This window comes from Sarcophilus harrisii, chromosome X, assembly GCF_902635505.1.
Source record: "Sarcophilus harrisii chromosome X, mSarHar1.11, whole genome shotgun sequence".
In the NCBI taxonomy this organism is placed as follows: domain Eukaryota; kingdom Metazoa; phylum Chordata; class Mammalia; order Dasyuromorphia; family Dasyuridae; genus Sarcophilus; species Sarcophilus harrisii.
The window spans coordinates 32,302,684-32,374,772 of NC_045432.1; the positions used below are offsets into that span (position 1 = coordinate 32,302,684).

The following is a 72,089-nucleotide window of genomic DNA, read 5'->3' on the forward strand; positions in this document are numbered from 1 at the left end:
GAACTAATACAATATACAATGGGGAAAATAGGTATTATCAACTAAAAATAAATATGTACAAAACTCGTATGCCTTCCGCCACTGCTTTTATTTGACACATTTTGGAAAATTTAAGCAATCACAAAAAAGATAGAAAAAAATTGGAGGGATTAACACTGGAAATAGAGAGGTCAAAATATTACAACTTGGGGATGCTATGATAATATAACTGTAAAATAAAACATCTTAAACCAAAAATTAAAGGATAAATAAGACTAATTTAGCAATGGTCCTGGATACAAGGTTAAATCCACAAAAAAAATTACTTTCTTATTTACTAGCAATAAAAATCAGGAAAATATATAAAAAGAAACCTCATTTACAGAAAAAAAAACAAAAAATCAAATATCTGAGAACTAATCTACTAGCAATACCTATTGGATTATAGTTATTAAATTACAATAACTGAAATAAAAAAAGATCTAAATAATGGGAGAGAAAGGGGAATAAGCATTTATTAAGCTCCTACTGTGTACCAGGTAAAACTATGTGTTTTACGAACATTAACTTAATTAATCATTATATGTTCATGGGCTATTCAGATCAGTAATTGTAAAAATGATAATACTCTACAAATTAATTTAAATAGTTAATGTAATAGTAAAAATAAAAAAGAGCTTTATGTGATGGAAAGTCACATCAGAGTAAAGGAATGGAATGAAATCAGCCATCCAAAATAATGCATACACATGATTAATGTTTGATGAACCTTGAGAAAAATATTTAAAAGCAGGGAAAGGTTTTATTATATGACAATTGTACTTGGGGGGGGAAAATTGTTGGCAATTTGGAAAAGAAATTACACCTACATCTCACACTGTCCATGTCAGTGAAATCCAGTCAAATGGTGGGAAAACTGGAGAGAATAAGCATTTTTATAGCATCACCTATGTCCCAGGCATGGTGCTAAGCACTTTTATAAATACTGCCTCATGTGCTCTCCACAACAACCTTTAAATGGAGGCGCTATTATTATAACTATTTTATAGCTGAAGAAACACTGAGGCAAGAAAAAGCTTAGGTGATATGTTCTGTCATCCAACTAGCCAGTGTCTGAATCCTTACCTGAACTCAAGTCTTTTTGACTTTATTTCTCTTCTCCTGAGCTCCCTCCTTTACATTAAAAATATTTCTAAATAGATCTGTGTGCCTGTGTGTACACCAATGAAATCTTCTTACATCTGATTCAGATGATAGTGAGGTTCATGTGCTGCCCACTCCTCTCCACATCTTTTCATCACTCTTATTAGTGATTTTCCTGTTTCTTTCTTTATTCCTGTCGGTTTAATGTGTGTTTCTCCAATTTATATTTACTTCTAAAGCCATTTTAAAAAATTCATAAATCTGTCATTTTGTTTTTTTACTGTTTACTTCTAATTTATGGAATAAAAACATCATTTCCACAGTCTACTCTAATTTTTAAAATTATTGCACATGAAACTGTAAACTTATTAACTTGATATTCCTTTTAAATATATAATTAAGTTAATATGTAAATTTCTTCTCCCCCCCCCTCTTGCTTTTTTTCTTCCCTCCCCTGGCCCTGGATATAATTATCATTAACCAAAAATATGTGTATGTATGAAAGTATCTGTAAAAATCATTCTACACCTACTTCTATTTATCAATTTATTCTCTGGAACCAGCATCTTTCTTCATAGATAATGTAGTTAATTTGGGTATTTCTAATACTCAAAATGACTTAATTGTTTAAAGTTGTTCTTAAAACACTATAGCTGCTATAGCATGTAACATTTTCTTGGTTCTGCTCATTTCAATCGTGATGATTCCATTCAAGGCTATCTGTGTTTTCTAAGATCACCGAGCACATCATTTCTTATGGCAATCTTATACCACAATGTGTTCAGCCATTCTCCAACTTATGGGCATCCCCACAATTTCTAGTTCTTTGCTCTAGACTCTGGGCTCTAATATGCTGTCTCTAAATAGATCTATTTTCTTTAAACTATAAAATATAGAATACCAAGTAATGTCTAACCTTAGACACTTAGCAGCTATGTCTCTCTGGGAAAGTCCCTTAAACTTTGCCTCAGTTTCCTGATCAATAAAACAGGAATCATAACAGCACATATCTCCCAGGTTTGTTATGAGAATCAAGTGATATAATCAGATGAGATAAAAATTCTGTGCCTGGCACAGTATAATTATTATATAGATATCATTATCATCATTATTAGTGTCATTATTAATCTTGATTGTAGAAGGGAGATCAATCTCCCAAAAAGATTAGATACAAGATAGATTTGCTTAATTACATGAAAAACTGAAAAAAGTCATTGCAAGAAAAATAATATCATTCAAAGAAAAACAAGAGATTATGGAAAATATTTATGGCAAACCTGAATGTAAAAACTTGACATCACAACTACATAAAGAACTGTTAAACAGCAGTGGTGAGAGCATCCAGTACAGGAGGTAAAAGTTATGAAAAGACAGTTTTCAAAATACAAGAAAAAAATCATTCATAATCATTTTTAAAAATTCTAAACATTACTAAAAATTAAAAAGGAAGGGCAAACAGACTAAGATAACCAAAAGGAATTGTCTCAGATTAGCAAATGAGAACAATAATTAAAAGAGATGAAACAACCCTGGAGAAGTTGTGATAAATTAGGTGCCATCATTATATTTATAGATTTATGGCTAAAATGGGCCTAGGAGGCTATATAATCTAATCTACTTATTTAAAGGTGAGGAACCTGAAGCCCAAAGTCAGCCAGGTAGTAAGCATAGGAGGCAAATTTTGAACCCAGGACCTCTGGGTTCACAGCTAATATCCATTCACTCTGCTACGTGCCTTCCCTAATGGCTGCCAGCAACACATATTTTTCTACTCTTTTGGGGGGACAAGGAAACCGCATGCAGTCCAAGTTTTAAAAATGTCCCTAACTTTGATCTAGTGATCTCAGCACACACAGAGCATCTCCAAAGACTAATCAAAACCAACAAAGAAGAACTATGAATTCCCAGGCATTCAAAACAATATTATGAGTCCAAAACCCAAACTGAAATCTGAAAACAACCCAAATATCCAAAATTAAGAGAATGGTCAAACGCACCGTGGTATATTGATGTAACAGAATCTGTAGCAAAATTCAGGCTAAAATTTTGAGGAACATAAGAAAATCAGGAAAGATTTTTGATTATAGCACAAAGCAAAACAAAAGTCAAACTTAGAAGAATTCATACTAATTAGATATCTAGATGAATTTGCAGAAATTTAAAGGTGACTTGAAAAGTCATATTTCTATGAGTTGAAATAAAAACAGATAGCTTTTTATTTTTGTGTGTTTGTTTTTGAGAGGCAATTGGGGTTAACTTGTCAGTTGGGGTTAAGTAACATATGGTCACACTGCTAGTAGTAAGTGTTAAGTGACTGAGATCAAATTTGAACACAGGTCCTCCTGACTCTAGAGCTAGTGTTCCATCCAATGCATCATCTAGCTGCCCTGTGAAACCAGCTACCAAAAAATCAAAACCAAAAAATGTCCATTTGATAAACCTATAGAAAAATTTCAAAATCTTATAGTATATGTGGGAAATTTAAATAGCTGTATCAATGTTCAATATTAAATGTATAAGGACATCAATTTGTTTTTAAAGAAAAGGGTTGGCTTTTCCATTGCATTTGAACACATGACAAAATATGGGCCAGAGAAATCTCTGTGGTGACTGATCATCTCAAATAACACAAATCCACAATCCCATTAATAAGATGCTGAAATATTTGTTCCTAACTAAAGGAATTAATCTCAAAACAAGCAAAAGTTACTCGAGTTAAGGTTATCGATTCTAACGAAAATCACCCTGAAAGACTAATCTATATTGCATTTTGTCAGTCTCTTATTCCTTTGTATGGTCTTGGTGGATTTTGAGGAAATAATTTCTAAACTATGAAAAGAAACGTATGAGCTTCAATCTATGTCCTGGAGGCTGATACTTGAACAGTAACTTGCCCCGTATAAGAGGCGTTTAATAAATACTGGCTGACTGATGAGATAGATTTCCAGAACAACGAGCTAGGTTTTTATACTAGTATGGAGAGGTGATCTTGTTGTTTTGTTCTGTTTCGTTTTCTCCTCTCACTGAACCGCCAAGGGAGGTGAGTCAATGTAAAAATGAAACTGTAAAAGAAAATAACTAGAGATCGAGAGCTGACAGGTTTTAGGGTTTTGTAGTGTGCTCACTCTGTTAATACCAAAAACAATTTCTTTTTTGCACCCTTTTTCTTTTTGTTTGCCACTTAGTTGTATTTTATTTTTTCTAGTTAAAAGTAAAGCTAGTTTTCAACATTCATTTTTATAAGATTTGGAATTCCAATTTCTTTGTCTCCTTTCCTTCTGACCACTCCCAAGACAGAAAATAATCTGATACATGCTATACAAGTACACTCACAATGAAGATATTTTACATTAGTAATGTTGCGAAAGAAGCAGAACAAAGGTGAAAAATGATGTGAAAGGAAAAACAATGAAAATTGTTTGCTTTGAGTCGCATTCAGACTCCTTAGTTCTTTCTCTGGGTGTGCAGGGCATTTTCCATCATGAGCCTCTTTGAACTGTCTTAGATCACTGCATTGCTCATAAAGTGGGTGCAACAAATATTTCTTCTTAAAATTTTTTTTTATTAATTGGTTTATTTTTTCTGGTCATATGTGTATATTAACTTTGTTAATATATATTTCTTTATGAATCATGTTGAAAGAGAAAAATCAGAACAAAAGAAAAAATCAGGAGAAAGAAAAAAGAAGGGAATATAGCTCGTGTTCAACAAGAATTTTTCAAAGCACTTATTATGTACAAGCTACCCATGCCAGGTTGGGAATGCTAAATTAAGAAAAAAATCCATGCCCCCAAAGAGATTATGTGGGGGGGAGGGGGGAAACAATAACTACACAGTGAAGGAAATCAAGAAACGTTTTTGTTTATTATGGAGTGTATATTTTAGGATGTTCCAGGCAACCAAAGAGCCTAAGTTCTGGGTGTGGACCAAGGAGCTACAGGGCGAGCATGTGACTGGTACAGTACAGAAAGACCCCAGGAGCACAGGGTCTAGACTATGACTAGTATGTAGTATGCAGGAAAAAAAAAAGTAATGAAAATCAGTATAAAGAAACTGTATTACAAAACATAGGCAAAAGAATTTCTGTCATATGAAAAAATACCATCAGCAATATGCACATCAAACTACTGAGGCCTTGTCAAGATCAAAAGTTGTAGTGGGCTTGGTGTTTCCTCTGAGCCCTTGGTTTGGATTAGATCTAGAAGTTAAAGGAGATTTAAGAAGCATTTAATTCAATTCAAAGAGATAAGGAAACCGGGGCCAGGAAGGGGAGGGTTTGGTTTAAAGGAAGGGACTAATAGAACAGAACAAGGTAAGGGCAAAGAATTTGACTGATATGGTAAAAAAAGGCCACTGGTACTGAGGGCCAAGCATTTGAACACTGGTAAATAACCACCCCTGGACCTCAAGGCTTACCATGTAACTGGGATGGTAACCAAAGACCTTGCCAAGACCCAAGCTGAGCATGTTTTGACTATTATGGTGCAAAACAAACCAAGCAACAATAGGCCAAAAACATGAATATTATGAAACAGAAAGACCCCTGCAGCTTCCGCCTGTCACAGATTGGTAAAAGGGAACCCAAGGGGGCCCAGAAGAGAAAAGGAAAGAAAGCCCCGAGCTGGGGCCCATGACATTTGAAAAATACCGGGCCTAGGGACATCATTGGCAGAAGACCCCCGAGGGGAAAACCTGCATGGACTAGTTTGCAAAGGAAACCACAGCAAGGGCTAGAAGATGAAATTATGGAAAGAAAGACCCCTGCGCCCCGCCATGGACTAGGTAAGAGGAACCATGAACCAACCAGGAAGAATAGGGAAAAGAAAACCCCGCAGCTCCCCAACTAGTTTTAAAAAGGAACCATCGGAAGGGGCCCGAAGGCCAGATGGTACAGAAAACCCCCCATGGGGCCCCGCCAATGTTTGGAAGAGGAACCATGAACCAACCTAGGATACAATAGGAAAAGAAAGACCCCAGTTCCCGACGTGACCATTTGGTACAGAGGTAAATCCAGCACCAGAACATACCAAACAGAAAGACGCCGGCGGGCCCTGGCATGGGAATAGCCCGGGATCCAAGGCAGGGGCCAGAATAATAAAAGAAAGACCCCCAAGAGGAGTCTACCTTGTGAGAGTTTTGGGGAGGGAACCACAACAAGGCCCAGAACATGATATTATGGGGACCCCACAGATGGGGGCCTTGACTAGTTTGGAAAAGGAACCATGGAAGGGGCCCAGAAATAAAGATGGCAGAAAACCCCTGCAGCTGGGGCCGCCATGGACCATTTGCAAAAAGGGGAACCATCGGAAGGGGCCAGAACATCCACGATGGAAGAAAAGACCCCGCAGGGAACCCCTTGTGACTATTTGGAAAAGGGAACCGCAGCAAGGGGCCAGAAGAATATTATGGTAAAGAAAACCCTGCAGCTGGGGGGCCCGCATGACTAGTTTAAGAGGGAACCATGAACCAAAGGATAAAATTGTAAAAGAAAGACCCCTGGCTGGGGCCTGGCACGGACACTTTGGAAAGAGGGAACCATTCCAAGGGGCCCGAACAACCCACGATGTTACAGAAAGACCCCTGCAGGTGGGGCCCTGGGTGACGTTTGGTAAGGAACCATGCAGCAAGGGGCCTAGAACATGACAATTATGGAACACAAAGTCCCCTGCAGCTGGGGGCCTGCTTTGTGACTAGTTTGGTACAGAGGGAACCGTTCAGCAAAGGGGCCTAGAACATGGCTACAATGGTACAGAAAGACCCCTGCAAGTAGGAGTCTGGCTTGTGAGTAGTTTGCTAGGGAGGGAACCATGTAATAAGGGGCCTAGAACATGTATATTATGGTACAGAAAGACCCTACAGATGGGGGCCTGCCATGTGACTAGTTTGGTAAAAAGGGAACCATTCAGGAAGGGGCCTAGAACATGGCCACAATGGTACAGAAAGACCCCTGCAGCTGGGAGCCTGCCATGTGACTAGTTTGGTACAGAGGAACTATGCAGCAAGGGGCCTAGAACATGACAATTATGGAACACAAAGTCCCCTGCAGCTGGGGGCCTGGTTTGTGACTAGTTTGGTACAGAGGGAACCGTTCAGCAAAGGGGCCTAGAACATGGCTACAATGGTACAGAAAGACCCCTGCAAGTAGGAGTCTGGCTTGTGAGTAGTTTGCTAGGGAGGGAACCATGTAACAAGGGGCCTAGAACATGTATATTATGGTACAGAAAGACCCCTACAGATGGGGGCCTGCCATGTGACTAGTTTGGTAAAAGGGGAACCATTCAGGAAGGGGCCTAGAACATGGCCACGATGGTACAGAAAGACCCCTGCAGGTGGGGGCCCTGGCATGTGACTAGTTTGGTACAGAGGGAACCATTCAGCAAGGGGCCTAGAACTTGAACACTATGGTACAGAAAGACCACTGCAAGTAGTAGTCTGCCATGTGACTAGTTTGATATAGAGGGAACCATGCTTCAAGGGGCCTAGGACATGTATATAATGGTACAGAAAGACCCCTGCAGCTAGGGCCTGCTATGTGACTAGTTTGGTACAGAGGGAACTATTCAGCAAGGGGCCTACAACATGAATATTATGGTACAGAAAGACCCCTGCATTGGGGGCCTGCCATGTGACTAGTTTGGTATAGAGGGAATCATGCATCAAGGGGCCTAGGACATGTATATTATGGTACAGAAAGACTCCTACAGCTGGGGCCTGGCATGTGACTATTTGGTAAAAGGGTAACCATGTAGCAAGGGGCCTAGGACATAAATATTATGGAACAGAAAGACCCCTGCACGTAGAAGCCTGCCATGTGACTACTTTGGTATAGAGGGAACCATGCACCAATGGGCCTAGAAGATGAACACTATGGTACAGAAAGACCCCTGCAGCTGGGGGCCTGGCACGTGACTATTTTGGTAAAGAGGGAACCATTCAGCATGGGGCCTAGAACATGACCACGACGTTACAGAAAGACCCCTGCAGGTGGGGCCCTGGCATGTGACTAGTTTGGTATAGAGGAACCATGCAGCAAGGGGCCTAGAACATGACAATTATGGAACACAAAGTCCCCTGCAGCTGGGGGGCCTGGTCTGTGACTAGTTTGGTACAGAGGGATACATGCAGCAAGGGGCCTAGAACATGAATACTATGGTACAGAAAGACCACTGCAAGTAGTAGTCTGCCTTGTATAGTTTCAGGAGGGAATTGCACAAGGCCTGGGACATGAATTATGGACAGAAAACCCCTGCAGATGGGGCCCGCCAGTGACTATTTGAAAAAGGGGAACCATTCGGAAGGTAGAAATGGCCAAGATGGTACAGAAAACCCCTTAGCGGGCCGCCATGGACTAGGGTTGGACAGAGGGAACATTCAGCAAGGGGCCCAAAGATGAACACTTGGTAAGAAAGACCCCTGCAGGAGGAGACCCAGGACTAGTTTTTAAGAGGGAACCAGATCAAGGGGGGAAGAAGTTATGGAACAGAAAGACCCCGCAGCAGCCTTTTGCATTTAAAGAGGGAACCATGCAGCAAGGTGCCAGAAGATGAACACTATGGGCAGAAAGACCCCCACTGGGTGGCATTACTTGGTAGAGGGAACCACACCAATGGCCAAAGATGAACACTATAGTATAGAAAGACCCCTGCAGGGAGGAGCCTGCCATGTCACAGTTTAAAGGGAAGATTAGGAAGGGGCCCAGAAATGGTCACATAGTTAAATAAGAAGGCCCCAACTGCAGGGAACCGAGAGGGGCCTGAACAGGCCCAATAGGCCAGAAAGACCCTGCAAGTGGAGTCTGCCTTGGAGTAGTTTGTTTGGTAGGGAAACCATGCAAAAACCAAAAATGATAAGGGGAAAGACCCCAACAGGGGCCTGTTTGTGACTAGTTTAAAAGGGGAAACCATTCAGGAAGGTGTTTGAAATGGCCACGATGGCCAGAAAGACCCCCTGCATCTTTGGGGGGCCATGTGACTAGGTTTGGTACAGAGGAACATTAGAAAGGGGCCCAAACATGACCAAGGACAGAAAGCCCCTGCAGTTGGGGGCCCCGGGACTAGTTTGGAAAAGGGGAACCATCGGAAGGGCCCAGAACATGGCCAGATGGCGGAAAGACCCCGTAGCGGGGCCGCCAGGGCTGGTCAAGGGGAAAACTATCCGCAAGGGCCCAAAGAGAACACCATGGCAGAAAGACCCCGCAGGAGGACGCCATGTGACAGTTTTGTATAGAGGAACCATGCATAAGGGCCAGGAAGACAGTTAGGAACAGAAAGACCCCAGCAGGGGCCGTTTGTGACTAGTGTGGTAAGAGGAACCACAGCGGTGCCTAGAAGATGAACACTTGGTAAGAAAGACCCCCCAGCGGGGCCTGCACGTGACTAGTTTGGAGAGGGAACTTTCCAAAGGGGCCCCAGAAAGGCCACGATGATCGAAAGACCCCCCAGCTGGGGGCCTGCCATGTGACAGTTTGGAAGAGGGCCATGTGGGCCTAAAGATGAACACTATAGATAGAAAGACCCCTGCAGGAGGACCTGCGTCACCCAGTTTAAAAAGGGAAGCATCGGAAGGGGCCTGAAATGGTCACATAGTAAGAAAAGAAGGACCCCAACGCAGGGGAACGTTCAGGAGGGCCCAGAACATGGCCACAAGGCGAAAGACCCCCAAGAGGGATTGCCTGAGGGGTTTTTGGAACCAGAAAAAGGGGCCAGAACATGGTTAAGGAAGAAAGACCCCTTAACATGGGGCCTTTTTGTGACGTTTGGAAAGGGAACCATTGGAAGGTGCCTTAGAACATGGCCCTATGGAGAAAGACCCCTAATTGGGGGGCCCGCCTGTGATAGGCTGGTAAGAGGGAACATTAAAAGGCCCAGAAAAATTATGGGACAGAAAGCCCGTTTGGGGGGGCCCATGACTAGTTTTGGAAAAGGGGAAACCATTAGGAAGGCCCAGAAAGGGCCATGATGGTACAGAAAGACCCCTGCAACTGGGGGCTTGCCACATGACTTTTTTGGTAAAAGGGGAACTATTCAGCAAGGGGCCTAGAAGATGAATATTATGGTACAGAAAGACCCCTGCAGCTGGGGGCCTGGCATGTGACTAGTTTGGTATAGAGGGAACCATGCAGCAAGGGGCCTAGAACATGAATACTATAGTATAGAAAGACCCCTGCAGGTAGGAGCCTGCCATGTGACTAGTTTGGTATAGAGGGAACCATGCAGCAAGGGGCCTAGAACATGTATATTATGGTACAGAAAGACCCCTGCAGATGGGGGCCTGCCATGTGACTAGTTTGGTAAAAGGGGAACCATTCAGGAAGGGGCCTAGAACATGGCCACGATGGTACAGAAAGACCCCTGTAGCTGGGGCCTGCCATGTGACTAGGTTGGTACAGAGGGAACTATTCAGCAAGGGGCCTAGAAGATGAACACTATGGTACAGAAAGACCCCTGCAGGTAGGAGACTGCCATGTGACTAGTTTTGTATAGAGGGAACCATGCATCAAGGGGCCTAGGACATGACAGTTATGGAACAGAAAGACCCCAGCAGCTAGGGGCCTGGTTTGTGACTAGTGTGGTACAGAGGGAACCATGCAGCAAGGTGCCTAGAAGATGAACACTATGGTACAGAAAGACCCCTGCAGCTGGGGGCCTGGCACGTGACTAGTTTGGTATAGAGGGAACCATGCAGCAAGGGGCCTAGAACATGACAATTACGGAACACAATGTCCCCTGCAGCTGGGGGCCTGGTTTGTGACTAATTTGGTACAGAGGGAACTGTTCAGCAAGGGTCCTAGAAGATGAATATTATGGAACAGAAAGACCCCTGCAGCTGGGGACCTGCTATGTGACTGGTTTGGTATAGAGGGAACCATGCACCAAGGGCCCTAGAAAATGGCTACTATGGAACAGAAAGAACCCTGGAGCTAGGGGCCTGGCATGTGACTCCTTTGGTATAAAGGGAAGCCTGCAGCAATGGGCTTAGAACGTGTCTATTATGGAACTGAAAGACCCCTGCAGCTGGGAGCCTCCCATGTGATTAGTTTGGTACTGAACTCCTCTGGTTCTATGGGCCTGGCACGTGATTCTTATGGTATAGAAACCCCCTGGTTCTATGGGCCTGGCACAAGACTCGTATGGTACAGAAACCCCCTGGAGTCCTGGGTCTCGAATGTGACTAGCACCTTGTGTTTTAAATAACAGGAAGCCTGACTTTCCCCTTATTTCACTGGCAGCATGCAGATTGCTCTTGGTTTATTCTGGGGAAACCGTAGTTCCGTTTGTGCCGTTTGTGCGGTGGGGACTACAGGGTTGGTCTTAGACACAAAATTCCCCCAGGAATGGGAGGAGGATTTCATTCTCTGGAGAAATTAGCAACTATTCTCTAATTTCATCTGAGAGAACTCCCTAGAACACCCAAAGATTAAGTGACTTGCTAGGTAGAGAAATCGAAGCTCGCTCTTGGATTTGGGGCTTTCTCAGCAGGAGGGCCAGCTCCCTAGAGCTGTACTGCTAACTTTTTGTAGAATAAAACTTCCTATCGAACAGGTGCTGAACAAACACATGTTTATTTGGCTTCAGTCAAAATTTGAACCCAAGATCTCAGACTCCACAAAACCAGATTTGGATTTGTGAACTTCCTGTACTATATGCGGGGCTCCCAACATTTGAAGAGATTAAAATCTTGTTGCAAATGTGGCTATTTTTATCTGTAGTGTTTTGGCTCACTTTCCCTTACTTTCCCTTTTTCTGTCCCACCTTGGCCCCGCCCCCAACTCTGCCCAAAATCCTCCAGTCTAACCCACAGTTTTCTCCTTCCTCCTTTCTCAGCAGGAGTTCCTCCCATATCGACCACACCCTGCAGCGTAAGCAATTGTGGCGCATTCAAGTCACCAGAATTGTACCGGGTTTGACCAATAGAAATGCCTTTGACTTAGCAGCCTTTTTGTCCCTAAGCCCTGTCCTGATTGGCTCCTCCCCCCCCATTGTCTCGCCTTTCCCTGTCACCCCAGTCCAGGGAGCTTCAGTCTCGAGGAGAGCCTTGATGGCGCATGACGCCATTTCATGTTCTCTGTAACTTGCTATTCCTGAGGTAAAAAATGGCCTCCCACCAACTTCCGGATAGCAAGGCGGCTCTTGCCGAAGGTGGGGGAGACTATTCTTCCCTCATCAGCGCTTTTAGCGCCCTCGGTGACCTCGAGGCTCTGAGTGAACCTCTTGGGCCTAGTAGCCAAAATATTCGTGGTACCACCCCACTGATTGAAACACTGGAGGCAGTCAAGCAGTGCGACCCCCTCGGGGTGAGTAAGGTGATTGAGACTGAAATGAGTGAATCAAGTGAGGTGGCTGAATTCATCTGGCCGACAGAGGGGGTAGACGAACAGATGGTGTTGAGCGAAGTGGTGGCTGAACCAATAGCATCGAGCAAGGTGGTGGCTGAACCAATGGAATCGAGTGAGGCGCCGGCGGAAACAAGAGAGGCGGTGACGGAAATGAGGCAGGCAGTGACTGAATCGAGCGAGGCGGTGGCAGAACAGATGGAGCTGAGTGAGGAGGTGGCGGAACTGATGGAACCAAGTGAGGAGGTGGTAGAACCGAGCGAGGCAATGGCGGAGTTGAGCGAGGCAGTGGTGGAATCGAGCGAGGCGGTGGCGGAACCGAGCGAGGGGGTGGCAGAGTTGAGCGAAGTGGTGGCGGAACCGAGCGAGGCGGCGGCGGAGTCGAGCGAGGCCGTGGCGGAGTCGAGCGAGGCGGAGGCCGTGGTGGAGTCGAGCGAGACGATGGCGGGGGTGGAGTCGATGGAGGCGGTGGCGGAGTCGATTGAGGCGCTGGCGGAGTCTATCGAGGCGGTGGCGGAGTCTATCGAGGCGGTGGCGGAGTCGATCGAGGCGGTGGTGGTGTCGATCGAGGCGGGGGCAGTGGCGGACTCGAGCGAACTGGTGGCGGAACTGATGGAACGGAGCGAGGAGGTGATGGAATCAAACGAGGCGGTGGCGGTGGCGGTGGCGGTGGCGGTGGCGGTGGCGGAGTCGAGCGAAGCGGTGGCGGTGGCGGTGGCGGAATCGAGCGAGGCGGTGGTGGTGGCAGTGGCAGAGTCGAGCCAGGAGGTGGCAGAGTCGAGCGAGGCGGTGGCAGAGTCGAGTGAGGCGGTGGAGGAGTCGAGCGAGGCGGTGGCGGTGGCGGAGTCGAGTGAGGCGGTGGCAGAACCGATGGAATCCAGCGAGGCGGTGGCGGAGTCGAGCGAGGCCGTGGCGGAGTCCAGTGAGGCGGAATCGAGCGAGGCGGTGGTGGAATCGAGCGAGGTGGCGGAACCGATGGAATCGAGCGAGGCGGTGGCGGAATCGAGTGAGGCCGTTGCGGAATCGAGCGAGGCGGTAGCAGAACCGATGGAATCGAACGAGGCGGTGGCGGAATCGAGCGAGGCGGTAGCAGAACCGATGGAATCGAACGAGGCGGTGGCGGAATCGAGCGAGGTGGTGATGGAACCGAGCGAGATGGGGGCTGAACCAACGAAACTGAGTGAGTTTATTGAACCAGTGGGACAGAAAGAGCCAGTGATAGAACTTAATGAGTCAGTGACAGAATTTAATGAGCCAGTGACAGAACTTAATGAGCCAGTGACAGAACTTAATGAGCCAGTGACTAAATCTTATATACCTGTGATGAGAGAAACTGAGCCTGTTATGGAAGCTAAGGAAGCTCCAATAGGATCGGATAAGACTGTGATGGGATCCAGTGTTACTAAGATGGGGCTTAAGGAGCCAATGGCAGGACCCGATGTGATTTGCCCAGAGAATCAAAGTGAGCCTAGTGGAGAGAGCGAGCCCAAAAGAGAGAACAAACCAAGTGAGCAGAGCAGAAAAAACGAAGAGAATATGCCAAAAGAGCCTGGAGAGGCGAGTGAGTTGAGCGGGGCAGGAGATATGAGAGAGACAAGCTCCCCCCTGGAGGCAAGTGGTGACGTATCAGAAGCAAGCGGGCAGGCAAGCCGCAGATTGGAAGCAGGTGCAAGCGGGCCCCTGGAGGCCAGCGGGCCCCTGGAGGCCAGCGGGTCCCAGGGAGCAAGTGGGCAGAGCGGATCCTCTGGGGGGCAAATGGCGTCCCTCTATGTAGGTGACCTCCATCACGACGTGACCGAAGCAATGTTATACGAGAAGTTCAGTCCAGCGGGGCCCATCTTATCTATTCGAGTGTGTAGGGATATGATCACCCGGAGTTCCCTAGGATATGCCTACGTTAACTTCCAACAATCGTCAGATGCCCAGCGGGTGTTGGAAACCATGAACCTGGATGTGATCAAGGGCAAGCCGGTTCGTATTATGTGGTCCCAACGTGACCCTTCACTGCGCAAGAGTGGTGTGGGAAACATTTTTGTTAAAAATCTAGAAAAGTCCATTGACAACAGGGCCCTATTTGATGCTTTCTCTGGCTTCGGCAATATTATGTCCTGCAAAGTGGTCAGTGATGAGAACGGTTCCAAAGGCTACGGCTTTGTTCACTTTGAAACTCAAGAGTCTGCCGAAAAAGCTATAGAAAAGATGAACGGGATAGTTTTGAAAAGCCTCAAAGTATTTGTCGGTCACTTTAAATCCCGCAAAGAGCGAGAATTGGAACTTGGAGCTAGAGCTAGAGAGTTCACCAACGTTTACATCAAGAATTTCGGAGAAGACATGGACAATGCTAGACTCGGTGAGATATTTGGAAGATTCGGACGGGCTCTGAGTGTAAAAGTAATGACTGACGAAAGGGGGAGGTCTAAAGGTTTTGGATTTGTTAGTTATGCAACACACGAAGATGCTCAGAGAGCCGTGGATGAAATGAATGGAAAAGAACTCAATGGAAGACGGATTTATGTTGGAAGAGCTCAGAAAAAGGGAGAGAGGCAGACAGAACTGAAACGCCATTTTGAACAGATTAAACAAGACAGAGTTACCAGGTACCAGGGGGTCAATCTTTATGTGAAAAATCTTGATGACACCATTGATGACGAGCGGTTGAGAACAGAATTCTCCCCATTTGGTACAATTACAAGTGCAAAGGTCATGATGGAAGGAGGACACAGCAGAGGCTTTGGATTTGTTTGTTTTTCAGCACCAGATGAAGCTGCCAAGGCAGTCACAGAAATGAATGGCAAATTAGTAACCAGTAAGCCTCTGTACGTAGCGTTAGCCCAGCGCAAAGAAGAACGCCAAGCGCACTTGACAAACCAGTATATGCGGAGAATGGCTAACATTCAGACCTTTGCCAATCCGGTGCTCAATCCCTACCACCAGCCAACATCATCTTCCAGATATATCATGACCACTGTCCCATCGTCTCAGACCCGCACTTCATACTATCCTTATGGCCAAGTTCCCCAACTCAGAACATCTTCTCACTGGGGCCCTCCAGGTGGAAGACTTCCCCCATTTCCAACTGTCTCCGGTGTCGTCCGTCCCAAGACTCCTAGACCACCATTCAACCCTATGAGATCTGCTTCGGGCCCGGTTCCGAGAATGATGACCACCCAGCGCGTTGTCAATCCGCCAAACCAGGTGTTTGGGCCTCCACGTCCACCATTCATTCCCAATCTGCGAGCAGTTCAGCAATACAAATACGCCGCCGGTGTCCGCAATCCAAAACGTTTCGAGCTACCGATGCAAATCAACATTCCACAGCCTGCCGTCCATGCTGCGGCCCAAGAGGTGTTAACCGCTTCCATGTTAGCAGATGCCCTTCCCCAGGAGCAAAAGCAGATGTTAGGAGAACGCCTGTTTCCACTCATTCAAGTCATGCATCCTGCTCTGGCCGGTAAGATCACAGGCATGCTGCTAGAGATCGACAACTCCGAACTTCTTCACATGCTTGAGTCTCCCGAATCTCTGCGCTCCAAAGTGGACGAAGCTGTGGCTGTCCTGCAGGCCCACCAGGTGAAAGAAGCTGCCCGGAGGGAAAATCCTTCTAAGATTCCACCAAATTAAACAAAGTTAGTATTCACAAAGCTCAATACCTGGTTCACTCAAGAAGTTCCAAGCACAGAAAAACCTAAGTGTGTTAGCAAAAAAAAAAAAAAAAAACCCCAAAAAACCAAAAAAAAAGCAACCAAGTTTTTTCCACCAAGTTTAAAAAAGCAACAGAAACAAGAAGAAAACAGCACAAACCCAAAAAGCCTGTAGAAACAGAACTAGAGCAAACAAGCTAGAAAACCAGCAAGCTAATAAAATCCAGTTCTTCAGTTCTAAATTCTTGTCTCAGTTGTCTATTTCTTTAAAAACCTAACAAAAACAAAAACCCTTAACAAAAGCCTAACAAAAATCCAAAGTGATAACATATAAAACAACCAAATAAATAAATTACTTGGGTCGTGGATTGAGGGAGGGGAGAAGAAATTTTCATCACATCAAAAAAACTTAATATATTTATTTTAAAAAAAAACAAATCTAGCAACTATCTACATTTAGATCCACTAGAGCACATAAAATGACACATCTTGGCCACTTTAAGTCTCCATCATGGACAAAGGTCTTTTAATAGTGGTATTATTTTAGATAACATAAGGGAGAATTGAATAAGGACACCTAAATAATAGTTTCCATAATAAAGTTTCTGGAAAGAGTAAACAAAACAAAACCCAGGGTCCTTACTCCATTTATATCTTAGATATTCCCAGAATAAAGAAAAATTGGGGAGGAGGGAGGGTAAGAGATAACAGAACTCTAGGAAAGATTGCTTCTAAAGTCCAGGGGGGTTCCAAACTGTATTTCCAATTTTTACTTCCAATTTTATATTTTATTTGGTAAATAGACATTCATCCAACCATTTTCATGGATGTGTTTACAAAATGTACCTAGTGGCACATATACATAGATATATTTTATGTAAACATACATATATATACACATATATGTGTGTGTATATATCTATATCTATATCTATGTATTTAGTTATTTAAATTTTCTCCATTAGCTTTTGGACAACTTGGCTGAATCACGGGGGGCCACAGAAAGCAGCAATTAACAGGTATTTACTGAACATTTTCTACCCATCGGACATCATGCTGAGCCCACAAAATCTAAAGGCAGAAATTAAACAGTCCCTGCTTTAAAATATATATTGTAATGGGAGAAATGATGTGTATATATATATATATATATATATGTAAGTATACACTAAGACAGAGCAGATACAGAGGGAAAGCACTGGAACGGGGGGTGGGGAGACCATGGATGGCCTGTAAAAGGTGGCACTTGAGTGAGTCTCAAAGGAAACCAAAAGTTCCAGGGGTGGTGGCGGGGGTGGGGTGGGGTGGGGGGGGGAGAGCATTCTCCATATGAGAGAGACAGCCTGTGAAAAGACATGGAAACAAGAGATGCAGCCTCATGGTGTGGAGACTGGACCGAAAAAGCTGTGGAAGTGGATTGAACAGGTAAGAAGTGGACACATTTTCAATTACTCAAGGACTCTGAAAAGCTGCACCTTTCTAGTTGGGGGGGGGACATTTTAATATTTTCAGAAAAAGCAAAAGGAACATTTTCATTCTAAAGGGATGTGAGAAGATGCTAGTTGTGTCACACCACAGCACATAACCCTACCCTTCTCTAAGTCCATCTAGCCCACTCCCCTTTATATGAGGAAACGGGTTTAGAGAGGCCTAGTGACTTGTCCAAATTCACCTGCAGGATCATAAACCTAGGGCAAGGGTTCTTAACTTGGGGGTCTATATTTCAAGGGATCCAGGAACTTTGATGGGAATAATCATCGCTTTATTTTCAATTGTCTCTAATGGAAATAAAGCATTTTCTTTCGTAATTTAAAAGCATGATTCTCAGTGGGGGGTCCACCAGCTTTAATAACCTGCTATCAGAGGGGCTCATGGCACCCAAACTGTTAAAAATTCTCAATCTAGAGCTAGAAGGGAACTCAGAGACCAAGTTTAGTCTTTATTTTACAAATAAGGAAACAGATTTAGGGAAGGTCAGTAACTTAACCCTTAATGATACAATTGGTAACAGTCAGAGGTCAAATTCAAACAGAAGTCCTCTCTGGCTCACTCTTAATCTGGCTCTATTTCTGCCCCACCCCAATGCTTTTAAGATGATGCAGCAGACTCAAACCTACATAATTTTGACTGATTTCTTTAGATTTCTTTGAATGAGGGGATTTGAACTTCTTTTTAAACATTTTAAATTTTTTAATACAGCATTTAAACTTCTTATAGAACAACTGACACACTTAAACTGTTCAAAAGGATAACATATCCTAAACTCCTGGACACACCCCCCCCCATTTTCTCTTCTATGTCTTTAATGTGTCACACAGTAGGAGCTTTTAAAAAATTATTTTTTATTAGCAAGGCTTCTTGAAGACACTAAGGGATATTTTTGATGAGTTTGCACGCAAGACAGGGGAGCAGAATCTAGGAACTCAGAGCCAATATAACGCTTACAGTAACAGAAATGACAAAAGTGTCAGTGATGACTGAGATGACAAATGACAACATGCATATTAATAAGTACCGGGTGGCATTCAATCACTGTCCAATATTCTTAGTCATGTTGAAGGACAATGCAATCTCCAAATACAGCACCTCCAAAGGGGAGGCGTGACCATCACCAGACAGACACCTGCAACTTAAGAAGTCAGCAGTAAAGTGACAAGGTTATACCTCCTTTGGGGAGTGGTGGTGGGGATTATACACTGTCTGTTTGTCATAAGAGTGTAACGGGCAGAAACAGCAGACTTCGAAGGCTAATACTGAGGCCTACATTCAAAAGGGGCTCAAGTATTTTGACTGAATTGACCGGTCAGTTAGTTCAGTGAGGAGCAGTCAGACTAGTTATTCAGACTGACTGCTTGACTGGTTTCAGTTCAGATGCTTAAACCAACTGGTGTGAGAAGGCACAGTCTACTGGTATTTATCAAGTTAGGTAAACTCATCAGAAAAAAAAATTAAATGTGGAAACAGATTCACATCTTTTGCTAGATTCAGATTTTCCCCACCATAGGGGGTCATCTAGTTCATATTCTCTTTCAGAGAATATTTCCCCCCTTTCTGTGAAGAAAATCCCTAAGGATATTCCTTATCAACATATAACGCGTTTAAATAATGCAGGGACTTGACAAACAGACACAAAAGCCTGGCAAGGAAGCCCTGAGGTGGACAGTCCAGTCAAAAAACCCTATTGTTCTCCTGAGTGACTGACAGAGATTACCTCTGGCAGCCTGGCAATGTCCGCCTTTTGTTGCTGTGTGTCACAGCCATAATGTTATTCAAAATATGTTTTGGACTGAATATGAAAATCCATCAAAAAACTATTTGTGCTGCTGGGTTTGGGAGGGAAAAATGAGTACAGAGAACTCAATCCTTCAGCTTCCTTGCTCCTGTTTTCCACCGAAGCCCACAGATTTCCTGCCCACATATCCAGAAAGTACTATATGCTTTAGAGAAGTTAGCATTTCATTTGTATTTGTTTCAACTGATCTCATTAAAAATAAGAACAAAAGAGAATTCCAACTAACTTTCCCCCCTCTGGGTAAGAAAGGAAAAAAGCCATGCTGTCTGTGAACCTGGAGTGAGCAACTAAGAAAAAAGGAAGGGGAAGGGAACAAGCATTTATTAAATATCTGCTGTGCGCTAAATACTTTTCAGGTATTAGCTCTTTGGTCCTCACAACAACCTTGTGAGGAGGTGCTATTATGATTTTCATTTTACAGTTAAGGAAACAGAATCAGACAGAAGTTAAGTGACTTTTCCAGTCACACATCTAGAAAAGATCTGAAGTTACATTTGAATTTAGGCCTCTCTGAGTCTTTCCTGGTGCTGTAGCCACTGCACCACTTTAGCTGCCTCTAAAAGAAATTTAAAATGTCTTCCATACTTATTTATCCTGCTTAATCCAAGGCCTTCCACAGTAGGTGGCCAGTAAGAAATCATTAAATAAATGAATGCTCAGAAATAACTGCCATAAATTCATAGATCCAGACCTAGAAATGACTTCTGAGGCTATCTAGTCCAATACTCTCCCCACCCCCTGCCCCCAGGTCATTTTACAGAAAGGGAATGGGAAGGAAAATAAGTACTTTTATAGCACCTACTCTCTGCCAGGCACTGGGCTAAGCACTGACATTATCTCATTTGATACAGAAGAGAAGAGGACCAGGGAAGGTCACACATGGGCTCCTAAAGCTGGGAGAGGCCATCTAATCTACTCCCTTTCTGTTTTCAATAAAGGACAGAATGTGACTTGGTCTATAAAAGTGATCAATTATTATATATAATATATAATATTACAATACATATTATATAATATTGCATATTATATAGTAAAATTATAATATATATTATGTTATTATATAATATTATGTTATATAATATAGAATGCATATTACATTATATTAATATATAATATATATTATTATAATACATATTATATTATATAATACTGTATGTGATATTATATTATAAATCATAATATGTTATTGAATTATATAATATAATATAGAATATATTACATTACATTATTAGATATATTATTATAATACGTATAATAATATTGTATATTATATTATAAAAATATAATATATTATGTTATTATATAATATAATACATTATGTTATTATAGAGCAGGGGTCCTCAAACTTTTTAAATAGAGGACCAGTTCACTGTCCCTCAGACTGTTGGAGGGCCGGACTATAATAAAAACAAAAACTTTGTTTTGTGGGCCTTTAAATAAAGAAACTTCATAGCCCTGGGTGAGGGGGGGATAATTGTCCTCAGCTGCTGCATCTGGCCTGCAGGCCATAGTTTGAGGACCCCAGTTACAGAGTAAAGAATATATATTACATTACATTATTATATATAATATGTTATTATAATACATATAATATTACATAATATTGCATATTATATATTATAATATATGTTATATCATTATATTATGATATTATAATATATATTATGTTAGATAATATAGAATATATATCACATCACATTATTATATATATTATTACAATACATATTATATTATAAAACTATAGTATATATTGTTATTATATATTATAATATGTTATTATATAATATAGAATATATATTACATTACATTATTATATATTATATAATATATTACATACAATCTTATGAGGTAGGTACTACTTTGACAGATGAGAATACAAGCTCAGAGACTTTCCTGTGATCATACCAGCAAGAACTGCCAGTGGGTGGGCTTGAACACAGATCTCTCCCAAGTCCCAGTCTGGCACCCTTTCCACTATACCTCAATGCTAATATTTTAGCTATTTTTTTTTTTACTCAATCTGACAAATCTTTATTGAATATTTACCTCTGCATACAAGATCAAATCAATGGAAGATGTGATCCCTGCCTATGGCAAATGGAAAATTTTGTTGGGGAGTTTAGATTTGTAGGGAAAAAAGGACACGAGGAAACAGTTATTATATAATATAAATATATATTATATTACCTTATTATATATTATTATAATGCATATTATATACAATATTATATTATAAAATTATTATATATTATGTTATTATATAATATAGAATATATATTACATTACATTATTATCTATAATGTATATTATAATACATATTATATTACATAATATTGTATACTATATATTATAAAATTATAAAAATTATATTATACAATATTATGTTATTACATAATATAGAATATATATTACATTACATTATTATATATAATATGCATTATTATAATACATATTATATGATATAATATTGTATATTATATTATAAAATTATAATGTTATTATATAATATATATTATGTTATTATATAATGTAGAATATATATTACATCACATTATACATATTATTATAATACATATTATATTATACTGTGTTATATAATATTATATTGTTAAATTATAATATATTATGTTATATTAATATTATAATATATTATGTTATATAATGCATATTTTATAATATATTATAGAATTATAATGTTATATTATTTAACATTATAATATATGTTATTTTATATATATATATATATATATATATATATATATATATATATATATATATATATAAAAATGTCAAGTGCTTTACATATAGAGTGTCCCAAAAGTTTTAGTGCAGTTTTATATTTTAGTAACTTAAAATATAAATGGATTTTTTCATTCATTTCTCCTGAGAACAATCTTATGAAGTAGGTACCACTTTGAGAGATGAGAATACAGGCTCAGAGACTTTCCTGTGATCACACCAGCAAGAACTGCCAGTGGGTGGGCTTGAACACAGATCTCTCCCGAGCCCCAATCTGGCACCCTTTCTATTATACCTCAATGCTATTATTGTAGCTATTTTTTTTTATTCAATCTGACAAATCTTTATTGCATATCTACCTCTGCATACAAGATCAAATCAGCGGAAGATGTGATCCCTGCCAATGGTAAATGGAAAATTTTGTTGGGGAAACAGGACATGAGGAAACAGGTATTGGGTACTATGGCACTGGGGACCAATAGGAAATTCTAGAAGCGGTCCAGATGCTTCAGGAAGGTATTTTGATGGAGGCAGAGCTAGCACTGGGCCTGAAGGGTGGAGAGGAACATAGCAGAAATGTATTCTGGTCAGGGAGACGGGGTTGGATAGGCATTAGCATGGCAGATAGGAGTGCTTTCTGATTGGAGTGGAGGGTTCATTTTGAAGACTAGTGAAAGGGAGCCTCTTGAGAGGAGTAGCTGATGAAATATTATCAAACCCAGAAAATCCCACACTCCCCTGATTCCCCAGAGAACTGATAAGAGTCAAGAATAGGCAGTCCCACTCAGCACTCAGTTTACTGCCAGTGGGATGTTTTATAGTCATCACTACCCTGTGATAACCTGGATAAATTATTATTTGGGATTCCAAGGCACACATCTCCCAAAATCTTAAACCAGCATATATTTCTGATTCATGCTTTACTATGCTCCCTTGTAAATTTGCTAGCAGCACATCAATAGGAGATCCAGTCACTTGTAAATAAATGCAAGAGAGAAGTACTATAAATCTAGATGAAGTTACACCGCCTTTAAGAGGCTGCTAATAATCAGACATCAGAAACGGGGAGTTAGGCCAGATCCATAATTTGTGAGGGTTGTTTTCCAAATAAGAGGGCCAACCTGACAGGATGATGAAAATATAGCGCTCTGCTTTAGCTCAATATGTTTCCCTCACAACTTTTAAGTGGCAAAGGCGGAATATGGCATATGTACAAAAGTGAGATGTAGGCGGGCCTTCTGGATGATATCGTTAGGTTATTTTCTGATTTTTGTAGGGTCAGATTTACTCTGGGGGGAGAGGGAAAGGGGAAAGCATTAATATAGCACCTACTATGCACCAGACTCTGTGCCAAGTGCATTTTTTAAGACATGTGTCATTTGTTGTCTCCCCACAATCCTATGAGGTAGATGCTATTCTTATTCCTGTTTTACAGTTAAGGAAACTGAGGCAAACAGGTAAAATGACTTGCTGAGAGTCACACAGCTATTAAGTATCTGAGGCAAGATTTGAACTTGAGGGTTTCTTCACTTCAGATGTAGTATTCTATCTACTGGGTTACCCATCTCTTGTAAAAAGGGTATATAAGTAGATGGTCAGCATTGGAGGAGGGATTAAACTTGGAAGGTTTGAAAGGACAGGGGAGAACAACTAATCATAACTCTCACTTCTAGTGAGCTTTAAAATTGACAAAGGATTTTCTTCTAACAACTCTGAAGGCATAGAATCCAACCCCCATTTTACAGAGAGGAAATAGAGGAGTAAGTTCACACTGCTGTGGTCACCATCACCATCATTATCATATTTAAAGAACACTAAGTTTTGCAAAGTGCTTTATAAATTATCTCTCATTTGTCCTCACAACAACCCTGGGAGGTAAGTGATATTGTTAACTCCATGTTACAGAGGAGGAAACAAGCAGACAGAGAAGTTCGGGGCCTTGCTCAGGGTCACAAAGACAAAATGTATCTCAGGCTGGATTTGAACACAGTCTTCCTGACTCCAGCTTCAGCCATCTATCTGCTGCATCACCTGGCCTCCCATGAGCCCATTCAGTACGTAGTGGATTGTCTCCACTCATACCAAACTTTTAAAAGCATATTAAAATTCAGCAGATTTATTCATATGCTTCAAGTTTTGGCCAGATGATGATAATGATGATAACTATCAGTGGGAAAGTGGTATAGTTGATAGAGGCTTTTAAGGCAGAAAGAACTAGCCTCAGATCACTGACATGGGCTGGTTTTGTGGCTCTGAGTCAATCACTTAATCCATCCAGTGATCTAGGCCAAGAGGTATCAAACTCATATAGAAAACAAGAGGAACCAATCTGTATACACAACTTCACAGACAGCCTATTGATTGATTTTTTTTGGGGGGGACAACTTAATTATTTTATTAACAAGATTGACAGGTTATTTAAAAGAATGGTCATTTGGCCATCTCTTTTTTATTAAAGCTTTCTAATTTTCAAAACATATGCATGGATAATTTTTCAACATTAACCCTTGCAAAAGCTCCTGTTCCAATCCCCGCCTTCACCCATCCCCTCCCCTAGAGGCCATCTCTTCTGGACCAAAGACAAACATTTTATCAAGGGTTTCTCGAGGCTTAGGAGGGGAAGACAGCATGATAAGGAAAAAAATGGAAATATGGATGACAAAATCAGCCTATTGATTTAGAATGTAACATCTACTACATTTTATTATATTTTTATTTATTTGGTTAAATGTTTTTCTATATCTTGATCTGGTCCAAATCATACTGGGGAGCATTGTGGGCCTCATATTTGAAATCTCTGGGCTACACAACTCTCTTAGAGGATACCGACCTGTACTCATACAGGGAGTTTCCTAACCCAGAAGATGCCCATGCTAATGAAGTCAGAGGTCTGGTAGCAGTCCCTAATCATATCCTTTTTATTGTACTTTATGCAATGCACTTTATATACAACATCTCATCTTTTCCACATATTCCTGTGAAGTAGATGCTATCACTAGGCTCATTTTATAGGTGAAGAAACTGAGGTGACAAATTTAGTGACATGTCCAGTGTCACACATTTAGTAAGAATCTGAGACAGGATTCAAGGTCAGGTCGTCTTAATGTCAAGTCTCACATTCTGTTCACCATGTCACCTACTTTGCTGCCTAAAGAGAAAATGGAACACTCAGTTGTTGCCCTCAGAAGCTTGTACTCTCCTTGGGGAACAAGTCGGGGACACAGATAAATGTATTACAAGATAGGGGACGATGAGGACAAAGGAGAGGTGCAGGGGAGGGAGAAAGAATTTTGAACTCCAAGAATCAGGGAAGGTGATTTGATATAGGAGTAGGGAGGGATGGAGAAAGAGAGACAGAAAAAGACAGAGACAGAGAGGGAAAGAGGAAGAGGAGAGAGTTGGAGACAGAGACAGAAGGAGGGAGAGGGAGGGAAGGAGAGCAAGAACTCCAAATGTGATCCCAAAGTTTCCATTCTGGGTGACTGAGGGAATGATAGTACTATTCATTTAAAAAAATAGGAAAATGTAGAGGAAGGGGAAGTTTAGGGAGAAACTGACAAATTTGCTTTTGGACATGTTGAGTTTGAGGTACCAACTAGATATCCAAGGTGAGGTTCAGAGGAATGAATGAATTACTGAATAAAAAAACATTCATTAAGCATTTATTTAGTACTGTGCTAAATTTGGAAATAAAAGTGCAGAAAGGAAAATAGTCTACTTTCAAAGAGTGTAAATTCAAACATAGGAAAATAACACAAATAAAAAGTGATAAGCAGGAGAGATTTGGTCTGAGTACCTAGTTTTGGGAGCATCTACATAGAGATAACATTTGAATCCACATTAACAAAAAGTCACTAAAGGAGGGAAAAAACAAAATAGAAGTCTGGAGGTTAGCCATGTTTGGGGGTGGGGAAATGATGGAAGGAAGAGTATGGCCCTGGAAAGGGGACTACAGAATGGCAAGAGAAAATCTCCAAAATGGTCCTTTGAAGAGAGCAGAATCACAGACGTTTTGGGAGCGGAGAGCATCCAGGAGAGGTTGGTCAGTAGGGCCAAAAGCTTCTGGGAGGCTAAGGCAGATACAATCTAAGCAGAATCCACTTAGCAATTTAAAAAATCACTGGCACCCTTCAGAAAGCATCAGTTAGGTGATGAAATGAGAAGGTCGATTATAAAAGGCTGAAGAATAAATGAGCAGAGAAATACAGGCAGCCAGTATAGACTATTCTTGGAACTTAGTGAGGAAAATGAGAAGAGAGAGACAGCTTAAGAGCATGGCAGAGTGAAGGGAAGGTTCTGTTTCTGCATTGTGTTTTTTAAGGAAAGAAGAAATGTAATTCACCAGTGAATTCCCTAAATCATGCAATCTTATCACTTTCCCAAAACCACATTATTCTAAGGGTGGAGAGCAACTGTTTTGAGGACAATGGGGTGCTCACCAGGTGGCCTTAGTAATAAGTAGATGCTTAAGGACACTCTGTTGAGTGAATTTTACACAATAATTTTTTTTTCTAATTGAGTTTTCATTGTGAGAGAGACCTTCCAGTCTAGTCTAACATCCAGTAACTATGGAAATTCACCATAGGATAGGAAAGTCTTCCTTAAAGGCATCCAAAGTTTGCCCCAACTAGGAGCAACTATGCATGAGATAGCCATCTGTCATCCAAGCTGACTCATGATGGCTCTCTTCAAGTATTTAAAGACCTATCACATGATTAACTGTGATGGACTTGGCTTTTTTCAACAATGAGGTGAGAGGGAGAGAGCCATCTGGATCCAGAAAGAGGACTATGGGGATTGAATGTGGATCATAACACAGTATTTTCACCTTTTCTATTGTTATTTGCTTGCTAGTTTTTTCTTGCTCATTTTTTTCCTTGTTATCTGATTTTTCTTGTGCAGCATGATACGTGTGAAAATATGTTTAGAAGAACTGCACATATTTAACCCATATTGGATTACTTGCTGTCTGGGGGCGGGGGAGAAAGGAAGGGAGAAAAATCTGGAACACAAGGTTTTGCAAAGGTGAATGTTGAAAACTCGCTGCATATATTTTGAAAAATAAAAAGCTATTAGTATTAAATAAATAAATAAAATGAGACAAAAGAAAAAAAAAATAAAGAGCTGTTCACCGAGAAGTAGAATCATGCTGGTTCTGCTCAGCCCCAGAAGGTAGAATTACATGGATAGTTAAAGAAAAAGTTATTAGTCAAGATATAAAGAGAAACTTCCTAATAATGAGGGCTATTTGAAAGTGGAATGGACCATTTTGGAGATTCTCAAGTAAATGGTAGGTGTTCACATATTAGGCCTGAGGTAGAGTGGATTTTTGGTCGGGTTATGGGTTGGAGTTAGTGGCCTCCATCTGTAGGCCCATCCAATTCTTAAATTCAAGGGTAGCTTTACTACCCAAGACCCTTGTTTTCGCTGATATGGAAAGGGGCAGATGCTTCTGGCACCCATCTAGCCCCAAATTACCAAAATTACCCTGTGGTTATTCACTTGACCTCTGTTCTATTTCTGTTTTTCTAGTAATGACTCTGTTGGGAATGAGGAAGTGGATATTTTCTGAGTGTATTCCTTCACTGACTTGTTAATTCCAGACTTAACTTTTCCAGAGGTGCACATAGTAAAACTGCGGACATAAGGCTTATGGCTGATTTGACCCCATTTAAAAACATGCTGCAAAGGAAATCTACCAACAAGTTCCCATAATTCTCTATTTGAAATGCAGCTAAACTCCGGGATCTTAGAACCAACCCTAGATCTAGAACTGGAACAGACAAAGGGAACTCAGGACTCATCCAGTTCGACAGAGAGCTGAAACAATTATCCAAGATCACACAGTTCTCCTAGGCCAAATCTTTTCATATATGTATGCACACATACCTACATATATGTACATAATATAAACCATAAAAGATTATATCATGTAAAATTCATGATTATATAATAGAAAATATAAAGAAATGCAAAAATAAAAATATGTACAGTTATATAAACAATGTTTTATTTTTACATTTTTTTAAAATGAATACAATTATAGGCTTTACTTAGCTCTTATTCAATTCAGATTTGGGGGTGTTGTAAAGCTGGTGTGGCTATGTGACCTAAATGAAAATCAAAACTGTATTTTTTTTCTTACCCTCAGTTTCTTTATCTGTACAATAGGGGTGATCATAGCTTCTACCTCATAGGGTACTTATAAGAATCAAATGAGGTAACGTTACATACATTAAGTGTTTTGAAAACCTTAAAGCTCTATATAAATGTTATTATTTTTCCCTTTCCTATTCCTGTAGGGCAGAAATTCATTCCTGTAGTGGGGTAGGCTTTGGCAAAAAGGCCTATGTGATTTGGAGATGAGTAGAAAGACGGTAAGAAAAGGGGTTGGATATGCAGAAAAGGGAAAAAGAGAAGAAAGGTCATGATAAACGGTCTCAATTTTTTCACTGAATTGTAAGGAGAAGCCTTTGGCTCAGAGGGTTGGGGGGAGAGGAAGTTGTGGAAGGTCTGAGGAGAGAATAGAAGGTTCAGAACATCCACAGTGGGGAGTAAAACAGGGAATCAATTAGAGATAACAAAAATAGGTATTTGTATAGCACATTAATACTGGGAAATAGACTTGACATTTGAACCGGAAACCTGTGAGGTTGGTATTAGCAGGTAATATTTTCAATCTGGAAGAGATGAACAGTGAAAGGCCCAGAGAGTTCAAATAGCTTGCCCATAGTCACACAGCTAATAACTGTCAGAGGAAGGATCTGAAGCCAGGTCTGTGGCCAACTCATAAACTAACTCTTCTACCTATGTAATCAGTTGGCCCTGGCTCTGGGTATACATAATTACTCAGCAGACTGTCCTGCCTCTTAGCTGTGTCTAAAAGTCTCATAATAATATACGTGAAATATTGATGAACTGAGCCCTAAGTGCCCAAGTCAACATTGAATTTGAAATTCATGTGATGCTCACTGCCTAGTCACTCTCTACTGATTGCTAGAAGCACTTAAAATTTAATGCCTTATGTGTAAAAAGACAAATATACTTGGCAGAAAATTATTCTAATTTTTTAATGAACTATGATACTACTCAGGGCAGTGATAGAAAGTTCCCTATGAATTCAGTCACTCAATAAGCATTTTTAAATGCCTACTACGTGCCAGGCCTCATGCTAAGTACCAGAAATATAAAGAAAGGCAAAAGATAGCTCCTGTCCTCAGGAAGCTCTCACAGTCTAATGGGGGGGAGGGCGAGAAAGCATAGGAATAACCGCATCCAGACAAGTTGCACACAGAGTAAATAGGAAGTGACCTCTTAGGGAAATCTAGTCATCTGAGGCATAGGGGAAAACTACCACAAAGGCCTGGAGTTGTCATTTACAAGAACTAGCAAACAGGTCAATATAGCTGATTACAGTGCATAGAGAGGCATAAATGACTAGAAAACTAGGAAGGGCCTAAGTTATACAGAATTTGAAATGCCAAATGGAGCATGATTTCTTTGATTCTGGAGGTAATAGGGAGCTATTCTTTCCCCAAAGGCAAAGCATTTTTACCATGGGGAAAAAGGAAGTGGGGAAAAAGAAGGGTACAAAACCCTACCTACTGGTCTTTCTACCTTCCAGTCATGACTGTTATTATCCCATATATAGCATTCATATTCTCCTTTTGAACTTCTTGCTAGACCCACAGATTTAATGATGAGGGTCACGGTCTCAGCCCAAGTTTATAACGAAAGTGTGACTTTTTTAATCATGTTTTTACTGGACAAAAATGAAAGATCTGGTCAGTCACCTAATTCAGGGACCTGTTTCCTTACATGGCAAGAAGTATTTCCAATCATTTATACAGACCCAATTTTCTGATCTTGCATCCATTATACTGAATTGTATTTTGGGGTGTGGATAGGAAAGAGCTATCAAAAACCTTCCCAAGATTCTGAAAGCATCTGCGCTAGATATTTTCCCATTGTCTTTTTTTAAAAAAGAATGATTTGGGGAGGTCGTGGACAGGTACACCCTTAATTTCATACCTTCTGAAGGTTTCCATATAGGAGATAGGAACTTGTATAACTAGTTAAATAATTTGGGTATTAGAAATTAAGAGAAATGCTATTGAAGAATGTGGAGTTAGTTTCCCCTTTTTTCCATATATAGACTTAGGTAAAGGTTCTTAACATTTTTGTATTCCACTCCTCTTGAGATATATATATATATATATGTGTGTGTGTGTGTGTGTGTGTGTGTGTGTATGTGTATACATATATATTACATATATAAATAATAAAATACATAAGTTTACAAAGAAAAACAATCACATTGAAATACGGTTCTCAAAAATATTTTTTAAAGTTCATAGGACCCCAGGTTAAGAAGCCCTGACATAGGTGGATAAGTAAAATATGGGGAAAATAGGTATAGTGGGCAAGAAACCCATCAATTATATTTATTAAGCATCTGCTATGTTCTGGGCACTGTGCTAGATAAAAGACAGACCTTGCTCTTAAGGAATTTAAAATCTAATTTAGAAGACAACATTTAAACAGATAAATACAAAGCAAGCTATATGCAGGCTAAATAAGAAATACTTAACAGAGGAAAGGCACTAGATTAAGAACAGTTGGATTTTTGTTGGTACTTTAAGGAAGACAAAAGATTAGGATCTGAAAGTGGATGTTTTATCCACTATATGTAGGAGAACTTGTCTGTGAAATTGTTTCTTTTTAAATGACAACTCTTCATACAAGTGGCTTCCTTTGTATTTTTTTTCATTTTTTATTTTTTATATTTTATTTTATTTTTATATTTCATCTTTTATTTTATTATATGAACTTTAAAAATTCTGAGTAAAGTTCAAAGGCTTTATCAGATGGTCTAAGGCAGGGGTATGGAACTCCAGGCTTGTGAGCCATATAAAGCCCATGAAATCATTTGGTCTGGCCTTGTCACAACTACTACAGCCAATGATGAGCTGAAAGCTAGGTACAACAATCTCCCACTGCTTGAGTTCTATAAGTTGATAATTTTTTATGGACCATAAATGATGCTATAAATATACAAATGGCCCTTGGCAGACAAAAGGTTCTCTATCCCCTGGTCTAAGGGGTTTAGAACATTAAAAACTAGATTAAGAACTGCACTAAAAGGAAACATCTCCTCTGAAAGTAGAAGGGACTAACTAAAAGCCTGATGGAGAACATGTTACAAGGAGTAGGAGAAAGGGAAATGTCATTCCCTGAGTCATATAATCTTTAAATTGGAAGGGCTCTCAGTGGCCACTTAGTTTGACTTGACTTGAACAGGAATCATCTGGATTACAACACATCTATCAGCAGCATCTAGTCTCTTCTTGATGATCCCCCAAGGCTGCCCATTTCACTTTTAGACATCTCTGATGCTCAAATAATTCACAAACATGTATTAAGTTCCTCCCGTTTCAGGCATTGTATTAAGTGCTAGGGATACAGAAAGAGACAAAAGACAGCTTCTGGCCTCAGATAGCTTACACCGTATAGGGCAGACAATGCGTAAACTGATATATGCAAGCTGTACAGGAATAATAGGAAACAATAGAGGCTTCAGGTAAAAGATGGGATTTTAGTTGGGACAGAAAGGAAGTCAGGGAGGTCAGTAGGCAGAGATAAGGAGGGAGAAAATTTTTCTGAACACGTGATCTTACATTGAGCCTGAATGGGCCTTTCTGCACTTTCCAGCCTCTGCTCCCAGTTTTGGGCGTTGGAAGCAAACAAACCAAGATGCAATCAAGAGAAGCACAGGCTTACACTCCCAGGTCCTGAATTTCGAACCACAACTATGCTACTTACTATCTGCATTTGCTTGCACAATTCCCTCAGAGCTTTCTGAAGCTCAGTCTTCTCATTTATAAAATGAGTGAGTTAGATCAAATACTTCCAGCTTAAAATTTCTTTCTGGTTTTAAATCTCTAATTTCATGATCCTAAATGTAATCCTTCTTCTCTAACGCAAGCCTTCATATATTTGGATGATCATCATCTTTTCCTCTGCCTACCCATTAAAATCTCTTTTTCTCTTGGTTAAATATTCCTTGTTTTATTTTCATAAGATATGATCCCAAGGCCCCTCATTATTCTAGCAAACTTTCTCTTGAGAGTCTCCAGTTTATCAATGCCCTTCCTAAAATTTAGCACTCAGAACGAAACACAATACAGCAGATATAGTCTGTCCTAGCCTGGGGTTACTATCTCTAATATTCTAGTCATTGTGCCTCTTTGTGAATGTAGCCTTCTGTAGATGCATTAATTCACCATTAATATTGGGCACAAGGTCCATTAAAACCCCCAGATTTTTAAAATTCAAATTTCCATCTAATCACACTTCATCTACCTTGTACTTTTTTGGGACACCAAGAGCTTTAATTTTCAAAATACTTGCAAAGATAGTTTTTAACATTTGTCCTTGCAAAACCTTCTGTTCCAAATTTTTCTCCCTTCCTTCCTTCTCCTTCCCTCCCCTAAACAGCAAACAATTCAACATGTGTTAAACATGTACAATTTCTTCTATACGTATTTCTGCACTTATGCTGTACATACCTTGTACTTTTTGAACCTCAGATATGGTATGTTATATTTATCTCTATTAAATTGCATCTATTAGAATTAATCTATTCATTAGGCTACTGGGATATTTTGGATCCTGGCTATTATTCAACCTGTTAGCTATCCTTTCCAGCTTTACACCATCTTAATAGGAATGCCATCTATGTTGTGGTCTAAGCCACTGATAAAACTTTAAAACAGCATAGGACCAAGAGATCTTACCCTAGAGACCTCTTTCCAAGTTGACATCAACACCATGACTTAATGTAATGGGCTGAAGCTCGAGCTGATGCACTGAGGTCCCAAGCACATGAGGCTAAATAGTAATTGGACCATACTCTATTAGTATATATGCTTGGAGAAAGAATGGCCCCGCCCACTCTCTGTACAAGTCCTGATGTGTTGTATAGGAAATGAGGTAGGGATTATTTTGGTGGGTGGAGGCAGAGGGGAGAAAGAGAGGAGGGGAGAGACACTGCTGGCCAGGTTCCTGTGGAAGCCGCACACGTTCCTATCGCCATCCCCCTTCACCTCCACCTCTACAAGGAATAAAGATTGAAGATTTTTACTTAACCTGAATTCCTGACTCTGACTGATTTTAAAATACGCGGTCATCCCATTTGGTGCCCAAACAACTTAATGAGTAATTTTTTTAGTTCAACCATTCAACTAATTTGGAATAGTGTAATTTAACCCAATTCTCTTCAACTTATCCATGCGAATCGTAGGGATTTGTCAAATGATTGCAAAAATCTCTCTACAACATTCTTCTAGTAATCCTATCTAAAAAGAAATGAGGTCAGTTTTTGGTTTGACCCAATTTTGATGAAATCATGCTGGATCTCAGGGATCATCACATCCCTTCATGATCACAGATTCTAGAACCGGAAGGAAAACTGAGGTCTACTAGTCCAATCCCTCATTTCTGCAAATGAGGAAAACCTTGCAAGGCTTATCTAAGGTCTACCAGGAAGGAAGTAACTTTCCAAAAGTTCAGAATTTAAAAATTTTGGCAGGAATTAAAGTAAAATTTATCAGCCTAGAATTTATGGGCTCTACTATCTTCTCTGTTTTGAAGATCAGGTCCTTCTCCAGTTCCCTGACACTTCGCCCAGTCTCTGTGATTATTCAAGATCGTTGACTCAGCACTCATACCTTCTAGCTATGTTGGTATACCTCCCTTCCCCCTGGATGTTTAGTTCTCCTAGTTTTGGCACCTTGAACTCTTCAGAAGCAGCTAAATGATCTTTCACCATTTAATTTCTTTTGGGTTCCAACTTACTATTAACTATTTAAAAACCATTCTGGTCTAAGTACCATTTTCCTTGTCAGGAAAAAGAACCAAAATGAAAGGTGATGAATTCTCCCTTTGTCATCTGTTGATTTGGAGAATTTATCATTATGTCGCTACACCAACAAGCCCCATTTTGAGTGGGACGATTTGCCAAGCATTCAGGGTAGAAAGACCTAAGCCAAACCAAGAACTCTGACCTCAAGGAGTTAGCATTTTAGTAAGCTGAGTAAGTATGCATATATAAGGAATACCTAAGCAATAAAGAAAAATTTTGGCAGGAAGGGCATTGAAAGCTGTTAGAATCAGGGAAGGCTTCATGCACCTGGACTGAGTTCTGAAGGAAACAAGGGATTCTAAGAGGCCAGTGTGAGGAAGGGCATATTGCAGGCATAGGGGATGGCCAGTTCAAATAATGGAGATAGAAGATGGAGTAAAGCAGGTGAGGAACGGTAGCAATGACAGATGCATGAAGGGAAGTAGGGTAGAATAAAAGTACAGAGGGAGTGTAACTATGGGCAATTGAGGTTAACTGTGGCTTACTGAGTAAAGGAGGGATGTTGTCAGGCTATACTTTAGGAGAAATATTTAAACAGGGCTCACTATGTTGCTCAGTGGTGGGATGGCAGAACAAGCCTCTGGGAGTATGTTTTTTTTCAGTTATAAATCAAAGATCCAGGTTTCCAAATAATTAAAAGATAAGGCTGCACCCAAAATCTTGTTTAGGTTGGGATGTTAACATTTCGACGATATGTATTCTCTCAAGAAAATGCAGATAATTCAATCTATACCCTCCTCTCCAAAAAAAAAAAAGAAAAGAAAAGAAAAGAAAGAAAGGAAAAAAAGAAAATCCAATGGTTTGTTCTAGGATATACTTCCAGAACAGAACCAGCCTCTGGGAGTATGTTTTTTCTAGTTATAAATCGATGATGCAGGTCTCCAAATAGTTAAAAGATCGGGCCACACTCAAAATCTTGCTTAAGGTGGGATTTTAATATTTTGACAATATATACTGCTAAAAATATATGTTCTCTAAGAAAATGCAGATAATTCAATTATGCAACTTCTCTTCAAAAAAAAAATAGGAAAGAAAGGTTCTAGATCTGATTTTTCTTGTATGGCAAGATAATTATATAAATATGTATATGTATATTGGATTTAACATATACTTTAACATATTTAACATGAATTGGACAACCTGCCAGCTAGGGGAGGGCATGGGGGAAGGAGGGGAAAAGTGGGAACAGAAGGTTTTGCAAGGGTCAGTGGTGAAAAATTACCCATGCACATGTTTTGTCAAGAAAAAGCTATAATAATTAAAAAAGGGGGAAAAAAAGAAAATCAAATGGTTTGTTCTAGGATATACAAGTGAATGTTCTCATTTCCCCCTTCCCCTCAGTTTCCCAAAGTTTAGAGGTGGTGGACACCTGGGCTGTGGACTAGACCATCTGGTGACACTGACAGTTAAAGGGTCCTGAATAACTGAAAAGCTCTTTTACAAGTTTCCTTTCCAACAGCAGTTAATATGCACAGTTTTCAAATATGAAAAGGCAAAACCAGGTAGGATTAAAGAAATCAGAGGTACTATACTAAAGGACACTTTGCCAGATACAGATCTATTTAGGCTTTCCAGACAGAGCACTCCAAGCCTCCTGAGATGATCTCCTTGTACTAAGAGTCTGCAGAGCCCTCCGCTACCCCACCAGCCCCTTAGTCCACTCCACAACAAACACAGAACCAAAGAGACCGGGACACTGAGGTGAGTGTTTTCACCCTCCCACAAGGATGCTTACTTATTCGAATAAATATGGGTGCCAGGGCCATAAAGATAAACACCAAAGACAAAAATCAGCCTCCAATATTCTGGATTGGCAGTGCCCAGGGAAAGCCAGGCTGCAGGCATGACTGCATGGGCGTCCACTAATGGAAGTGCTCTTACTGACAGAATACCCTCTTTGGGGAGGACTCAGCAGAGTTGCGAAGGAGCTTTCCCAGTCACTGATGACTTTTTCACAAACTCCCTGGCATCTCTTGGACCCCTGCCTTGTTCAGGAACACACACCCCCGGAAACACGTAAACCCACATTGCCTTGTTCAAAAACAGCCTGGAAATTCTTGGACCCCCTGGCAATTCTAAGACCCCCTCCTTGTTCAAGAACCCCCTAGCATCTTTTGGATGTTCTGTCTTGATCAGGAATCCCCTCACAACTCTAGGACCCCTTGCCTTGTATAAGACTTCCCCAGGTAGTTCTTGGACCCCTTGCCTTGTTCAGGAACCTCCTGGCACCTATTGGACCTTCTTTTGTCAGGAACCCCATGGCATGTCTTGTACCCCCGACCTTGCCCAGGAATCCCCTCACAACTCTAGGACCCCCTGCCTTGTTCATGAACCCTCTGGCACCTCTTGGACTCCCAGCTTTATTCAGGAACCTCCTGGCACTTATTGGATGCTCTACCTTGCTCAGGATCCCTGTGGTATTTCTAGGATGCCCTGTCTTTTTCACCCCCCCCCATGGCATTTCTTGGACTCCCTGCCTTATTCAAAAACACCTTGGAAACTCTTGGATGCCCCGCCTTGTTCAGCAACCCCCGGGCACCTCTTTGAGCCCCAACCTTTTTCAGGAAGTCCCTGCCACACCTGATACCCCCGGAGCTTTTCAGGAACCCCCAGGCACCTCTTGAACTACCTGCCTTGTTCAGGAATGCCCTGGAAACTCGAGGACCCCCTGCCTTAATATTCAATATTATATTAGAAATACTAGCTTTGGCAATAAGAGAAAAAAGGAGATTAAAGAATTAGAGTAGGCAATGAGAAAACCAAATTATCACTATTTGCAGATGATGTGATGGTATTCTTAGGGAACCCTAGAGAATCAACTAAAAACCTACTAGAAACAATCCACACCTTTAGCAAAGTTGCAGGGTACAAAATAAATTCACAGAAAACATCAGCATTTTTATATATTACCAATGAAGTCTAACAGCAAGAAATGAAAAGAGAAATTCCATTCAAAATAATTGTAGAAAGTAGAAAATATTTGAGAATCTGTCTGCCAAAGGAAAGTCAGGAACTACATGAACAAAACTACAAAACACTTTCCACAAAAATAAAGTCAGATCTAAACAAATGGAAACATATCAAGTGCTCTTGGATAGGCCAAGCAAAGATAATAAAGATGACAATACTCCCTAAACTAATGTATTTATTTAGTGCTATACCAATCAGACTCCCAAGAAACTATTTTAATGACTAGAAAAAATAACAAAAAAAATTCATCTGAAAGAACAAAAGGTTGAGAATCTCAAGGGAATTAATGAAAAAAAAAAATCAAATGAAGGTGGCCTAGCTGGACCTGATCTAAAACTATATTATAAAGCAGTGGTCATCAAAACCATTTGGTATTCGCTAAGAAACAGAATAGTAGATCAATGGAATAGGTTAGGTTCACAGGATAAAATAGTCCATAACTATAGCAATCTAGTGTTTGACGCACCCAAAGACCCCAGCTTTTGGGATAAGAATTCATTATTTGACAAAAACTGCTGAGAAAGTTGGAAACTAGTATGACAGAAACTAGGCATGGACCCCCACTTAACACCATATATATAAGGTCGAAATGGGTTCATGATCTAGGCATAAAGAACGAGATTATAAATAAATTAGAAGAGCATAAGATAGTTTACCTCACAGACCTGTGGAGGAAGAAGGAATTTGTGACCAAAGAAGAACTAGAGGTCATTATTAATCATAAAATAGAAAATTTTGATTATATTAAGTTAAAAGGTTTTTGTACAAACAAAACTAATGCAGACAAGATCAGAAGGGAAGCAATAAACTGGGAAAACATTTTTACAGCCCAGGGTTCTGATAAAGGCCTCATTTCTAAAATACATAGAGAACTGACTCTAATTTATAAGAAATCAAGCCATTCTCCAATTGATAAATGGTCAAAGGATATGAACGGACAATTTTCAGATGGTGGAATTCAAGCTATTTATAATTATATGAAAAAAATGTTCTAAATCACTATTGATCAGAGAAATGCAAATTAAGACAACTCTGAGATGCCACAACACACCTGTCAGATTGGCTAAGATGACAGGAAACGATAATGACCGATGTTGAAGGAGATGCGGGAAAACAGGGACACTAATACATTATTTTTGGAATTGTGAATGCATCCAACCATTCTGGAGAACAGTTTGGAACTAAGCTGAAAAAGTTATCAACCTGTGCATACCCTTTGATCCAGCAGTGTTACTACTGGGCTTATATCCCAAAGAGATACTAATGAAGGGAAAGGGACCTGTATGTGCACGAATGTTTGTGGCAGCCCTCTTTGTAGTGGCCAGAAACTGGAAACTGAGTGGATGCCCATCAGTTGGAGAATGGCTGAATAAATTGTGGTATATGAATGTTATGGCATATTATTGTTCTGTAAGAAATGACCAACAGGATGATTTCAGAAAGGCCTGGAGAGACTTACACGAACTGATGCTGAGTGAAATGAGCAGGAGCAGGAGATTATTGTACACGGCAACGACAATACTGTATGATGATCAGTTCTGATGGACCTAGTCACCTTCAGCAATGAGATAATTGCGACCAGTTCCAATGATCTTGTGATGGAGAGAGCCATCTACACCCAAAGAGAAGACCGTGGGAAATGAGTGTGGAGCACAACATAGCATTCTTACTCTTTCAATTGTTCGCTTACATTTTGTTTTCTTTCTCAGGGTTTTTTCTTTCTTTCTAGATCCAATTTTCCTGTGCTGTAAGATAACTGTATAAATATGTATACATATATTGGATTTAACATATACTTCAACATAATGAACATGTATTGGATTACCTGAAATCCAAGGGAGGGGGTGCGGGGAAGGAGGGGAAAAGTTGGAACAGAAGGTTTTGCAGGGGTCAGTGTTGAAAAATTACCCATGCAAAAGATTTGTAAATAAAAAGCTTTAATTAAAAAAAGAAAGAAAAAACAAGCCCTAGCCCTTCTTGGGCCCCTGCTTGTTCAGGAACCCCCTGGCACTACTTAAATCTTTTATTTTGTTCAGGAACCCCGAGAATTCTTGAACCCCCCACCTTGTTCAGCAACCCCCTCCAACACCACTAAAATCCCTTGCCTTGTTTAAAAACTTAGACCTTTTGCTTTGTTCTTCTGGACCATCCTGGAACCTTTTGGACCCACAGCATTTTTCAGGAACACCTGAAACTTCTTGGACCCCTTACCTTGTTCAGGAACCTCTTGGAAACTCCCTGCCTTGCTCAGGAACTCCCAGGAACCTTTTGAACACCCTGCCTTTTTCAAGTACCCACTAGCACCTCTTGAATCCCCACCTTGTTCAGGAACCCCCAGCATCTCTTGGACCCCCTGCCTTGTTCAGGAACCCCCCAATATCACTAAAACCCCTTGCCTTCTTTAAAAACAGCCTGGAACCTCAAAACAGCCTGGAACCTCTTGGACCCCCTGCCTTTTACAGGAACCCTTTGGCAACACTAGGACCAGTTGCCTTGCTCAGGAATCCCCTGGCACTTCTTGGAGCCTCTGACTGGTATAGGAACCCGCTGGTACCCTTTGAACCCCCTGCTTTGTTAAAGGACCCCCAGGAACTTTTGCACCCCCTGCCTTTTTCAGGAAGCCCCTAGCACCACTTAGATCTTTTGCTTTGTTCAGGAACCCCCTGCCTTGTTCAGGAACACCCTGGAACCTCCTGGACCCCCCGATTTGTTTAGAAACCCTGACACCACTTAAACCCCCTGCCTTTTTTTTTAAAAAAACAGCCTGGAACCTCTTGGACTCCCTACCTTGCTCTGGAATACCCTGAAATCTTTTGGACCCCCTGCATTTTTCAGGAACACCCTCGAACCTCTTGGACTCCTTACCTTGCTCAGGAACCTCTTGGAAACTCTAAGACACCCTGCCTTGCTCAGGAAGCCCCAGGAACCTTTAGAACACCCTGCCTTGTTCAAGTACCCACTAGCACTTTTTGAACCCCCACCTTGTTCAGGAACCCCCAGCACTTCTTGGACCCCCTGCCTTGTTCAGGAACCTCCCCAACACCACTAAAACCCCTTGCCTTCTTTAAAAACAGCCTGGAACCTCTTGGACCCCCTGTCTTTTACAGGAACCCTTTGGCAACACTAAGACCAGCTGCCTTGCTCAGGAACTCCCTGGCACTTCCTGGAGCCCCTGACTAGTATAGGAACCCTCTGGTACCCTTTGAACCCCCTGCCTTGTTCAGGAACACCCTGGATCCTCCTGGATGCCCCGATTTGTTTAGAAACCCTGACACCACTTAAAGCCCCTGCCTTTTTAAAAAACAGCCTGGAACCTCTTGGACCCCCTGCCTTGCTCTAGGATTCCCTGTAATCTTTTGGACCCCCTGCATTTTTCAGGAACTACCTTCAAACCTCTTGGACTCCTTACCTTGTTCAGGAACATCTTGGAAACTCTAGGACTCCCTGCCTTGCTCAGGAACTGCCAGGAACCTTTTGAACAGCTTGCCTTGTTCAAGTATCCACTAGCACCTCTTGAACCCCCACCTTGTTCAGGAACCCCCTGGTATCTCTTGGACCCCCTGCCTTGTGCAGAAACCCCTGGCAACTCTAGGATCCTTCTCCTTCTTCAAGAATCCCCTGTAAACTCTTGGACCCCTTGCCTTGTTCAGAAACCCCCAGAACCCTCTTGAACATCCTGCCTTGTTCACAAAGTCCCTGGCAACTCTAGAACCCTTTGACATGTTGTGTAACCCCTAGCCCCTCTTGGACCCTACAGCTGGGTTCAGAACCACCCTGGTACTTCTTGGATTTTTGTCTTGATCAGGAACCCCCTGGAAACTCTTGAATACCCTGAGTTGTTCAGGAACCCTCTGGCACCTTATGGATCCCCTACCAGAACCCCCATGGCACTCTAGAAACCCCTGGCTTGTTCAGGAAAATTCTTGGACCCTTTGGCAACTTTAGGACCCTCTGCATTATTCAGGTACATCCTGGCACCTCCTGGAAACCCTTCCTTGTTCAGGAATCCCCTGGAACCTCTTGGACCAACAACTTTCTTCAGGAACCTCCTAGAACCTCTTAGACCCTCTGGTCTTGTTCAGGAACCCTCTAGTACCTCTTGGACCACCTGACTTGTTTAAAAATCCCCTGGTAACTCTAGGACCCCCTGCATTGTTTAGAAAACCCCCGACACCACTAAAACCCCTTGCCTTGTTTAAAAACAGCCTGGAACCTCTTGGACCCCCTGCCTTGCTCTAGGATTCCCTGTAATCTTTTGGACCCCCTGCATTTTTCAGGAACTACCTTCAAACCTCTTGGACTCCTTACCTTGTTCAGGAACATCTTGGAAACTCTAGGACTCCCTGCCTTGCTCAGGAACTGCCAGGAACCTTTTGAACAGCTTGCCTTGTTCAAGTATCCACTAGCACCTCTTGAACCCCCACCTTGTTCAGGAACCCCCTGGTATCTCTTGGACCCCCTGCCTTGTGCAGAAACCCCTGGCAACTCTAGGATCCTTCTCCTTCTTCAAGAATCCCCTGTAAACTCTTGGACCCCTTGCCTTGTTCAGAAACCCCCAGAACCCTCTTGAACATCCTGCCTTGTTCACAAAGTCCCTGGCAACTCTAGAACCCTTTGACATGTTGTGTAACCCCTAGCCCCTCTTGGACCCTACAGCTGGGTTCAGAACCACCCTGGTACTTCTTGGATTTTTGTCTTGATCAGGAACCCCCTGGAAACTCTTGAATACCCTGAGTTGTTCAGGAACCCTCTGGCACCTTATGGATCCCCTACCAGAACCCCCATGGCACTCTAGAAACCCCTGGCTTGTTCAGGAAAATTCTTGGACCCTTTGGCAACTTTAGGACCCTCTGCATTATTCAGGTACATCCTGGCACCTCCTGGAAACCCTTCCTTGTTCAGGAATCCCCTGGAACCTCTTGGACCAACAACTTTCTTCAGGAACCTCCTAGAACCTCTTAGACCCTCTGGTCTTGTTCAGGAACCCTCTAGTACCTCTTGGACCACCTGACTTGTTTAAAAATCCCCTGGTAACTCTAGGACCCCCTGCATTGTTTAGAAAACCCCCGACACCACTAAAACCCCTTGCCTTGTTTAAAAACAGCCTGGAAACTCTTGGACCCCCTGCCTTTTGCAGGAACCCTTTGGCAACACTAGGACCAGCTGCCTTGCTCAGGAACCCCTTGGCACTTTTTGGAGCCCCTGACTGGTATCGGAACCCGCTGGGACCTCCTCAACCCCCTGCCTTACTCAGGAACCCCCTGGCACCTCTTGGGCCCCCTTTTTTGATCAGAATCTCCCTGGCACCTCTTGGACCCCTGCCTTGTTCAGGAAGCCCCTAGTTCTCTTCTACCCCCTACTTAGTTCAGGTACCCCTTGACACTTCTTGGACCCCCTGTCTTATTCAGGAACCACCTCCTGCCTTGTTCAGAAACCCCTGGTACCTCTTGGATTTTTGTCTTGTTCAGGAACCTCCCAGTTACTCTAAGACCCCCCTTCTGTGTTCAGGAACTCCCTGAGACCTCTTGGACCACTTGCCTTGTTCAGGAACCTCCTGCCACTTCTTTGGACCTTCTGCCCTGTATAGGAACCTCCAGACATCTCAGGCCCATTGCCTTTTTTGGGAACTACCTGAATCCTCTTGGACCCCCTGCCTTTTTCAGGAAGCCCTGGAACCTCTTGGACCCTGAGCGCTGTTCAGGAATCCCCTGACAAATTTAGAACCCTTTGCCTTGTTCAGGAACCCCCTGCCACCTCTTAAAGCCCCTGCATTTTCAGAAATCCCCGGCATCACTTGGATTCCCCTGGCACCTCGTGGACCCTTTCCCTTTTTAGGGATCCCTTAGCACTTCTTGGACGCTTTGCTTTATTCAGGAACGGCCTGACATCTCGTGGACCCCCTACCTTGTTCAGGAAACCCCTGGCGACTCTAGGACTCCCTCCCTTAACATCCAATATTGTATTAGAAATGCTAGCTTTGGCAATAAGAGAAGAAAAGGAGATTAAAGAATTAGAGTAGGTAATGAGGAAACCAAACTATCACTCTTTGCAGATGATGTGATGGTATACTTAGAGAACACTAGAGAATCCCATTTAAATCCCATTTTAAATCCAATATGTGTATACATCTTGCTGCACAAGAAAAATCAGATTAAGGAGGAAGAAAAAACCTGAGAAGGAAAACAAAAATGCATGTATATATAGAGTTGCCTATGTACACATATGCTGGATTTAACATGGGATTTAACCCCAGTTGCCAGTTCCAATGATCTTGGGATGAAGAAAGGTATGTATACCCAGAGAGAGAACACTGGGAAATGAGTGTGGACCACAACATAACTCTGTTATACAGATAAAATGTACTGGAAACAATTCATAACTTTAGCAAAGTTGCAAGACACAAAATAAATCCAAAGAAATCATCAGCATTTTTATATGTCATCAACAATTTTTATATTTTACCAACAAATTCCAGCAGCAAGAAATACAAAGAGAAACTCTATTAAAAATGATTGTAGATAATATAATATATTCGGGAATCTGTCTGCCAATGGAAAGTCAGGAACTATATGAGCAAAACTACAAAACACTTTCCACACAAATAAAGTCAGATCTAAGCAACTGGGAAAATATCAAGTACTTGTGGAAAGGTCAAGCAAATATAATAAAGATGACAATACTATCTAAATTAATCCATTTATTTTGTGCTATACCAATCAGACTTCCAAGAAAATATTTTACTGACCTAGAAAAATAACAAAATTCATCTGGAAGAACAAAAGGGCAAGAATTTCAAAGGAATTAATGAAGAGAATAACAAATGAAAGTGGCCTAGCTGTACCTGATCAAAACTATATTATAAAGCAGCAGTCACCAAAATCATTTCATTGGCTAAAAAATAGACTAGTTGATCAGTGGAATAGGTTAGGTTCACAGAACAAAATAGCCCAAAGACTAAAGCAATCTAGTGTTTGACAAACTGAAAGACCCCAGCTTTTGGGATAAGAATTCATTATTTGTCAAAAATTGCTGGGAAAATTAGAAACCAGTATGGCAGAAAGTAGGCATGGACCCACACTTAATACTGTACACCAAAATATGTTTGAAATAAGTTCATGAGCTAGACTTAAATAATGATATTATAAAAAAGAAATAAGTAGAACATAGGATAGTTTACCTCTCAGATCTGTGGAAGAGGAAGGAATTTGTGACCAAAGAAAAACTAGAGATTATTGATCACAAAAGAGAAAATTTTGATTATATTAAGTTAAAAAGGTTTTGTATAAAAACAAAACTAATGCAGACAAGATTAGAAGGGAAGCAATAAACTGGGACACAATAACTGGGATTCAAACCAGTTACAATTGTTTAGTGATGAAGAGAGCCATCTACACCCAGAGAGAGGACTGTGGGAATTGAGTATGGACCACAACATAGCATTTTCACCTTTCTGTTGTTGTTTGCTTGCATTTTGCTTGCATTTTGTTTTCCTTCTCCATTTTTTTTTCTTCTTTCTTGATTCGATTTTTCTTGTGCAGCCAAGATCACTGTATAACTGTATACACATATTTGATTTACCATATATTTTCACACAATGAACATGTATTGGACTACCTGAAATCCAGGGGAGGGGGTGGGGGGAAGGAGGGGACAATTTGGAACAGAAGGTTTTGCAAGGGTCAATGCTGAAAAATTACCCATGCAGAAGTTCTCTAAATAAAAAGCTTTAATAAAAAAAGAAAGAAAAAAGAACCCCTTAGTATCTCTTGGGCCCCTGCCTTGTTCAGGAACACCCTAGAACCTCTTGGACCCCCTGCCTTGTTCAGGAGATCCCCGGCATTTCTAGGACACCCTGCCTTGTTCCAAAACCCCCTGGAACTACTTAAACCTTTTGCTTTGTTCAGGAACCCTGAGATTTCTTAAACCCCCTGGAACCTCTTGGACTTCCCGCCTTGTTCAAAACCCCCCTGGCAAGTCTAGGACTCTTTTCCTTGCTCAAGAACCCTTGGCACCTCTTGGTCCCCTTGCCCATTTCAGTAACCTTATAAAAATTTAGGACCCTCTGTCTTGTTCAGAAACTCCCCAGTACCAATTAATTCCCTTGCTTGTTCAAAAACAGCCTGGAACCTCTTGGACCCCCTGCCTTGTTCAGGAACCCCTTGGAATTCCTTGGACTCCTCACCTGTTCCAGGAATCCCCTGGTACCTCTTGGATTTTTGTCTTGATCAGGAACCCCCTGGATACTCTTGAACACCCAGCCTTGTTCAGGAACCCTCTGGCACGTCATGGATACCTTGCCTCATATCGAAACTCCATGGCACTCTAGAACCTTGTGCCTTGTTCAGGAAAATTTTGCAACCTCTTGGATCCCCTGGCACCTTTTGGACCTTCTGCCTTATTCAGGAACACCCTGGCACCTTCCAGACATCATTCCTAGTTCAGAACCCCCTGCCACCTCTTGTACCCTCTGCCTTATATAGGAACCCCTGGCACTTCTTAGATGCCCCTTTTCCAGAACCTCCTGGAACCTCTTGAACCCCCTTCTTTGTTCACAATCTCTCTGCTACCTCAGACTCCCTGTTTTCTTCAGGAATCCCCTGGCACATCTTGTACCCCCTGCCTTTTTCAGGAACCCCCTGGCACATCTTAGACTCCCTTCCTTTTATAGGAACCCCCTTGCAGCTCTCTGACCCCCTGCCTTGTTCAGGAGCCCCCTGGCACCTCTTGAACCCCCTTCTTTGTTCAAAATGTTGAAAAGCAAATGTCAAAAGCTGAGAAAGAATATAATTAATTGAATTCTTTAAAATCCAAAATAGATCGGCACCAGTGAACATAAACTTGACCTAGGTGCTGTTCCTTGAAGCTCAGTGAGGTTACTTTAAAACCAATAAAAGGAAGAATGACTTTCTATTATAATATTAAATATATATGGACATTGTTACTCCCCAGGAGAGGTCACAGGCCTGAAATAGAAATAGGTCCCCCCAAAATGCTAGGGTTATTAAGAGATTGCGAGTCACTAGGATTTTACTTCAAACAGCATCTGTGCCGGCCCAGAGTTAGGCAGAGCACCCCCACGGTCCCCCAAAATGCATCTTGGTTACTCTAATGGTTCTTTGTATTTCTCTGCTTCCCTGAACATATCCTTTTTCTCTATCAGAATCATTTGTTTATTTGTCATCTTTCTCCTATTGAGGAACAAATCTATAAAGGATTGATCATTGGGATGATCTTGTGTATTCTTTTTTCTGTTTATTTTCTCTGAGAGGAAAGCAATTTCAATCCAAGAGTCTATCGATATCTTAGAAAATTATTTATGACTTGTGTTTCTAGAGTGTTTTAAGGTTTGGATCTATAGGAGCACCTTACATCCATTATGTCATTGGAGTCTCACAACCATGTGAGATAGGTGTTAATAGCACACTCATGTTCCAGTTGATATCTAAGATATTGAGAAGTCATGAGACTTGCCCAGGGTCACACAGTTTACTAAGCAGCTGAGGAGTGATTCATAGATATTCCAGCACTCTTTTTACTCTAATCATAATTTTGTTATTTAGTTGTATCTAACTCTCTGTGACCTCATTTGGGGTTTTCTTGGCAAAAATGCTAGAGCGATTTGTTATTTCCTTCTCCGACTCATTAGGCAAACAGGGTGAAGGGACTTGCCCAAGACCCAGCTAGTAAGTGTTAGAAGTTAGATTTGAACTAATAGTTAATAGTGTCCGGACTAGCTCTCTGGAGGATATCTGGACAGGCCTTGGTCTTAGGTGGAGAAGTGATGAGGGCAGAAGAGCCACCAGGAAGCTGGTCAAAGATGGAGTCTGGAGTCTCCTCTGTATCTGTGTCTGAAAATGAGCTGGAGCACACACTCTTTTCTCTCCAGTCCTCTGAGCCTTTAAATACTCACTACACTGAACATGTGCCAACTGGAGAACCATTACCTCACCATATAACACTAGGTACATGGGAACTAGAGCACCATTATCTTCTCAATCACACTGAGTAAATAGCCTGCTGTGAGTATCCTTGCTTCAAGTAGAACACAAGTGGTCCCGCCCTCCCTGTCTTCTCAGGAAAAGGTGTGAATACCAAGGAAGATGGAGAACCAAACCAGTTATTGTCAACAGATTTCTTCTGGACTGAAATGTCATACTTTACCCAGAGTTCCCCCACTATCTGCGGCCCTCTACAAATAGTGATCTCTAAGTGAGGGTCGTGACTTGCTGCTAAGGAGGGTGTGGTTAACTAATTAGAAGGTACCCTGCTGATTTAAATTCTGCCCCCTTCAGGAGAGCCAGTCAAGGAGCTTGTCTCCAACATCTGAGCTCCTCTTCACCCACTATAGTCTAATATTCTCCAATTCCACCTACTTGTGCAATTCTATGAGTATCACAGGCCTCTCAGGGCACTTTTAACCTGATGGTTAGTGCCGTACTAGGGTGCCACTGGAAAAATCTATTCTCTCATACTACCATTATTTACACAAGAATTATTTTTAATTATATGTGTGTACAAAAAAAAAAATGGGACCACTGTATAACATTACCTTATTTTTTTTCTTTGCCACGTCAAGATTTTCAACTCCTTACGAACCAGTGCTTGCAAAATCTATTGCAATAGGCATCTGATTAATATAAAGTAAAGCAGTCATAACTAAAACAAGTAGCTTAAACAAAAATAACCAACGCTGAGCAGTTGTATGCAACTGTATTGATCAGTGTATGCAAAATTCTGCACCCATGGGCCCCCATCACTTTACTGAAAGGAAAGAGGATACTTTAGGAACACTAGGCAATATTATTCATTATAATTGCAAAGCATTCGCCTTCATCCTAGGTTTTTTTTGTTGTTTATTTATGTTGTTAATTGTAAGGAACATATCTCTAATGAAAGGGAATGTGACTGTAAAGGGCCAGCTGTAATAATACTTGCAATAATTAACATTAATACAAACCTTTCAAGCGTTCAAAGTGATTTTCATATATTATTTCATTTGATTCTCTTAAGCTACGTGCTTTTATTATCCTTATTTTTATTGATAAGGACCCTGAGGCCAAATGAAGTTAAGTGGCTTGCCTGGGATCACCTAGCTGATAAGTTTGTGAGACAGGTTTGGGATCTTCCAACTTGCCTCTGTGCTTCCTACTAGCCCAATTGGGTTCGGAGTGCAAGGTTGAACCGTAGTCCCCCCCTGTGGAAAGCAGTATGGTCTCATCCTAAAGACTACATACAGATCATTTCAATTGTTTTTTCCGCAGCCCTCTCAATAAGTGCAGCCATCCACCGGAAGCTGGGTTTGACACCTGCAGAAAAAAGGATTTGACAACTGGGTCAGACAGATTCTGTCTACTTTCAATTGTTCTCTCCTAATCAGCTCCAGCTTACTTTACAACTGCCTGTTTTCCCTTTATTAGTATATATATTTTTTCTTTCCAATTTGAGCCTGGTTTGAAAATAGTATATCCAGAAGACAGCTTCCAACATTCTCATGAAGGGGAGCTCTATTTGGCAGGGACCAGCTTACTCTGGGTGGGATATAGATGATATGGGGGAAAAAAAGAAGGCAGAGCAAGGTTTCAAACCTGTTTACCCCAAAGTAAAGTGAACTGAAACTTCACTGGGATTCGAGCTTGTCTCTGCTTTCCGCCTTCTGTTGGGGTCCAGCTAACCAGAAGGACAAGCTGCTGAGCATTTCCAGTGTGAGAGTGCCAAATCTGGCATGTGGAACAGGGCAAGTCTGGCACACGGAGACACACCAAAATCAGAACCATAAAGCAAAGCGTCGCCGAATAAACTCATGCAAACTGAGCAGAGCTACAGGCTCAAGCAAAGCAAAACACCCTATGTTCCTAGTTCCTAATTGCAAGTGAATAATGACAAGTTACACTCTCCTACCAACGTGGTAGCAGAGTTTTTTTTAAGGCCACCAAATACAAAGGAAAATATCAAAAAGAACCGAATATAAATTCGGTGGAATGTTAATTGGATTCCCTTCTTCTCTGATAAGACTCAGCTTAAAATAGTGCATTCTATTCTGGTCATCACATAGAGATAAAAAGAGATAAGGGAAAGGCCATTGAAATCCTAGAATTGAAAAATTCACTCAATTTGGAGCATCTTAAGAGTGGAAATGAGAGAGGAAGATGGTCAATTCAGTTCAATTTTATAAACATTTATTAAACTCCTGCAAATGTGTCCCGGTGGGTGCTGGGGATTCAAAGGTGAAATGCTAGGATGCAGCATTAGCCTTCTAGCCCATTGGCCTGATACAACATGAACTCAAAGAGTTTTAAAGCACAGCAAGAAAGGGCAAAGTAGAGCCCTAGATAGTGCACTCTAGAGAAAGGGTATTCTGCCTGCAGCCTTTGACTAGTTCTCTTTTTGTTGTTGTTGTTCTTGCTGAGGCAATTAGTGTTAAGTGACTTGATCAGTGTCACACAGCCAGGAAGTGTTAAGTGTCTGAAGTCAAATTTGAACTCAGGTCCTCCTGACTTCAGGGCTGGTGTTCTACCCACTGCGCCTCCTGGCTGCCCCCTACTAGTTCTCTTTTGTTAAGTTGCATCTTGCCACAAGCAAAAGGAAAAGGCAAAAAAATATGTACTCGGATCCTGGAACAAAATATCTGCTCATCTGAGTGAGAGGCCGTACAATCCTCCCTTCTACCAGATGGTTCAGGTGGGATTGCACAGTGTGAAGGACATTCAAGAATCCCACAGAAAGCCAAGGCATCCCAATCAATCATATGTCACTAGGATGCCTAAAATGTCAAAGGACAAAAGGGAGAATGGTATAATGGATGGGTACTTGATTTAGAATCGGGAAAACTTGGGTTTGACTTCCATATTAGGTAGTTTTAGTTATGTGACCATGAGTAATTCACTTCTCTCTGGGTAGCCTGAGTTTCCTCATCTCTGAAAGTAGGGTTAGATCAGATACCCCCTGAGATCCCTTGCAGCTCCAGAAGCAGGATCATTTATGTGACTTTGGGCAAGCAACTTCAATTTCCTGGGCCTCAATTTACTCATCTGTAAAACGAGGGGGACTCTGAGATCACTTCCAACCCTAGATTTATGATCCTACAACAACCTGATTTGAGCCACCCCCACCTATAACACACTCCCTGATCCAGTGTTAGCAACAAAGGCAAAACAAACAGACAAAAAAACCAAAAGTTAGTTCATATCTGGATTTGTTTTTTGTTTAAACTAGTTTATTGTTGATAGATAACAAATTCTTCTTTGTCATCACCTCCCCTTTGAAAAGTAAAAAAAAAAAAAAAGTCATCAGCAGATAGCTGCAGGAGCCAACGAAAACATAAGTGTGGAAATATAGGCGAGAGAAAAAGGGAATGGCAGACGATGAGACAGATAGATAGTGTCATGGAAACAATGAACATGAGCTTGCATAGACTTCAGGAGACAGTGGAGGTAGAACGGCCGGGCCTGCTGTGATCCATGGGGTCACAAAGAATCATGTGTGACTGAACAACAGCAACTTCGAGGTTACCAGATGGAGAGGTGTGATTTCTACTGGAAGTGAGGAGTCATAGGGAGAACAGTGTTATTGAAAAAAGCATCTGCTACTACCTTTCTATATGTAATTTAGGCAGCCAGGTGGTGGGTAGTGACTGTCTTAAAGAAAGGAAAACCTGAGCTCAAATCCAGCCTCAGAGACTTTCTAGATCTGTAACTCTAGTTAAGATACTGAACTTCTGCCAGCCTCAGTTTCCTCATCTACGAAATAGGAATAATAATAGCACCTACATCCTATAGTTGTTGTTAGGGTAAAATGAGGTGATATTTTTAACATGCTATACAAAACTTGATACTCTCCATAAATGTGAGATATTATTATTCACATTTCAAGCTCTTAGTATGATACTAGGCACATTGTAAGCACTTAATAAATACTAATTGGTTGACAGAAGCGGAAAAGTCATCATAGAAGAACATGTTTAACAGAAAGCAATTCTAAGACACAAGTGCTATAATGTAATACACAGAATACTAAAGAATTAACAGAAGGGTACAGATGCATTGGGTGAATCTTCTCTGAGGGCCTTTCATTTCATCCTATGTTTTTCCATTCCTCTTTTTGTCAGAAATAGAAGTATTAAGAAATGAAGCTCAGTTCACTGATGTAGTTTCTCCCCCCTCATGAGAAACCCCCCCCCCCACACACACACACAACACAACTTTGTGATGACATGTTGGTTAGAAATTTGTGCATGTTCAGCTACCATCTCCATTTCTAGCTCTAGATGCTGAGGATGTGAAATTACAAAAAAGAGGTAAATATCTTGTATTTTCTTTTTTCTTTTTTTTATTTTTCTTTTAAACATTTTTTAACTTTTTAATATTTTTAATTTTTATTTTAATATCCTCTATTTTCAAAAATGAAAAGCTTTGTTGTTTAGTCAGTTTGGGCATGTGCAATTTTTCATGACCTCATTCTGGGATTTTCTTGGCAAAAATACTGGAGTGGTTTGGCATCTCATTTTCTAGCCCACTTTACAGTTGAGTAAATGGAGGCAAACAGGGATAAGTGGCTTGCCCAGAGTCATACAGCTGGTAAGTGTCTGAGGCCACATTTGCACTCAGGTCTTCCTGACTCAAAACCCAGAGCTCTATCTATTGTACCACCTAGTTATCCTCTTGTTTCCAAAGAGCAAAAGATTAGATCCCTTTAACTAGTCTCTATCAGGGAAGGTAGAAAAGAAGATTCAGATGTTAGAGAAAGATTGTCAGCGAGTGCTAAAATGGAAAGGGTTTTCTGTCCAATTTGGGAAAACAAGAAAGTTCAGCTTGCCCAGTTCATAGGATCCCGTAAGATTTCTGGTCAATTGGATTATATTCTAGCCAGGCCAGGACCAACTCTGAAGGATGATCCACCAGAGTTCAGATAACTACATCAATGAACTGAGCTTCATTTCTTAATACTTCTATTTTAGATCAAAAGAGGAATGGAAAAACAGAGGATGAAATGAAAAGCCCTCAGAGGTGCAGCCCCTCCCCCTTCCCATACAGGAGTCTCATCCCTCCCAGTGCCACAAGGGCAATGTTCATTTCTGCATGTTATAATATCAAATCTTTTTTTATTCATAATGCATTGATGTTTGCACTAGACAGGAATTGATCCTAACAAATGTACATTTTAAATGTACCAAAGTGAACATGGATCTCCAAAGTCCTTTTCTGTTTATTTTTTCATCGACTTGTGATGTATAGGCAGTTTCCATTACATGTAGTTAGAAATAAATTGTGGCATATTTTTTCACAAATAATATACACTCAATACCTGATCTGCAGTAATAAGACTGGTGGTTGAAATATTCATGCCTGGAAAAAATCATTATGCAGTTGTGTCTGATTAAAGTTTTATTGCATAATTCCAGACTCATGAAACTATGACATTTCCTCCCTCTGGGTGACAATTCTTAGAGAAAATCACTTTGAAATGACCTGTTTCACAATGGAATGTACTTTTAGCATCTACTTTTTGGTAATGAGTCAATTGAGGGTGTTTTTAAAAGGTATTTGAACCCTCTCTTATGTGCAAATGCTAAGGAAACTGGCAGAGTCATTTGTTTTTACATGAATTATGGTACCAGTCTCAAGGAGGGGGGGGGTACGATAACAGAAATGGAGTTCAGAACCTTTTGTGCTTTAAAGCCCAGTCCCAGGATCAGATTGGGAGCTTCGTGACTTGGGATCATTAGTGAACTCCTGGATTCTTGAGAAGTATTGACTTCAGAAGATTCAATTTCAATAGCTGTTTCCTACAATCCAGTTATGCCCTTCTGGTTTACTTGTTGTTTGTCAGTGAACCAACCAATCAACAAGTATGTGCCATCATACTGCTTATTGCTCAGTAGATTCAGCTGTATCTGACTCTTTGTGACCCTCTTTGAAGGAGGGGTTTTTTTTGGCAGAGCCACTGGAATGGTTTGCCATTTTCTTTTCCAACTCATTTTACAGATGAGGAAACTGAGGCAAGAGGGGTAAGTGATTTGTTCAGGGTGACCCAGCTTCGAAACGTCTTTCTGAGGCCAGATTTGAACTCAGGAAGCTGAGTCTTTCTCATTCTAGGTCAAGAACTCCATCCACTGCAGCACCACCTAGTTGCCCCTAGAAGATGCTTATTAAATGCTTAATTTATTTTATTATTAAATTATTAATTAATTTATTGAGCATCTACTACTGTGCTCAGTGGGTGGTAACAGTGACAAAAATATACTTGATAAGCTCATGAGATAAGTAGGACAGGAGCAGTGTGAGATGTGACAGAGAGGGGTGGGGATTGATACGGGGAGTCATGGAAAGATTTATGGTAGAGATTGCAATTGAGCTAGCACTTGAAAGAGAGGTAGTATTTTAGTATTCATAGATGAAAGAAAAATATTAAAGCCATGAAAATAACATGCTCCAAAGCTCAGAGGCAAAAATAAGTATAGGAAGTATATAAAGGATAGGCGGTAGTCCAATTTGGCTAAAGTATAGTGTGGGTGAAGGCAAGGGGTGTTATAGGTCTAGAAATACAGGGTGCTATCAGACTACGGAGGGTCTTCAATACAAGGCTGAAGAGTTAGATCTTTCTTCTGTGGTCGATCGGGATGTATCAAAACAGGCTCGACACGGCCAGATGTACATGTGAGGAAGATAAATGGTATGAAAGATAGATTGGAGTGGGGAGAAAGGCCATTTATAAGGCCGGTTAGGAGACAATTGCAAAAGTTTATGTGTTTGTTAATGAGCAAATATGGATAAAGGTGTGGCGATGAAAATAGAAAGCATTAGATAAATTAGGGGCATAATCTGATATGTACCCTAGAATTAGAGAGTGTCAATTTTCAAAGATTAAAAAACAACTTTGGACTAAGTCAAATTTTTAAGATAAAACAGCCCAAGTAGATTTTAAAAACAATTCTTCAAAGAGAAAAGGGGGAGTTGGCTAAAAGTACTGACATGAATACACAGGAAACTCACTGACCAACTTGGATTTTTCAAAAAAACACATGAGGTCTTTTCAACAAGATTAGGGGCAAATTAAGCATTTGTGACATCACTACTATTTAACTACACTAGAAAATACTAGTCATACAGTAAGACACAAAAAACAAATTGAAGGGCACAATCTGATTTTGCAAATGTTATGATAGTTGAGCTAAAGGGAGTCTAAACAGCTAACTAAAATTATTTGAGATGATAAATTTAGTCAAGTTGCAGGATATAAAATAAATCCACTTAAATCATCCGTACTTCTACATATTACCAACAGAATCTGGTAGGAAAAGATGGAGAAATTTCTTTCAAATAATCGCAGTACAGAATGTATAAAATACTTGAAAATCTATCTAGACAAGACACTCATGAGAACTATTGAATGCAACAACAAAACTCTTTTTTACAGAAATAAAGGTAGACCTAAATAACTGGAGAAATATTAGTTGTTTATGAGCAGGCCAAACTAATATAATAAAAATGACAATACTACCAAATTGATGTACTTATTCAGTGCTATACCAAAATACCAAATGATTATTTTATAGAGCCAGAAAAAAGCAATAGTAAAATTCATCTGAAAGAACAAAAGGTTAAGAATCTAAAGAGAAATAAAAAAGAAAAAAAGAAGGCTTAGCAGTACCAGATACAAACCGTATTACAAAACTGTAATCATTAAAAAAAAAACTGGGCACTATTTAAAAATAAATAGAGATTTATCGGTGGAAGAGATTATGTGTATAGCATATGGAAACAAACATGAAGGCACAATATGTAATCAATCCAGAGACTCTTGATACTGAGCTAACAATTAACTAGTGGACAAACACTGTTAAGAAAAGTGAAAGGCAGTGTGGCAGAAATTAAGTATAAAAGAGCCTCACCCCATACTGACCACCAAGATAAGCTCCAAATGGATAAATGATTCAGACATTAAAGGTGATATAAGCAAATTAGAGAAGCAGGGAAGCAATTACCTTTCAGATCTATGTATCAGAGAACAGTTCATGGCCAAATAAATGATAGAGAGAATCATAAACGATGAAATGTAAAATTTTGATCATATACAATTTTCAAAAACTTTGACAAACAAAACTAATATAACTAAAATTAGATGGGAATCGGGTAACTACAGGAAAATCATTTTCACAAGTTTCTCTGATAAAAGTCTCACTGCTGAGACAGTTAAGGAATCAATTCAAATTTGTAAGAATAAGATCCATTCCCCAATAATTACATGGTCAAAGATATGAACAAAGAGTATTCAAGGAAGAATTCTAAGCTATGAAAAATATAAACGAATTCTCTCTACCACTACTAAATGAAGAAATGCAAATTAATGTAACTCCGAAGCTCTGCTTTACTTCAGACATAGTGGCAAACGTGATAAGAAAAGGAAAATAACAAATGTTTTCGATCTCGTGGGAAGAAAGGCACATTAATGCACTGTTGGTGAGGCTGAGAACTGCTCCAGCCATTTTGTAAAGCAATTTGGAACTAGGCCCCCAAAAGTCACTAAACTACATAATCTTTGACCCCGAAATATTGCTATTAGATCTATTCTTGAAAGACAAGAAAGAGGAAAGGGAACTATGTACACAAAAATATTGATAGCCCATCCTTGTGGTGGCGAAGAATTGAAAGCCAAAGGGGATACACATATAGAATATTATTGCACTATCAGAAATGATAAAATGGACAATTGCAGACAACATTGGGAAAGCTTATATGAACTCATGCAAGTGAGTAGGCGGAACCAGGAAAACAACTTACATACTAACAATAACGCTATAAAAATAACTAACTTTGAAAGATATAAAATAGCTTTCTTTAAAATATCTTCTACTAGCAGTAATATTCTACTGTTTTGTAAGAAACGACCAGAAGGATGATTTCAGAGAGGCCCAGAGAGACTTACATGAACTGATGCTGAGTGAAATGAGCAGGACCAAGAGGTCATTGAACATGGCAAAAGAAAGATTATGTGATGATCAAGTCTAATGGACGTGGAGCTTTTCAACAATGAGATGACTGAGGCCAGTTCCAATGCTCTTGTGATGGAGAGCCATTTACACCCCGAGAGGATTGTAGGAACTGAATGGGGATCATAACATAGCATTTTCACTCTTTTTGTTGTTATTTGCTTACATTTTATTTTCTTTCTCATTTTTTTCCTTTTTGATCCGATTTTTCTTTGCAGCAAGATAATTGTATAAATATGTATACATATACTGAATTTAACATATAATTTTACATGTTTAACATATATTGGATTACTTGCCATCTAGGAGAGGAAGTTGGGGTAGGGGGTGGGAAATTAGAACACAAGATTTTGCAAGAATTTTGCATTGTTGAAAAATTATCCATGCATATGTTTTTAAAATAAAAAGCTTTAATAAAAAAAGAAAAAAGAAGAAAAATAAACTTTATAATATATATTTATAATCAAGTAAAATACCTACTTTGGTTATGTCAAATTTTTGTGTGTGCCTACAAGTATACATACATACATATACATACATATAGGCATGTATGCCTTATTCTATATTTTGAATCTATGAGAGATGTTGGGGATAGGTGACCCATTTCATCATCAGTCTTCTGGAGTCAATATGACTGCACAGATCAAAGTTTTCATATCTTTCAAAGTTCGTTATTTTTATAATGTTATTGTTAGTATGTAAGTTGTTTTCCTAGTTCCGTCTACTCACTTGCATGAGTTCATATAAGCTTTTAATTATTATTTTATTATTTAAATTCTAGCAGTAATATTCCATAACATTCGCATACCAGAACTTATTCAGCCATTCTCCAATTGATTTGCATCCACTCACTTTCCAGTTCCTTGCCACCACAAAAAAAAGCTGCTTGAAGATCTCTTTGGGATATAAGCCTAGTAGAAGAAAGACTGCTAGATCAAAGGATGTGCATAGTTTGATGGTCCTTTTCTCTTTTCTTTTCTTTGCTTTTTTTTCTCTTTCTTTCCTCTTTTCTTTTGCTCTCTTCTCTTTCTCTTTCCTTTCTAGTAGAAGGAGGATTGTGAAAAAAGACAGGAAGCAAAAAATTATAATAATAACAAAAAGGAAGAAAAGAAAGGACAGGAATCACTGAAGCATCTTTTTAGTAGTACAAAGAGAACAGAAGAAAAGTGAGAAAGAGTACAGACAAGCAGGGCAATTTTGAAACCCAAGAGTTGATCTTATTACATAATCTAAAAGAAAAGCACCCTCTTCAGAAGAGAGGGCTATTATTTTCTGTAAAACTTTTTTTTTGTTCTACCATGTATGTGGAAATGTCTCACTTATTTTTTGTTAGATTCAGAATTTTTGAAAAAGATATATATATATATATATAGATCCTAGATGTATATACGTAGATGTAAGAGATCACAAAAAAGAAAAAAGGACCCATATGAGCAAAAATGTTTGTGGCCGCTCTTTTTGTAGTGGCAAGGAACTGGAAACTGAATGTATAGCCATCAGTTGGCGAATGCCTGAATAAATTGTGGTATATGACTGTAATAGAATATTATTGTTCTTTAAGAAATGATCAGCATGATGGTTTCAGAAAGCCCTGGAGAGACTTGGATGAACTGATGCTGAGATAAGTGAACAGAACCAAGAGAACATTATACATAGCAGCAAAAAGATTCCATGATGATCAACTGTGATGGTCTTGGCTCTTTTCAACAATAATGTGGATTCAGAACAATTATAATGGAATTATGATGGAGAGAGCCATCCAAACCTAGAGAGAGAACTATAGAGGCTGAATGTGGATCAAAACATAGAATTTTCACTTTTTTGTTGTTTGTTTGTTTGTTTTTTTCTCATTTTTTCTTTCACTTTTTGATCTGATTTTTCTTGTACAGCTTGATGAACATGGAAATATTTAGAAGAATTGCGTATGTTTAATCTATACCGGATTGTTTGCTGTCTGTGGCAGGGGATAGGGAGAAAGAAGGGAAAAACACAAGGTTTTGCAAAGGTAAATGTTGAAAACTATCTTTGCATGTATTTGGAAAAATGAAAAGATTAAAATTTTTTTTAAAGAAAGTAGAGGTCCTCTTAGAATCACATCAGGGTCTGCAAGTTCATAATGAGCTATGCCTGCATTCAAAACTAAGGACAAAAATTGTGGGTTCTGTGTGTTTTATTAGCTATATTGTGGCTAATTTGGATCACAGAATGGACAGGATTCATAATCAGAATAAATCCTAGTTGAAATTTGTATCACACTCTAAGACTGACAAGGTGCTTTGTATACATTATCTTATTTGATTCTCACAATAACTTTGTACTATAGTTGCTGTTATGCCTATTTTATAGGTGAGAAAATTGAGTCTCTTAGCAGTTGTGACTTTCCCAGTGTCACAGAGATCAAAAATATCTCAGGTAGGATTGGATTCCAAACTCTATGTAATTTTTCCATGTGATTTGTCTATTCAGTTCTGGTTATGACTACTGCCAGTGCCTAAAAGAACTGGCAGACCCCGCCCCTCTGCCAAATGATAGCCAAGATGAATTGGGAGACAGTAAGAATACAATTCACTGCTCCTGATGAGTTCAACTCACCTTAACATCAAAAAACAAAAATCAAAAACCTAAGATCTTGGCAACTAATCCCATCACTACCTGGCAAATAGAAGGGGAAGAAATGGAAACAAGTGTCAGATTTTATATTCTTGGGCTCAAAGATCACTGTAGGTGGTAACTGCAGCCATGAAATTAGAAGATGTATGCTCCTCGGAAGGAAAACTATGGCAAATATGGTCATTTCTTTAAAAAAAGAGACACCATCTTGCCAGTGAAGGTCCATATACTCAAAGCTATGGCTTTTCCAGTAGCAATATATGACTGAGAGTTAGACTATAAGGAAAACTGAGCATGACAGAATCAATGCTGTCAAACTGCTGTGATGGAGAAGACTTCTGAGAATCCCTGGAACAGCAAGGAGGTCAAATCAGTCAATATTTAAGGAAATTAATTTGAGCTATTCACTAGAAGGTTAAATACTAAAGGCAAAGCTTAAATATTTTGGCCATGTAATAAGAAGAAAGGACCCATTGGAAAAGACCCTGATATTGGGAAAGATTGAAAATAAAAGGAAAAGGGAACAGAAGAGGATGAGTTGGACACACAGTATCCTGGAAACAAAAAACATGAATTTGGACATACTTTGAGAAATCGTGGAGAATAAAGAGACCCGACATGCTATTTATTGTCCATGGGGTCACAAAGAATTAGATCCAACTGAACAAGAACAACAAAGCAACTTGCTACTCCTCGATGAGTTGAAATCATGAGATCCAGATGAATAATTTGCCAGCATGCTAAAATAACTGATGATATGACTGCCAAATCCTCATCACAAGGGTTGCAGGCCTAGAAATAGACCAAAATCCTTGCTTTTCCAAGTAGAAAATCAGAAGAAAAATCAGAAAGGACACAGGCCAGTGTCCCTGTTTTGATTCCTAGGGAAATTCTAAAATTTATTTAGTTTTAGTTACTATTTAGAATTTAGTCACTAAATTGGTTGTAAACATCTGGAAAAGGAAACATTATCAAAAAGTCAACAGCATAATTCATACCAGACTAGCCAGATTTCATTTTTAAGAGTTATCAGCCAGAAGAATACTATGGTTATATGTATCTGGATTTAGCAAAGCATTTGACAAAATCCTTTCACTATTCTTACGGACAAAATGGAGGCAGGCTAGACACTTCATACAGTTAGAACTGTGAATTTTTTGAATGATGGACTCCAAGGAGTAGTCATTGTTAATTGTCTGTTACCTGTCCTTGCTTCCATCTTTGTATGTACCAACCTCCTGAGGTAGCCCATTCCACTTCTAGACAGCTCTAATTGTTAGGAAGTTGCTCATTACACACAGCCTCAATTTGCTTCTCTGTTACTCTGCTTCTCTGTTCGGTCCTCTGGGGTCCAGCAGAACAAGTCTAATGCCTCTTTCATATGACAGACCTTCAAATATTCAAAGGCGACTGTCATATCTCTGCAAAGATTTCTCTTCCGCAAGATAAATATCCCTAGTTCCTTTAAAAGATAGTTGTATTAAAAAAAGATAGTTATATAACTGTTCAGGAGTCTTTTTCAGGTATGAGTTGGATTATATGGCTTCTGAGCTTCCTTCCAATTACCAAATCTAAGGTTGATAAGAATATAATTAAAATATAAAAGAAACAGTAGGGGGGACAGCAGGTTGGTGCAGTGGATAGAGAAGGGAAGGGAAGGGAAAGGGAAAGGGAAAGGGAAAGGGAAAGGGAAAGGGAAAGGGAAAGGGAAAGGGAAAGGGAAAGGGAAAGGGAAGGGAAGGGAAGGGAGGAAGGAAGGAAGGAAAACATAAAACAGAGACAAATTTGAAAGTTGAACCATATTAAATTCATGGAGCAGTTATAGGATCATAGATTTAGAGCTGAAAAGGAACCTTAAAGGATATCTGGTCTAACTTCACAATAGCTGAAGAAAAAGAACAGAGGGGACAAATTATTTACCCCAGGTAACAGCAGGGGCCTCTAGGTGACGTAGTGGATAGAGCTCTGGGTCAGAAGTTAGGAAGACCTGCTTTTGACTAGCTGTGTGATAGTCGTTTCACTCTTTTTGCCTCAGTTTCCTCATCCATAAAATGAGCCGAAGAAGGAAATGGCAAACCACTCCAAAATCTTTGCTGAGAAAATCCCAAATGGGGTCATGACTGAAAAACAACTGAACATAAAATAACCCAGCTGGTGGCAAAGCCAGGATTCACAGATCATAGATCTGGAGTTGGAAGGGATCTTGTGAGGCAGCTAGTTCAAACTCCACATTTTACAGATTAGGAAACAGAGGCCCAAAGAGATTAAGTTACAAAGCTCAAAGTCACACAGGTATTTTCTGAAACCTGGTTTCCTGAGTCAGTTTTCTTTCCACTGCAACTTGCTACCCTTCTTTTTGAATTCAGGTCCTGTAACTCTGAGGTCAGCAGAAAGATGGCCAACCAACTGGACTAAGGTGAATTTCAGGGTCTATCTTCTTCTTGGCCCCTTCTATGTTCCCACTCAGTTCTGTGAGACACATGATGGAGCTGAGGGAGAATATTTTCTCTCCTCTGTGGTTTCAGAGGGTACTCTCCTTTTTATTTTCCTTGCAGAGAAAGAAGCGAAGAATTGGCTCGACTAGAATCATATGTCTATCCATATAATGATATGCAGAGCTATAGAGATGTCATTGGGATTTAAAAATGAAATCAAATCCACACGGTACCTTGGCAAAGCTGACATTTGCCATCATTAGCAGGGAAATGTTTTGTAAACATGCAAAAACAAGGCGAGAAAGAAGGATCTTGCTGGAGTAACATGGCCTGCTTCTGCCTCCATTCCCCTTCCCTCCCCCTTAAACTCTGAGACAATCCACAGTGATGGAGAAGGAAGGAACGAGACTGCTGTAGCTAACTTTGCCATTTTCCCAAAGGGATCAAATATTTGTTAGAAACCAAAGTTTCCATTTGTGCGAGGCTTATTTAAAACAAATAGCTGAAAGACAGCCGTCATATGTGATTTTATACTTATTGCCCCTTTTTATTTTAAAAGAAATATTTGCTTAATCAACCAAATCTGTTCCAATAGAGCAGTAATGAACTGAAGCAGCTACACCCAGGGAAAGAACTCTGGGAGATGACTGTGAACCACTATATAGAATTCCCAGTTCCTCTATTTTTGTCCACCTGTATTTTGGATTTCCTTCACAGGCTAATTGTACACTGTTTTAAAGTCTGATTCGTTTTGGGCAGCAAAATAACTGTTTGGACATGTATACATATATTGTATTTAACTTATACTTCAACATATATAACAGGTACTGGTCAACCTGCCATCTGGGGGAGGGGTTGGGCAGAAGGAGAGGAAAAGTTGGAGCAAAAAGTTTTGAAATTGTCAATGCTGAAAAATTACCCATGCAAATATCTTGTAAATAAAAAGGCATAAAAATAAATAAATAAATAAATAGAAATGTTTCTAACACAGACACACACAGAAGTAGATCTGGGTCAAAGTGTCCTAGATATAGAGACTCCCAAGGACATGATGGGTAGTGACCTCCCATGCAGAGATCAGGGGTAGCGATCACCCATAGAGATTAGTGTCAGAGAACCCTCTATGAAGATGCAGGTCAAAGCTCCCTGGGGTAGAGACTCCCATGAACATCAAAGGTAGAGTCTCCCCATTGAGATTAGTGTCAGACCTCCATGAAGAACTTGCTCAAAGCTCCCTAAAGGTAAACACTCCAATGGATATCAGAAGAAGAGACCCCCATGGAGATAAATTTCAGAGGATACTCCACAAAGATCTGGGGCAAAGCTCCATAGGGATAGAGACTCCCATGGACATTAGCGTTACACACCTTTCATGTTGAAATCAGGGATAGAGACCCCCATGGACATTAGTGTCAGGGACCCCCATGAAGATCTGGGTCAAAGCTCCCAAGGGATAGAGATTCCCATGGACATCTGCGGTACAGACCTTTCAAGTCAAGAGCAGAGTAGAGAACCCCCATGGAGATTAGTGTCAGAGACCCCCATTAAGATGGGGATCAAAGTTCCCTAGGTGTAGAGACCTCTCTTGGAGATGAGGGGTAGATACTCCCAAGGAGATCAAGGGAAGACCTTATGGAGATGAGTGTCAAAGAACCCCATGAACATCTGGATAAACAGTGAAAGAACTCTGGGAGATAACTATGAACCACTACATAGATCTCCAAATCCCTTTATTTTTACCCACCTGCATTTTTTATTTCATTCACAGGCTAATTGTACACTATTTCAAAGGTGGATTCTTTTTGTACAGCAAGTAACTGTTTGGACACGTATACATATATTGTATTTAACTTATACTTCAACATATTTAACAGGTGTTGGTCAACCTGCCATCTGGGAGAGGGGTTGGGAAGGAAGGGAAAACTTGAAAGAAAAAATTTGGAAATTGTGAATGCTGAAAAATTACCCATGGATTTATTTTATAAATAAAAAGGTAGAAAATAAATAAATAAATAAATACTTGTTTCAAAAAAAAGAAAAAAAAAAAGATCTGGGTCAAAGCTCCCTAGGGGTAAAGACTCCCATGGACAGGAGGGGTACAGACTTCCCATGTCAAGATCAGGGGGACAGAGCCCCTGTGAAGTTTAGTGTCAGAGACCCCTCTATGAAGATGCTGGTCAAAACTCCCTAGGGGTAGAGACTCCATGGACAAAAGGGGTAGAGAGCTCCCATGTAGACATCAGGGGTAAAGACCCCCCATAGAGATTAGTGTAAGAAGACCCCCATGTAGATCTGGGTCAAATCTCCTTAGGTGTAGAGACCTCTCTTGGAGATGAGGGGTAGAGACCACCAAGGAGTTCAAGGGAAAAGCCCATTGAGATTAGTGTCAAAGACCACCATGAAGATCTGCATCAACAGAAAAAGAACTATGGGAGATGACTATGAAACTCCACATAGATTTCCCAATCCCTCTATTTCAGTCCGCCTCCATTTTTTATTTCCTTCACATTCTAATTGTACACTATTTCAAAGTCTGATTCTTTTTATAAAGCAAATAACTGTATGGACATATATACATATATTGTATTTAACTTATATTTTAACATATTTAACATGCATTGGTCAACCTGCCACGTGGAGAGGGGTGGAGAAAAATGGGGAAAAATTAGAACAAGAGGTTTTGAAATTGTCAGTGCTGAAAAATTAATCATGCATATATCTTGTAAATAAGAAGCTATAAATAATAATAAATAAATATTTGTTTCCAATACACACACATACACACAACCACACACAAGTAGATCTGGGTCAAGGCTCCCTAGGGGTAGAGACTCCCATGGATATCATGGGTAGAGACCTCTCATGTAGAGATGAGGTTTAGAGAACCCCCATGGAGATTAGTGTCAGAGATCCTCTATGAAGATGCAGGTCAAAGCTCCCTAGGGGAAGAGACTTACATGTAGACATCAGGGGGAGTGACCCCCCCATGAAGAGCTGGGTCAAACTCTCTAGGTTTAGAGACTCCCATGGACATCAGGAGTACAGACCTCCCATGTAGAGATCAGGGGTGGGGACCCCCCATGGAGATTAGTGTCAGAGACCCGCATAAAGATCTGGATCAAAGCTCCCTAGGTGTAGAGACCTCTCTTGGAGATGAGGGGTAGAGATCCCCAAGGCGATCAAGGGAAGACCCCCATGGACATAAGTGTCAAAGACACCCATGAAGATCTGGGTCAACACCAAAAGAACTATGGGGGATGACTATGAACCACTACATAGAATTCCCAATCCCTCTATTTTTGTCCACCTGCATCTTTGATTTCCTTCACAGGCTAATTATATACTATTTCAAAGTCTGATTCTTTTTATCTGGCAAATAACTATATGCATATGTATATTGTATTTAACTTACACTTTAACATATTTAACATGTATTGGTCAATGTGACATCTGTGGGGGGGAGAGAAAGGAGGGGAAAAATCGAACGAAAAAGTTTTGAAATTGTCAAGGCTGAAAAATTACCCATGCATATATCTTGTAATTAAAAAGATATACTAATAATAAAATACAGGGGTCAAAGAGGTGCCAGGAGGTCTCTGAATAAAGCGAGGGGGTCCATGAGGTGCCAAGGGGGTTCCTACACAAGAAAGGGAGTCCAAGAGAACTAGGGGGTTCTGAAAAAGGCAGGGCGTCCTTGAGGTACCAAAGGATGCCTACACAAAGCAGGGGTTTCAAGAGAACCAAGGGTTTCCTGAACAAGGCAGAAGGTCCACGAGGTGCCAGGGGATTCTAAACAATGCAGGGGATCAAAGGGCTACAAGAGGGCTCCTATACAAGAAAGGGAGTCCAAGAGAACCAGGGGGTTTCCTGAACAAGAAGTTCTAGGAGGTTTCTGAAAAAGGTAGGGAGTCCAAGAGGTTCCAGAGGGTTCCTGAATAAAGCAGGGGGTCTAATATATGCCAAGGGGTTTATGAGGTGCCAAGGGATGCCTAAACAACGCAGGGGTTTCAAGAGGTGCCAGTGGGTTCCGGAACAAGATAAGGGGTTACTGAACGATGCAGGGGGTCAATGAGGTGCTAAGGAGTGCCTAAACTTATCAGGGAATCCAAGAGAACCAGGGGTTTCCTGCACAAGGTAGGGAGTCCAAGAGGTGATAGGCGGTTCCTGAAAAAGGCAGGGGGTCCAAGAAGTTCCAGGGAGCTTTTTGAATAAGGCAGGGGGGTCAAAGGGCTACAAGTGAGTTCCTATACAAAAAAGGGAGTCCAAGAGGTGCCAAGGGTTCCTAAAGAAGGCAGGGAGTCTAAGAGATGCCAGGGAGATTTTGAACAAAGAAGGTAGTTCAAGAGGTACCAGTGGGTTCCTGAACAAGGCAGGGGGTCCAAGAAGTGCCAGGAGGATTCTGAAAAAAGCAGAGGTACCAAGGGGTGCCTAAACTAAGCAGAGAATCCAAGGGAACCAGGGGCTTCCTGCACAAGGCAGGGGGTCAAAGAAAATCAAGGGGTTCCTGCACAAGCTAAAGGGTCCAAAAGGTGCCAGGAGGTTCCTGAACAAGGCAGGGGGTCCAAGAAGGGCCATGGAGTTTTTGAGCAAAGCAGGGGGTGAAAGGCCTGCAAGGAGATTCCTATACAAAAAAGGGAGTCCAAAAGGTACCAGGGGGCTCCTAAACAAGGGAGGTGGTCCAAGAGGCGCCAGGGGGTTCCTGCACAAGGTAGGAGGTCCAAGAGAACCAGGGGCTTCCAGAACAAGGCAGGGGGTCAAAGGGCTGCAAGGGGGTTCCTACAAGAAAGGAAGTTCAGGAGGAGCCAGGGGGTTCCTGAACAAGACATAAAGTCCAAGATGTGCCAGGGGGTCTCTGAACAAAGCAAAGGGTCCAAAAGGTGCCAAGGAGTGGCTAAACTAAGCAGGGGTTTCAAGAAATGCCAGGGGGTTCCTGAACAAGGCAGACAGAGCAAGAAGTGCAAGGTGGTTAATGAAAAAGGCAGGGGGTCAAAGAAGTGGCAAGGGGTGCCTAAACTAAGCAGGGGTGTAAGAGGTGCCAGAGGGTTCCTAAACAAGGGAGGGGGTTTGAGAGGTGCCAGGAGGTTTCTGAAAAACGCAGGAGGTTCCAGAGGTGACAGGGGGTTCCTGAACAAAGCAGGGGGTCAAAGGGCTGCAAGGGGGTTCCTACACAAGAAAGGGAGTCCAATCAGCACGATGGTTTCAGAAAGGCCTGGAGAGACTTACATGAACTGATGCTGAGTGAAATGAGCAGGACCAGAAGGTCATTATATACTTCAACAACAATACTATATATGATGACCAATTCTGACGGGCGTGGCCCTCTTCAACAATGAGCGGATCCAAATCAGTTCCAATAGAGCAGTAATGAACTGAACCAGCTACGGCCAGCGAAAGAACTCTAGGAGATGACTAGGAACTACTACACAGAATTCCCAATCCCTCTATTTTTGTCTGCTTCAATTTTTGGTTTCCTTCACAGGCTAATTGTACACTATTTCAAAGTTGGATTCTTTTTCTACAGCAAATAACTGTATGGACACGTATACATATATTGTATTTAACTTATACTTCAACATATTTAACAGGTGTTGGTCAACCTGCCATCTGGGAGAGGGGTTGGGAAGGAAGGGAAAACTTGAAAGAAAAAATGTGGAAAATGTGAATGCTGAAAAATTACCCATGGATTTATTTTATAAATAAAAAGGTAGAAAATAAATAAATAAATAAATACTTGTTTCAAAAAAAAGAAGATCTGGGTCAAAGCTCCCTAGGGGTAAAGACTCCCATGGACAGGAGGGGTACAGACTTCCCATGTCAAGATCAGGGGGACAGAGCACTATGAAGTTTAGTGTCAGAGACCCCTCTATGAAGATGCTGGTCAAAACTCCCTAGGGGTAGAGACTCCCATGGACAAAAGGGGTAGAGAGCTCCCATGTAGACATCAGGGGTAAAGACCCCCCATAGAGATTAGTGTAAGAAGACCCCCCATGTAGATCTGGGTCAAATCTCCTTAGGTGTAGAGACCTCTCTTGGAGATGAGGGGTAGAGACCCCCAAGGAGTTCAAGGGAAAAGCCCATTGAGATTAGTGTCAAAGACCACCATGAAGATCTGCATCAACAGAAAAAGAACTATGGGAGATGACTATGAAACTCCACATAGATTTCCCAATCCCTCTATTTCAGTCCGCCTCCATTTTTTATTTCCTTCACATTCTAATTGTACACTATTTCAAAGTCTGATTCTTTTTTATACAGCAAATAACTGTATGGACACGTATACATATATTGTATTTAACTTATACTTCAACATATTTAACAGGTGTTGGTCAACCTGCCATCTGGGAGAGGGGTTGGGAAGGAAGGGAAAACTTGAAAGAAAAAATGTGGAAAATGTGAATGCTGAAAAATTACCCATGGATTTATTTTATAAATAAAAAGGTAGAAAATAAATAAATAAATAAATACTTGTTTCAAAAAAAAGAAGATCTGGGTCAAAGCTCCCTAGGGGTAAAGACTCCCATGGACAGGAGGGGTACAGACTTCCCATGTCAAGATCAGGGGGACAGAGCACTATGAAGTTTAGTGTCAGAGACCCCTCTATGAAGATGCTGGTCAAAACTCCCTAGGGGTAGAGACTCCCATGGACAAAAGGGGTAGAGAGCTCCCATGTAGACATCAGGGGTAAAGACCCCCCATAGAGATTAGTGTAAGAAGACCCCCCATGTAGATCTGGGTCAAATCTCCTTAGGTGTAGAGACCTCTCTTGGAGATGAGGGGTAGAGACCACCAAGGAGTTCAAGGGAAAAGCCCATTGAGATTAGTGTCAAAGACCACCATGAAGATCTGCATCAACAGAAAAAGAACTATGGGAGATGACTATGAAACTCCACATAGATTTCCCAATCCCTCTATTTCTGTCCGCCTCCATTTTTTATTTCCTTCACATTCTAATTGTACACTATTTCAAAGTCTGATTCTTTTTTATACAGCAAATAACTGTATGGACATTTATACATATATTGTATTTAACTTATATTTTAACATAATTAACATGCATTGGTCAACCTGCCATGTGGGAAGAGGTGGAGAAAAAAGGGGAAAAATTGGAAGAAAAGGTTTTAAAATTGTGAATGCTGAAAAATTATCCATGCATATATCTTGTAAATAAGAAGCTATAAAAAAGTAATAAATATGTTTCCAATATATACACACACACACACACACACACTCACATACACACACTCTGACACTCACAAACAAAAGTAGATCTGGGTCAAGGCTCCCTAGGGGTAGAGACTCCCATGGATATCATGGGTATAGACCTCTCATGTGGAGATGAGGTTTAGAGAACCCCCATGGAGATTAGTGTCAGAGATCCTCTATGAAGATGCAGGTCAAAGCTCCCTAAAGGTAGAGACTCACATGTAGACATCAGGGGGGGGTGACCCCCCATGAAGAGCTAGGTCAAACTCCCTAGGTTTAGAGACTCCCATGGACATCAAGAGTACAGACCTCCCATGTAGAGATCAGGGGTGACCCACTATGGAGATTAGTGTCAGAGACTCCTCTAGGAAGATGCAGGTCAAAGCATGCTAGGGGTAGAGACTCCCATGGACATTACCGGTAAAGACCTTTCAAGTCCGTATCAGGGGCAGAAACCCCCCATGGACATTAGTGTGAGAGATCGCCATGAAGATATGGGTCAAAGCTCCCTAGGTGTAGAGACCTCTCTTGGAGATGATGGGTAGAGACCCCCCAAGGAGATCAAGGGAAGATCCCATGGAGATTACTATCAAAAAGCCACATGACGATCTGGGTCAACAGCAAAAGAAGGCTGGGAGATGACTATGAACCACCACATGGAATTCCCAATCCCTTTATTTTTGTCAGCCTGCATTTTTGATTTCCTTCACAGGCTAATTGTCCACTATTTCAAAGTCCAATTCTTTCTGTCCAGCAAATAACTATATGGACATGTATACGTGTATTGTATTTAACTTTAACATATTTAACATATATTGCTAAATGTGACATGTGTGGGTGGGAGGGGAAGGAAGAGAAAAATTGAAAGAAAAAGTTTTGAAATTGTCAATTGTCATGCATTTATTTTGTAAATAAAAAAGTATTAAAGATAAATAAATAACAATTTGTTTCCAAAAAAAAAAAATGATTATCTGGGTCAAAGCTCCCTAGGAGGAGAGACTCCTATGGACATCACCATTATAGATCTCTCATTCAAAGGGTTAGAGAACCCCCTTGAAGATTAATGTCAGAGACCCCCATCAAGATATTTTTCAAAGCTTCCTAGGGGTAGAAGCTCCCATGGACATCAGGGGTAGAGAGCTCCCATGTAGAGATCGGGGTAGAGACCCCCCCATGGAGATTAGTGTTAGAGACCTCCATGAAGATCTGGGTCAAAGCTCCCAAAGTATAGGAACCTCACTCGGAGATGAGGGGTAGAGACCCCCAAGGAGATCAAGGGAAGACCCCATGGAGATTAGCGTCAAAGATCCCCATAACAAACTGGGTCAACAGCAAAAGAACTCTGGAAATGACTATAAGCAACCACATAGAATTCCCAGTCCCTTTATTTCTGTCTGCCTCCATTTTTGATTTCCTTCTCAGGTTACATATACACTATTTAAAAGTCCACTAGTTTTTGTCCAGCAAATAACTGTATGGACATGTATATGTATATTGTATTTAACTTATGCTTTAACATATATTGGTCAATGTGCCATGGGGGGGGAGGGGAATAATTGAAAGAAAAACTTTTGAAATTGTCAATTGTCATGCATTTATTTTGTAAATAAAATGATATTAAAAATAAATGAATAAATAACTATTTGTTTAAAAAAAATGAATATCTGGGACAAAACTCCCTAGGAACAGAGACTCCCATGGACACCAACGTAACAGAACTCTCATATCAAGATAAGGGTTAGAGAACCCCATGAAGATTAGTGTCAGAGACCTCTCTATGAAGATACCAGTCAAAGCTCCCTAGGGGTAGACACTCCCATGGACGTCGGAAATACAAACCTTTCATGTCGAAATCACATATATTGTATTTAACTTCTACATTAACATATTTAACAGGTATTAGTCAACCTGCCATCTGGGGGGGGGGGAGAAGGAGGGGAAAAATTGGAACAAAAAGTTTTGAAATTGTGAATGCTGAAAAATTACCCATGCATATATCTTGTAAATAAAAAGGCATAAAAAAATAATAAATAAATATTTGTTTCCAACACACACACACGCACAAAAGTAGATCTGGGTCAAAGCTCCCAAGGGGTAGAGACTCCCATGGATATCATGGGTAGAGACCTTCCATGTAGAGATCAGGGGTAGAGATGTACCATGGAAAATAGTGTCAGACACCCCTATATGAAGTTGCAGGTCAAAGCTCCCTAGGAATAGAGACTCCCATGAACATCAGATGTGGAGTCGCCCCATTGAGATTAGTGTCAGAGACCTCCATGAAGATCTTCCTCAAAGCTCTCTAAAGGTAAAGACTCCAATAGATATCATGAGAAGAGAACCCTATGGAGATAAATTTCAGAGGACACCCCACAAAAATCTGGGGCAAAGCCCCCTAGGGACAGAGACTCCCATGGACATTAGCGGTACATGCCTTTCATGTCAAAATCAGGGATAGAGAGCCCCATGTAGATTAGTGTCAGAAACCCCCATGAAGATCTGGATCAAAGTTCCCTACATGTAGAGACCTCTCTTGGAGATGAGGGGTAGAGACCCCCAAGGAGATCAAGGGAAGACCTCATGGAGATTACTATCAAAGACCCCCATGAACATCTGGGTAAACAGCGAAAGAACTCCGGGAGATGACTATGAACCACCACATAGATTTTCCAATCGCTCTATTTTTGTCGGCCTGCATTTTTGATTTCCTTCACAGGTTCCTTATACACTATTTCAAAGTCCAATTGTTTTTGTCCAGCAAATAACTATATGGAAATGTATACATATATTGTATTTAACTTATACTTTAACATATTTAACATGTACTGGTCAATGTGACATCTACGGGAAGAGGGGAAGGAGGGTAAAAATTGAAAGAAAAAGTTTTGAAATTGTCAATTGTCATGCATTTATTTTGTAAACAAAAAGGTATTAAAGATGAATAAATAAATATTTGTTTCCAAAAAAAATTGAATATGTGGTTCAAAGCTCCCTAGAAGGAGAGACTCCCATGGACATCACCATTATAGATCTCTCATGTCAAAACCAAGGTTAGAGAACCCCCATGAAGATTAATGTCAGAGACCCCCATCAAGATGTTTTTCAAAGCTTCCTAGGGTAGAAACTCCCATGGACATCAGGGGTAGAGACCTCCCATGTAGAGATCAGGGGTAGAAACCCCCCAGGCAGATTACTGCCAGAGACTCCTCTATGAAGATGCCAGTCAAAACTCCCTAGGGGTAGAGACTCCCATAGACATCAGTATTCCAAACCTTTCATGTCGAAATCAGGGGTAGAGAACCCCATGGAAATTAGTGCCACAGATCCCCAAGAAGATCTGGGTCAAAGCTCCCTAAAGGTAGAAACTCTAATGGATATCAGGAAAAGAGAACTACCATGGAGCTTAATGCCAGAGTCCCCCCATGAAGAGCTGGGTCAAACTCCCTGAGTGTATGAACATCATGGGAAGAGACCTCCTATGTCGAGATCAGGTTTGGAGACCCCCCATGAAGATTAATGTCAGAAACCCCCATGGAGATTAGTGTCAGAGACCTCCATGAAGATCTGGGTCAAAGCTCCCTGGTTATAGGGACCTCCCTTGTAGATGAGAGGTAGAGAGCCCAAAGGAGATCAAGAAAAGACCCCATGGAGATTAGTGTCGAAGATCCCTATAATGATCTGGGTCAATAGCAAAAGAACTCTGTTAGATGACTATGAGCCACCATATAGAATTCCTAATCTCTTTAATTCTCTCCGCGTCCATTTTTAATTTCCTTCACAGGTTACTTATACACTATTTCAAAGTTCAATTGTTTTTGTCGAGCAAATACTTGTATG

At 40.8% G+C, this 72,089-nt stretch overlaps 1 protein-coding gene across 1 annotated transcript; it reads left to right on the forward strand.

Annotated features, from left to right (window-relative positions):
• Nucleotides 1-11,667: 11,667 nt before the first annotated feature.
• On the forward strand, nucleotides 11,668-16,337 carry LOC100915808 (polyadenylate-binding protein, cytoplasmic and nuclear-like). Its single transcript, XM_031944557.1, has one exon. The coding sequence runs from the start codon at nucleotides 12,215-12,217 to the stop codon at nucleotides 16,073-16,075; it is 3,861 nt and encodes a 1,286-aa protein (XP_031800417.1). The 5' UTR covers nucleotides 11,668-12,214; the 3' UTR covers nucleotides 16,076-16,337.
• Nucleotides 16,338-72,089: the final 55,752 nt, after the last annotated feature.

Coding starts and splice junctions, on each gene's coding strand:
- LOC100915808 (XM_031944557.1), top strand. CDS start 12,215: ATGGCCTCCCACCAACTTCCGGATAGCAAGGCGGCTCTTGCCGAAGGT.